Genomic DNA, 72,089 nt, shown 5'->3' on the forward strand with positions numbered 1-72,089 from the left:
ATCCATTATACCTTTCATAGACATGCTTTGGAAAATAAAAATATATCTTCTCATGCTTCAGAATTCCATCCTTGGCTTAATGTAGTTAATATTAGCACAGCTCAAACAGACTTTATAGGAAGCTAGAACAGCAAAAGCAGTCAAAAAACACAACTATGTTAAATATTAAATGCTTGTTAGGAAGCCAGTGGGGATTTCCCTCCAGCAACCTGTAAATGTCACTCACAATATTTTCATAGTATATTTTCCCTTGCACAGCAAAGAAATCTCTTTGTGCCTTGCAGCCTCCGATGTGCTCAGCTGCTCCTCTTGGGCAAAACATGGTGGCTTGGGGTTTTTCTGGGTTTTTTTTCCCCTGGGGGTCACATTAGTTGGAGTCTGCCTGACTCCTAATCTCTAAAATACGACACAGCAGCAATAAAGTGAGCAAAGAGATCATGAACATAATGTAAAACTGATTGCTGTGTATTGATCCAGACGGCAGAAGGACTGAGCTTGCAGAATTCAGTCACATGGATAAAGGTGAGGAAATTGTAGAGGCTGTAGGAGGGAGGTGGTGTTAGCCCTGTCCTCCCCGGGGTTCTGCTTTCTGTTACTTGCTCTTGGGCCAGAAAAAAATCCTCATCTGTGTGGGTTGAGGATGGCATTCCTGCCTCAGCATTGCTGCCAGCTGGCTGGGAGTGTCTCCATGGCTCCTGCAACCACTCACAATTGAGTTGGAAAGTTTGGATTTGCCCAGAGTTCAGTTTGCTTTGGGTAGTCTGACCTTCTGGAATTGGACCTGAGAGTATCTATATAACCTCTTTCCACTAGCAAAGAAACAGATGGGAGGGGGTGGGAAGAGAGTGGAAGGCAAAAGGAAAAGGATTCCCCAGAAGAGAAGCAGCTGTATGCGATTATTAACTACAGACACTGGTTTTGAGGGGAAAGCCCTTCCTACAGGCTTAGTGGTAAACCAATTTTCCCCTCTTTAGCCCTATGAGTCAGCCTGAGGCTGAAGGTGAGTCCTGCAGCATAGATACAATTTTACATGCCTCCCTTGTATGAATCATGGGTTGATCCACTCACTGCTGAAATGTGTCCAGTCCTGGTCAGCAAACTGAGCCAGAGCCAAGTCCAGCTGTGCAGGACTGACCTCAGTGCTCAGCTGCTGAGGTTCACAACAGTGTTCTTGCAGCATCTTCACTGAGTCAGGGAGCTGTCCCACTGGGTTCATCTCAGTGAATTGGTCAGAGCAGCTTTAAGAAGAAATTTTGCATCAGTGGCTTAGCATGAGATGACCTTTATGTAGAGCTGGCTTACCCCTCAGCTGACATTTGCCCAGGAAGCCCGGAAAACTTCGGGTCTGTGTTTCTCTTGCACCAGAGAGGTACTTTCAAAGCCAGTAATTAATTGTGTCAGAGATGCAGGGGAAAGCCATACCCTCAAAGTGACATTTGAGCCACGCACCCTCTCATGACTGTAATGTTTTCCAGTTGCAATGATAAAGTCATGTTATCTGCTCACGCAGGGAAAGTAACAAACTGTTTGATTTTCTACCTTATTGACATTATCTCCGAGCTAAATGTTGTTACTGTTCTGCTGCATTTTGTATTAACAGCAAAGCCCTCTGTTCCCCTTGGGAAAAATAAACTAGAGCTGCATCATCTTTGTGGATCAGAAGGAAAGGATGACAGCCATGAGGCTGCCTCCTGCTGCTTCCTTTTCTGACTGTCACCTTTCTGCTAAACCCCATGGTGGCAGTGACAACGCCAGTCCAGCCTGAGAAACCTCCTCTCCTGCTGACTGTAGGAGGCTCAGTGGGTGATTTCTGGAGACTTTGAGAAGAAAGGCTGCTTTAAAGCATAGCAAATCTCCCCAAGGCACGTGGCGTGGCTGGGCTTGTGAACTGTGGTGTTGGCAGTCTGGATCGCTCTGTGGGTAAGAACAGGCAGCAGAGCTGGTGAGGTGAGGAAATTGTGAGTCAGTCAAGCATAATTCACTTGATCTGTTGTCAGTCTACCTCCTCACATACAGCTTGTGTCCACAAAGTCTGCTTTTATGGGAGCATTTCAGTTATCTGGGCTTCCTACTGATTGCCAAGGGCCACGTCAGCTCTGCAGGGCAGCGTGACTCAGCCCAACAAACACCCTTACCCTGGGCACACAGGACATAGTTCCACAAAGGCTCTTCCAGGGAAAAACTACAACCCCAAGTAGCTTTAGCCAGGAAAATCTTTCTACCGCTTCTTTTTCATCTATGTGAGTTAAACTGGCATTCTTATAAAACAACAGAAATATGACAGGGTTTTTTCCTACACTCATGCCAGCTCAGGAGTCTTCGGTGGAGTCTTCCTGGAAAAGAAATGGGAAACAGTGAGTTTTGTGCTGTAGAAAATAAACAGTAAAAAGAACAAAGTAGCTCAATGTTTTCTCAGATACAAGAGACATTAAAAAAAAACAAGGAAATGCTTATTACTGTTTAATAGCAGAACCAGCAGCCAACTGTTGTAAAAGTTGGGTCATCTCTAGAAATACCTGACCTCCTTCCTTGAGATGTCATAGTGTTTTAGAAGGTCTTTGCTTACAGGATCCTGGTATCACGAGCTTTCAATTTCCATAGAAAACCTTTGCTCAGCTTGCTGAAAACTGAAGAAGGTACTGCAATCCATAGGGAATGTGAGGGAAAATAGTGATTAAATGTAATTAGAGGGGCAGGTCCCCCAGGAACCCTGAGTGTAGTGGGTAATCTTGTCTCTAAAAGGGCAGCATTAAACAATGATAGGAACAACCAACCTTCGAGGAAAAGCTCTCCTTGGAGGAAGCAGGGGATATAAAAGAAATATGTAAAATAATGAACACTGCAGAGAAGGCAGATGGAGAGTTTCTGCTCTTCTTGTCTCAAGTGATGTGAAGGGATATTAAGACTGAATATTTCATGCCAGTAGCAGGGAACATATTTCAAGGCCTTGTTTAAGTGGAGCATGGTGCTCAGTGCCACGAGAAACCTTTCAAGACAGGAGCTTAGGAACATGCAGAACGGAATGCCTGTTTTATAGGGCAACTGGCTCTCAAAATTAAGACAGATGACAATTTTGAAGATTATTTTTATTATGTCAACCAAATGCTAACTGGTGGAAGTCAGGTTCAGACCTCTGACAGGCTCACCTCAAGGGCTACCCCTTCACATGGCTCTTTTTAGGACAGTTTCTTAATAGATGCCATCAAGACACTCATAACACAAGGATAACCCATAAAACTGGGATGCCAAGACTCTCCTGTTGCTCCTGAATGCCCTGGCATGTATTCCTCCATGTCTGCAAGGGTGGCAGAGCTCCTCCTGGCTCCAGGTCGTTCCTCAGCACCTTAGACACGCTGCAGGTGTGGCTGCATTTCACACAGTTCTTGGTTCTCTCTGTCTCCAGTAAAGAGGCCATGTAGAATTAAAAGCTCTTTCTTCTGTATCTGGAGTGAGCCCATTTTATCAGATAGCAGTTTATTCTGATGGAATACATCAATACCTGAGTCATCAGGAGCTCTGGCTTTCTTTATGTCAGCTTTCCAGGCTAGCTTGTTGTGTGCTCCCTTTCAATCCAGCTGTGGCCAGTCCAACATCACAAAAGGAGGAATTCTAGCGGGGTGCTTTCAGGAAAGTGTCATGGAAAACAGTCTGGTCCAAGCAGCACCTCAGGCAAGGAAAAAGCTCTTGTTTCTGAGAATACATGTGAGTCAAAATGTGCAGTTTCAAAGCAAGTGACGGTTGGAAAAAAAAAAAAAAAAGAAAAGAAAAAGGTGCAGAAAAAATGAACCATGTTGGTACTGAGGGGGTAGTAGGGCTGGCATCTTAGTGACTTTTAAAGAGAAGAATTTGATTCTAGATACCACAGGGCTCGGTACACGTTTCATTTTAAAGATCAGAGATAAAGGTCCTGGTTGTAGATGTTTTTAGACTTTGCTCTTGTCTAGGTTGCAAGACCTGTGGGTAGAGAGTACAGCCAAGTTCACTCGTAGCTAGTGCAGGTGTCACACACATACTGCTGAGAGGAAAACCACACACCTTCCTACATTTTAGAACTCTGCAGCTGAGAGGCTGTGGAATGACAAAGGTGCCAGATTAAATAGAGGAAGCAGCACCCTCACTGCAGGCTCTGAATAGTGCCTCAGTCCTGTCTTTGACCTTGACTGGAAATCCCAGGGATTAAGGCAGGTCCACAGGGAAGATTTTTTTCCTCTAAGGGCATGCTAGGTAACAGCCATTATTAGGAGAGGGGTCTGTGTGAAAAGCATCTTCAGGTCTTTGAGGGCACAGTTTGTCTTTGCTTGTTTTACTTTGTTCCTACCCTGAACTCATCTCAGCTTCCGAGCGGCTGCTGGGATTTGATTAAAGTCAAATGAACTTCCAGCAACCGCTGTGCATTACAGCAGATGGCAGCCTTTCCCCAGACTTCCAGAAATGAGGAGTACCTGGATTTCAGACTGTCGTGTCTTTTCTTGTCCCCTGGTGTCTGCTAGCGGCAGCAGAGGCATCGGTAGGAACCAGCAAATGATTCAATGCAGCTAGAGATAGAATCAACACTGAAATCTCCTCCTTGCATTTGGAGAGCTTGGCTTCTCACCAGAGGGTGATCAGCTCTTGCACCACCTCTTTATTCATCTAGGATGATGTTTCCCTTCCAGCTTATATCAGAGTTCAACACTGAAGCAATTAAAAATCCATGCTAATTCATTTCTTCACCTTGACAACAACACATAACAGAAAACACATCATCCTTGGTGGGGAGTATGTCAAAATCAAAGTGATATTTCTCAGCACTTGACATGCTGTATTAAAAAGCACCTCTGGTAAGAGACCTACACAGCTAGTTGAATAAACTGTGGTGTGGGTGAGGCCTCAAATTACTTCATCTGCTGGTGACTTTTCAAAAGAGACTCAGATATGCTCTGTGGATTCACCCAGCCCTGAAAAGTAAGGGGAAAATGATCAGCACTTTTCTGTCCTGCCCCTTTTTTTTCCAGAAGAGGAATGCTTACTGAAACAGGGGTTTTTGAGATGACCATAGCCCAGCTCTTTCTAATACCTCCTGGATCCTTGGAAGTATTTCTTATTACGACATAGCAACTCTTGTCCAAAAAAACCACCAAACTTGCCCAAACTGTGTTTTTATACCTACCTGACTAGGATTAGTCAGGCCTAGGGGTCTGTTGTGCAAGCATGAGTAAGATGCAAAGATATCTTCTTTTGGGAGGTTGCTCCTGATGGAAACACAAAAGAATACAGATTTACTTCTACACAGGCTCTGCTTTCAATTTCTACTTTTTATCCTGCTTCTGTTCTCACAGGACATGTTAATGGCATCCAGATGCTTATTAACACGCTTCATAGTAAGAACCAGAGACAGGAAATGCAGGCCAGATGAGGAAGAGCTTAAAAAACAGCTAAGAGAGATGAGAGGAGCCCAGACTCAGCAGGGTCAAGTAAAATTTACTCTGGAACCTTCAAGAAACAGATCAAATTGTGGTCAGTTGAATGACTCTATAAACTCCAGGGAACAGAAGAGGTCCCACAAGACAGAGAACCTATTAGCAATAGTTAGGGGAATATCCAAATAAAGCATTAATTAATCCTTAAGACCCACATAAGCCTTAAAGCAACTGCTAGGGGCTTAAAAAAAAAAAAAAAAAACAGGCATGTCTAATCAGCTCCATTCCTCTCTTTGATAAGGCAGCTGGCCTGGCAACTGGGGAAGGGAAGTCATGGATGAGCTGCATCTCCCCTGAGTTGTGCAGGGTAGTGCAGCCACCCAGGGAAACGGTCCAGACAGGGTGAGCTGAACAGGCAGGGCAGCTGTTTGTGCTCAAGGTGTAACATCCATCACACCCCAGCTCTGTGTGTCACATCAGCCACTGCCATGGTGGTTGACCAGCTCCTGAAGGGCTAGGAGCTGGATTTCTGTGCAGATGATACCGTGTGGGATGGGAGACCCAGGGAGACAGAGTTAACTTCACCCAGGAAATCACCATCAGTGAGGAAATGACCCCGATTCCCCACACTATACTCAAGGCATTGGAGTTCAGGGGGCATCTTTTGCTTACAGGACATGTGTACAACTCACCCCCAGTTCAGCTTTTAATGAAAAAACCACTTAAAATACTCTTCCCCAATGTAGGCAGCCCACAGAGCCTGCTGCAGACTGCTGCTTCCATCTGCCCTCTTCTTTCCCAGCTCTGTAGAGAAATCTGGCTAACGAGGAATCTCAAGGCCATTCCACTGCTCTTCTCCCATCTTCCTGGCTGCATTCATTATTAATAGAGCCTCATTAAAATTTAATAAAATTAATATCAGGGGTTTACAGCTTTGTAGGCACCTTTCCTCTTTTTTTTCCTTCCAGGTCTATTTGTTGGACAAATTTATTTGGTGTCACACAGGGGAAGGTGCCAATCTATGTGTTTTGCAGGAAGTTGCTTTTTTGCTTTATTTCCAAACTCTGCAGAAGTGCCTGAAATATGAAAGTTTTGCTTTGAGTTGTTTCTTTTTCTTTAAGAAAGCAAACCCCAAACAGTAGGTAGATATTTAGTCCCAACTTGCCCTTCAGTTTGCTTTAGTAAATACAAGTTTATGGGTTCTACAGTTTTCGAGTAGATCTGAGTTTATGAGTTCTATAACTGAGCCATGGGCCAGGCTGCCTGGAGACATGGTGGAGTCATTACTGCAGATTTTGAAAGAGTAAGGATGTTAAACACTTGGAAGAAGTATTTGGGTAGAACCACCCTGCCACAGGGCAGACAAATGAAGGAGAGGACATTGCATGGATCTGTAGTTACACGATGAACAACATATTTTAAAATCAGCTGGTGCAAAGAAAGTTGCATCTCAAACTTGCAAAAAAGTTGTTTGATGTGACCTGGAAACTCTTATTGGTGGTTGCCTGTTTGGGTTTTTTTTTTTTCCTTTTAAATAGTACAGGAGCTCCAGACACCCTGATTTTTTTGAGTATCAAGAGCAAAGGTGGGTTGAGTATGCCCCATCCTGGGGACTCCTACAGCTGCTCTTCTCTTTCTTGGCTGTGCCCTGGGGGAGCCAACCTCATACTACCACTTTTATACCTTGTATTCTGTGAATGAGCCCCTAAATTACAGTCTGAAAGATTGTTTGGAGCCAGCAGATCCTAAACCTTTTGCATACTATTAAACATATTCTTTGCTGCAGAACCATAAATAGAGCCTGGCTTTATTAACCATTAGCCTATGAAATTTAAAGTATAACAAAATGCAGACACACATGGGCTACAAATATATTTATGTTGTTGTGAGGAACACTAATCCCAGGCCTCTGTGGTATGAAAAACTCTGCACTGTATGAATAATGTGTATTTGGCAATATTGGTATAGGACCTGAGGGGATGGGTTGTGGTTTGGGGGCTTTAGGGCTGGCACAGGCTCCAGGCAAACCCCACGTTTGTGTAGTCATTGAGCCTGCTCTGGTGACAGCTTTCCCTGGCAGCCAGCAGCCAGGAGCTGCCAAGGAGTTTGCCACGAGCATGATTCATCATTGCCCAAAGGTGCCTGAACACACCTTCTGCTGCTCCTGCTCCAGAACAGGTGGAGTGAGATTTCCACGTGATAACGAGTGACGCTGGCAAAAATCGCTGAGTAACACTGAAAGCCCCTGGAGCGATGGGGGAGCTGAGGTCATTGGCACTGCTGATCCTGCCTCCTCAGGAAAGCTGCTCTGGATCCACTTTTAATGTGAATAAGTATTAAACATCCATGCCCTGGGTAGTTAGGTGGCATTTAAAGGCCTGCTGATTGCTTTAGCTCCCCTTCAGAAGTGAAGCAAGCTACTTGAACAGCTTTGCTGTGCAGAGCCTGGGCCCAGCTGTGTCCAGGTGGTCACTGTGTCCACAGGCTGTGGGGAGGCCCAGATCCCTGTGACCCATCTCAGGCAGCAGTGGTCAAAGGTGACAACCACAGCTCCATCCTGGCCTGGAATCCATGGACAAATGGACCTGGATCCATGGACATGTCCCCGCTACAGAGCAACACTCCAGGGAAAGGCAGGCTGGGCAGGAGAGCTGCCTCAATCATCACCTCTGAATCCATGGCAGTTTAGAGCCTTCCAGCCCCTCTGAGGTCACAACTCGGGGATTGTCCAGGCAAAGCAGGAATGGGCACATCTCCATCACAGTCCTATGGGGACTTTGGAAACTGCCAGCCCTGTGCCAATGGGAAGCACAGGACAGAAGGGAAAGGGGCCAATTAAGAAGCCAGGCTACCTCTGTGTTGCTCAGGGCACACTGAACAGATGATGGCATCCCTGGAAGCTGCATTTGCTTTTAATTGTCCTCATTCCACTGAATAACTAATTCTCTCCTCCTCCCACACAACAGAGAAAAAAAAAAAAAGCAAGCATGGGATTTTTGGAAAGGATGAGTTGACTCAATTCCTTTCATCAAGCACATGACAGCAAGCTGCAGTTTTTAGCTTTGCATCCAGGCAAGTTTAGAATATTGCTGCATGCATTTGTTTTGTTTCAAATCTTCTGGGATCAGCTAAAAATATTATTTTGGAGAGATGTAGATATGGAAGAACTGAAGGCTTTATGTTCATCCAGCTCTGAAACTGCAGCCAACCAAAGGGAATGATGGGTAGATCCCAAATGTAAGATGGTTTTATTAAAAAGTTATTTTACAGAGAGCTGGGAGGCCCTTGAAATCTGAGCATGATCCAGGGAAAGAAGTGGATCCCTTCAGCCCACAGTGTTTCCCAAGATCCCAGGAAAGCCATTGCTCTTCCCTCATCCTTGACCAGCTTGTTTTCCAGCACTTTTCAGGACAGACAGAAGGGAAACCCTATCTAGGCTAAAAACTAGGTGACCAAAAAAACCTCAAAATACATTTTGCAGGTCCTGGGTCCAACCAACATAGTCCGATGCATTAAAATTCACATATTTTAATAGAATCACATAAGGAAAGGCATAATCACAAGCAACACGACTTAGAAATTTCAGATAAAATATTTGCAGAGAAAAGTGAAATTAATTTTTTTTTCTTCAGGGGGTGTTGAAACCGAAACAAATATAAGGGTCAAGACAATTGTATAAATAAGCAGACAGGTACTTTTGGGAGGGAGTGGCAAAGAAAACAGACATAAAAAGGCTTTTCCCACTGGTTTAACTATTTAACCACACTTAAATGTGACTGACAACATGAACTACCATGTCCTCCTTCCTCTCTCTGTGCTGCTCACACTCCATGCAGCACTCACAGGGTATCCTCAGGAGTCCATGTGCCATGCCAGGGCTGGAAAGGGGAAGGCTTTTCAGGAGACCTTTCCACTACAAAAAGGAAAAATAGACCATCCTGGCATGTGTTTGAACTCCAAAGAACTCCACTCTCATTGTTTTTCTGGAAGGCAGCAGATCTCCAATGGCCATCTCAGCACAGAACTGGTACTACAGATGTAGACAAGGGGGAGGAAGGAAGTCAGAGCAAATTAATAATTTACTCCTGCCTCAGAGCTGTTTAGTGGTCCTAAATCAAAATAAAACCATTACAATATTGCAGGTATTGCCAAATTGTAGAGAAGTTGTCTTTGCACCAGCAAAGTCCTTCTTTGAGTTGATCTTGAGGTAATTTGTACTCCTCTCATGAAATATCTCAGCCCCCTGCACTGGAGCAATGGGCTGTCTGCAGGGCTGGCAGAACCCAGGATTTGCTGGTGCTTTGCTGCTGCCACAAACATGACCTCACCAGCAGAGCCAGGCAAACACCACAGCCAGCAAAGTCATGCTGGTGCTGGATCCCATCCCTCCTGCCAGCCCTGCAAGAGGGACAGTGGGACAAGGACTGGGAGCTGGGCACAATAGCAACAAACCCAAGAGTGGCAGCGAGTGGGCAGGGAGCTCCTGCCTGCCAGAGCTGGCACTTTGCCTCTGGTTACTCATCTTCCCTGGAGCTCAGCCTCGAGGAATGCAGCCCCAGGCAAAGCATTCCTGACCCCACAAGGGCTTGGGCTGGGCAAGGCAAGCAGGACCTGCTTCTGCAGGCACCTGCTCACTGAGACTGAGGAATGGCTGTATTGCCAGGGCTGGGAGGCACAGGGAGCATGGGCAGCTGCAGCTCAGGGGGGTCCAAGGCAGGAACATAAAGATTCAGGCACTGGGCTTTACAGCTAATGCCATTCCCTAAGGCTGCACTGATCCCAGCCTCATGTGTGTGAGGCCACAGGTCCTGCTGCAGCTCCCAGAGGCTGGGTTTGGCAAGGCTGCTCTCACAGAGGCACCTGAGCCTTCAGGGAATAAAAGCCCATTTTGTCTGCTCTTTAAATCTGCCCCTTTTGCTTTCAGATATGGAACCAGACCAAGAATCAGCAGAAGCTGAAGATGCTGGCTGCTCTTGCTGCAGTAGCACCCACTGGTGTTTCCCCACTGGAATACATAAGGAGGAACAGGAGGATACTGCCTCCCAACAGCACAGTGATGTAGAGCTGTTCTCCTGGAGGAAACAGGAGCCTGAGCTCCTGCTGCTGCCCTGAAAGCAGCACCTGGGGAGGGGCAGGACTGCTGCTGCCCCTGCAGAGGCCACACTTGCCAAGGAGTCCCTGGTCCAAGTCACAGGAACCATCACAGCTCCTGCAGAGATGCTTTCCCAGGTCTTCTTTACAGTATGCACAACACTGTGGGTAAAAGTGATCTGCCACAGTCACAAAGGAGCCTTAGAAACTGCATTTCTAGGATGATCACAGCCCTTATGTTAAAGCCAAGTGCTACAATTAAAAATAGACGAGCTCTACCAGTGTTTTTACAGAAAGGGATGAGCCAAGACAAGGACCACAAAATCTGGTCTAATTCAACAGCAACCAGGGCTAATCCAGGCTGAAAGACAGCATGCAAGTAGCTGTAGGCACCAGGGTAGAATTATATTGCAAAACTGGAAATGTATTTTTAGAATTGAGCCTGGAAAGTGTCACTTCAGGAGGAGATCAAGCATGTCATGGCAGGATCATTATGGGATTTGCAGAGCACCTTCCAACACAGGAGTCTCCTGAGGTGACTGCATGTTTAACTTTCCAGAAGACCAGGCTCACTGCTGCAGGTGTAACAAGCCCAGCACAGCTGGGATGGGAAAGCCTCATCCCCAGCCTGCACCACGCTGCTCAAGGCCACACCAGGCACTCCTGGGGCTGCTCCATCCCAGTGGCCAGGTCAGCAAAGCAACCAGAGCACTCCATTCTCCCCAGGAAAGCCACAGCAACCTCCCTGTCTATGCTCCTGCCAGCACCCTGTGCTGCCCCACTTCTGCTTTGGGGAAAAAACAGAAAAACAAAACAAAAGGGTTTCATTAGCCAGCTGCTGCTTTCTGGCAGTGTTAAATCCATGCAATCTCCTACAGCTGAAAGGCAAATTAGTTCATTAAATCACCTACTTTACACATTGCACTGCCCAGATCAGGGCAGCCACACACAAACCAGAAAATTGGCTGCTCATATCCAAAGGCACTCTGCAGAGCTTCTCTGAACTTTAAGGCTAGAAAAGTACCCACACTTAATTTTCCCATTGATTCCCTGCTGTTTGCATCACCATTGCTTCTTGCCAGTCCAGCAAACCTTTAAAAGCAGGTGAAGGCCACAGATCTCACCTGGGGCTGCAAAGGGCTGCTTTAGGCTGTCACAAGTGGACCTGTGATTGTCTTAAAACCAGCAAGGTGCCACCTCTTGCAGCACAAAATTTGTTCAAAAGGATTTGCCTTAAAGTTCAGAGTGCTTCAGTCATCTGTTTGAATACTTTTAATCTGAAATTCACTTTACCATTTACAGAGGACTACTGCAATCATTTATCAAAGAACAGAAGCCTGGGGGTACTCAAACAGGGTACCAGAGTTAGAGATGCTGTTGTTGGTGATGGAACTTGCTCTTCAAACTACTCAACCATTGCTATTCTGCCTTTGACAGTGGGATTTTCCTGTCTCAAGTGTTTGAATGTCCCTGTTCCACCCTTCTAAAAATGGGATTAAACAAGTCCAACTTGGGTGAAGAAAAGTACAAACCAGGCAGAAAGTGGGGCAGACTGAAGAGTGACCTTAGCCTAACACTTCCCAGAGACACAGCCAGTTCTGCTCAGATACCTTTGTCTGGGATGGTTTTTTTGGGGGGGGGATGAGGAGTGGGGTAGAGAAGTACAGTGTAAGCATGATGTACCAACTTAAATGGGGTAGGGCTTTAACAAGGGCTGCACGTTGGGCATGACCCTCTCTTCCTCCCCTCTGCAGTTAGGTGTGCCTGTACCCAAGTGCACCCCTGGCTCTGCCTCCAGCTGGGCCTCCAAGAGCACTTCCCATATTCCTCCTACCATCCCGTGCTCCATCTGTGCTCACAGTTCAGCTCTGTGTTACTCATACTGCTTTGTAGCTTTCATCATGTTCTTTTCTGGTTTTTCATGTTCCTGTAGTCAACAAGATCAGGACCAGAGAAATGTCAACTAGATTTTGTGGAAGACACAATCAAGAGCTCTTTGTCATTTTAAAATTTAGTTCAGTTTTTGCTTACATTTCGGTATCTGTAACTTACTCATTTAAGTGTGTCATTTAAACAGCAATCTCACCTTTAACACAGAGTTAAATATAAAACACATGGAGAGGACACATCTGAAAGGAGCCATTCAAAGCCATTACCAGGGAAAACATCCAAAGTCTTTACAGCTGCTGCTTCTCTGTGCTCTTAATCCATATGTGCAGAACAGAGGGACACCTGAGGTGACAACAGAAGGGCCATCTCCAGCCCTTTCCCATCTCTTGAAAATAAAGCCATGATCCCAGAATTTCTGTTTTTGAAAAGTGTTTACTCACGTAGTTTAAATAAATTAATTTTCAAATAAAAATTAAAACTACAGTATACTATAGTTTGAATAAGATGATTAGAACAACTACAATACAGGGATTTCTTGCTGCATAAGTTTCATGACTTAATGCATATAATCTGGAAAATGTCAAAATCAGTTATATTTCTATGGAAAGGGAGTAACAGCAGTTACTTGTACATGACAGCTAACTGAACTTATAGTACAGGTTTCCTGACACATGCATTTCCTGAGTGAACCAAACAATATATATCATTTCTTTTTAAAAATGGAGAAATAATTGACAGTCAAAGTAAGTAATTCATGACATCTAAGCAACACAGGTCTCTTTAAACAAAGAAAATTTTAGAAGAGCTTCAAAGAAAAACAAAAGCAAAAGCTTTGCTATAAAGTACAGAAATTTTCTTACTGTCAATTATACAGTACATATTTGAAAAAAATGTACGAAGCTGGCCAAAAAAGCTCAAATCAATGCTAAAAAGGTCAGGTTGCCATGAAGCACAGTGGGCTGGCAGCAGAGCTGCATGTAGTACACTGGTCTTTTCTGGTGGATCCAGAAGGGAAGGAGGGGGAGGAAGAGGAGAGCAGAGACCAGAGTAAGCAGAGCCCACAGCAGCATCTCACAGAGAGGGTCTGAGCCCAGCCCAGCCCCAGCTATCCCAACAGACTGCCAGCTGTGCCCAGCTGCCAAGGATGCAGGGACACCTGCCCTGGCTACCAGGCTCCACCTCTGTTCCACCTGTGGCCCAGATGAGCATCTGCACCTGGCAGAGGGGCAAAGGCCAGGCCTGAGGCCCCCCACCAGTCAGCAGGTGGAAGGCTGCTGAGCATCCAGCTGACAAACCCCTCCCAGGCTGGGACTGTGGCCAAGTCACAAACTGCTCCCCACACACATGCCCAGGTGCATCCACCTCTGCCCTGTCCACACCCCCAAACAGCAAGGAACAGAACAAGCCTCATCTTTCTGATCTGTTCGTGTTTAACATTGGAAAAACCCTCACAAATGTCACTAATGCTAAATAAAGAGAAGTGTTAGCGTGAAGGGAGAAAAAAATCCTTAATCTAGACTAAGTTGCATATTCGAAGAGTCTGGTAAATATTCTCCTCATAACCAGATCTTAAGTACAGTCCTACCAAAAAGACAGTTTAAGGAGTCGTCCTTAGCTACCTTTCAACACGGTTAAAGCACAACTTTATGCCATCATAATTTGCATTAGCTTTGTTTAAAAAGCATTTTAACTATTCTAAGAACTCAGTATTTTAGATTAAAAGATTTTTCTACCATTTTCATCCCACGTTCTTCTCCATCCAGAACTACTCTACACATCCAATCGCTGGATGTAACACACTATGACCATGCTACTCTCTAAACATTCTAAATATTTTCAATAATAAAGATAAATAGAAAAAAGTTAATATACATGTTATATTTTACAATGTTTGCATCCAGGCTGTAAACTAATGTTCTTTGAACTATTTACCCTCCATATACAAAAAGAATGAAACACCTTTCAAACACTGTGGGCATGTGATTCAAAAACCATTAAACTGAAGGCATTGAAGTTCACTTTACAACACTTCCATCACCTCTTCAGAAGTAGTTATTAACCAAAAAAAGCAGGAGGTCTCCCCATTCTCCCCCCATTTCTTCTCTTTCCAGACTTTTCACAATAAAGAGGGATTTAGCTGTTGTAACAAAAAAACCAAAAAATTCTTCATCTTAATGCAAACCAGCAAAGCCCAGAGAATACGAAAAACAGTTGGTTTAAAAATGAGAATCGCTTAGCTTATCAGTTTACTGCAGTCCTCGGGAACACCTGTGTTAGTCGAGAGGCCCTTGGAAAATGAGCCTGATGTAACCCTGCTCACCAGCCAGCTGATGCGCACAGAAGGGACAGGCTGCGTGAAAAGTGTGAGTACCGTGAGGAAGAGGAATTTGGGACCAATATGCAGTTGTCTTTTCTGAGCACACGTGTCCACAGGGGCTGAACGCATGAGTCGGAGGTCCGGCATCCACGTAAAATCCCGCCTCACAGCCGAGCCACAGCGGCACGTAGGGGCCGACGGAGCGGCACATGGGGCACTCGCGGTCCTTGCCGTCCCTCTCCTCTTTGTTCCCCCAGTTGTGGTAGCCGTGCACGTGGCCGCAGTTCAGGTACACCCACGGCTGCTTCTCGTCTACAACATCTTTTCTCTTCATGCTGGGGAAGGCCAGGGTGTTGAAGCCCACGGGGCACTGGGGCCTGGCTGCGTTGATCTCCTGCCTCAGAGCCTCCAGGTGCTTGACGGTGGGCGTGCGCGCCAGCCCCTCGGCCGTGCGCCACAGCAGCGTCGCCCCGCACAGGTCGATCAGGGAGCCGTCCTGCAGCTGGTTCGTCTCGTTCTCAACCTGGGCAGGGACACAGACACGGACAGCCGTCACCTCAGGGGCTCTGAAGTGTAACAATGTGCACTTCCACAACACCAATCTGCCTGGAAGACCCATCAAAGTTTCAAGCAGCTTCTGACTGTGTCCACAAGACATCCATAGAGAGCCCAGTATCACCTTCTCTCTGCCCTCCTTTTTTTGGAAAAACTCCACCCTAACATCTTAAGAGATTAAAGTGTGCATTAAAAGAGACCACACTGAGTCAAGGAAAGTTCCTCCCATCTTAACAACTCTCTATTCCATCCCTATAGCACTCTCAACTATGTTACTTGAAATGCCTCAAGGAGTACCAAAAGACTGTTTTAGTCCTCCATCATATTTTAGACTTCTCCTAAAACACCCCTTTACACATGGCTTTCCTCTCCTCCCATCAGCACTCCTAGCTAAACATGCTGTTTAAAATGTTCAATGTAGCATTTCTTTTTGCTGAAACATCCCAAGCCATACTGAACCCAAATATCTCCTGGAAATATCACTGATGCTTTGCAAACAAAAGAAGAGGGAAAACTCCGAATGCCAACATGGAAATAAATATCCAATAAAATTATATCCGTTTTCCACCATTCTTTTAAAAAGGAAAAGTGGCAAAAGCATAAACTAACAAGGGAGAATTGGGAAAATACTTGTAGAATGTGCAAGAGAGCTTGCAGAAATACAGAGTAGACTGGAAACTCAGTTTAGGAGAGCAGCCTAGATGTGCAATTAAGTACTAGTTTGCAGATAAACTCAGTTATTCATGTTGATCAAGACACCTTTGTGCACCCAGACAACACATAAGAGGCAGTGTAACTAATTGCAGGGGTGACAGCTACATGGAATTCCAGCAGATTCCAGCTCTATGCCCAAACTATACCCCTAATGGCGGCACCATTTTAAACAGGTTGCATAAAACACTGGTCACTGCTCTCACCATTTTCCCCCTCTGTTGAGCTGATCTGGTTTCACGGAGGCTGAACACATTCCCACACACAGAAATCTCTCTCCACACCCCTGGCTTGGAGTCTTCTGTGAATCCATTACGAGGATGCATAACAAGAACTCCATTTGTTGTTAGTCCATCCATTTGCCCATCGGATGTCTTCCACTTTGCAGCTTTCTCCTAAAAGAAATCACATCAATGAGCACCTTTGATTTGGCTGGAGTTACGAATTATTTTTAAAAAATAAGTGTGCAATGAACTTTCAGTGGAAAAAAGAAAGAATTCCCTTACCCCAAGAAAAATGTTTTTTGAGGAGTCAAATCCTGCAGCATATATTCTTGCTGTAAATGGAGGGTTACGTTCACATATGATCCTGCAGGCAAACCTTGATATTGTGCTCTGCACAGACTGTGTATCTGAATTACTCTGACTCCCAGGAACTGTATCTGTTACTACAAAGTCTATAGGGCTCTCTGTTGACCGACCAATCTGGAAAAGCATTGAAAAAAAAAACTGGTCAGAAGTTTGTCTTTGGGTCTAGGACTATTCAAATTCAAAGTAAGTAAAAGCAATGATACAAAAATCATTACATTACAGTTTAAAGCATTCCTGTCCACCAGTCTATCGATATAGGTTTCTAAAGCCTCATCTGAATTGATGAATTTTTCTGCCTCCAAATGATCAAAGTTATTGTGAAAGCTGGGTACAGCCAAATGAAGGAAGGAGAAATAAAATTATGCTATTAAATCAGTTCTGAGATGATTTCCCATTGAAGGGCTTTTTATCACAGAGGTTACACTCAGGTCAGGCAGACCAGCTGCAGGAGCACCAAAAGAGCCAGGGAACAGCATTTAGAGGGAAGAACAGTGACATGCAGTCACTTAGTATGCCCAGAACACTCTGAACAGTGCCAGACTAAGTCAAGGTATAGATGTATGAAAATCAGATTATGTGAGCTGTCTCTTCAGCTCTGGTGGGCACTGAGAAGCAGCAAACCTTTTGTCAAAGACCAGGCACCAGGTGGTTGTGGCAGAGAGGGGCTACATTTACACACTCAGAACACAAGAATGGAACATCTGACTACAATCAGGTTTTGCTGGTAGCTGCATCTCCTTTTCTGGCTGCAGGGAACCGTGAGTCTTGCAGTCCCACACAACTGCACCAAGCTTGGTGAAACTGCACAGGTATCCCTGCTTTTCCAGTCAACTCATCTTTCATCACAAAGAGGAAAAGTAATAACCCTTTCCCAAACATCCATATAGCTGGGTTTAAAGCCCTCTTACACACTACTACTCACTCATTTCCAGAGCTTTCAGGCTCTTTGAAAATAGATGATTATATAAAGACTGATTAACTGCTGAGCAAGAGACCCAAAAGCTTGAGGTACTTTTTGTTGAGGGCTGGAGTGCTTTCATGAGACTAAAACTGCTTTGTCAGAATCTATTTTTCTACTGCTTCCTAGGCAGGATAACCCATGAGTACACAGGGACTGCCAGGGGCAATTTCAGAGCAGCACACATGCCAGAGCATGCCTGAAGAGAGAACACTCACACAAACAATAGCTTATGCTGCAGTGATTTCATTACAGTCCTTTTGCTCTTGTTGTATTTGCAGTTGCAAAGCAGCTTCCTCCACCACTTCCCAACACCTCCCACCTCCTTAGATCCTGCAGTGGCATCACAGCTAAACGCTGTGACAGCAAAACTCCTTGCTGTAAACTAGTGGCAACAACGAGGGGGAAAAAACTACACAAGATCACAGTCTGGGAATCAGAGAGAACAAAGCCCACATTAAAAAGAACCCCAAAACAAACCCCTTCCGTTTGAGAAAAACAGGAAACAATTAAAAGATATGAGGGCACACCACAGCTGCAGATGTGTTTGTGGCCCCTTCTCATACACACAGGAACTGCAGCAAAGTTGTTTTGAACTGCCAGCATCAGCACTGAAGGCTCCTCTCTTCACATCTCCCAGTACTTTAGACATTTCTGGGTTTGCTTAAAAAAGTTCAGAGTATTTTTCATATTAGTTGTGCCAAAAGCTTTCCTGTGTTTCCACGTTGTATTTCTTCTACCCTGTCTCCAACTGGCTGATCCCAAATCCCTTTGTAAATGCCAGAAGCAAAGTTCTAAGTTCTTGAAGAGAAAGGTGCCCTTTATTCTTCATTTTGCAAGGAGGGACTAGGAAACAGATTATGTGACTTGCAGGCCAGCAAAGGCAAAACCATAATCTTGTGCATTAGTCACAAAATCCCCCAACTTTCACCTTTGCCCAAGTCTTTTAAAAGAGATGTACAGACACACAGCCTTGTTCACAGGATGGCCTTGGGAATGAACTGAATTAAATTGCTCTGAATTGTGAGTGCAGAAACTGACACACAAACTTTTGGGTCAGAGAGAAAAAGCCTGCTGAGAGGATGCCTTGTTTGGAACTACCAAAAATGAGAACACATTTACTTCACGTACCTGGAACATATCTGTGTTGCTGTCATGAGTATATTCAACTACTACAGTCTGGGCCCGAGACAAAGTGTAAGATATGCTGTGTTGGTCCTTATTACTTATTGCCTGTGGAAAAATGCCAAATGTTACTGAACCAGTGCACAGTAATTCTACAGAATAGAGCAGCAAAGCAGACAATACACACACACACATATATATATATATAACATCAGCCTCTTCTACTAATTAAGAAATTAGGGTAGACAGTTGTTAATGACACACCCAAAGTTAAACTTCACAAAACCCAGTCTTGGCCACTAAAAAAAAGCTGCAGGATTGATTCAGCAACAGACCAAACTGGTCTCTTCACCACATGCTGCAACTAAATAAACATAACCAGGGCATATTATTAGTCATGTTTTGTGTTAAAGCAACACTGGCCTGAACACAAAAAGACAAACCAACCAAATGCAAAGGCTAAAACTTAATGTAACACCTTCATGGCCATCTCAGAGTGAATTTGGCCAACAGCAAAGCAAGGACTTCACTCAGGACTTAATTCTAAAACCAGGATTTGAGTTAATACTAAAATCAGTAATGACCGATTTATGATACATAGATAAAAAAAGTGGCAGTGAATAGGGTAAAATGGAGAAACTCAACATAGGTTGCAGAAGTTGTAGCAAAGGTTTCAGTTGGTTAGTCTAGATGTTCATTCTGCAATTACCTACTAAGGAACTAAACACTTCTAAAAGTGCTGCTAAACAGCACTTACCAGACCATAAAGAATTTACAAAAATAAACGTTCTTTTTATAGATCTACTATGAATGTAGTTCTACAACAAGAATTTTGGTAGAAAAAATGCTTCTGATTTCAGAATACTTTATACCATTCCCTGAATTTAAGGTCAAGATCCTTAAGTGTCAAGGTGTTCTGGGAGTCAAGCACTTAACACTACTGTGTTTGTTTAAAGGCCTGATCTCGTCACTGGCAGTTTCTAAACAACCACTAAGCATCCTCAAATTCCATTGTTTAGTAGAAATGCTCCATTAGTTATTGAACACAACTGCACACACACTTGAACAGCCACAATATTTCATGGTAATACCTTAGCTATGATGTATTAGTTTTGGCATACACTGTTGAAATACAGTTCAACTTCAGGGCCTAAGCCCTTCCTTTTCTGCTTCTTAGTGGGAACTCTGATTACAAGCCCTATGAAACACACCCTGCAAAACCCACCTGTGCTGACCCCTGGGGAACTCCTACCCACTGATGGAGCACCAAGTCCATGTGGAGCTTTGGCAAGGATCATTTAAAAGTCAGCTTCATGTGAAGCAAAGTTAGTCCTAAAGCAGAGTGAGTACAAAACCACAAAGTCTAGAACAGCTGACTAGCCTGTGCCCAGAACATTCAAAAAAACTAATTTTTTTTTCCTGGCTATAGCAAGGACTACAAAGCATCTTCTTTGCTGAATTGTTTCTTGCTAACCCTGACAGGTACTAAACAACTTTGGATAAACACAAACCATTCTTTTCACAGCCAGATATTTATGCTGTTTAAACCATTTCCTAACAGCTCTTTATATGGCACAAGGAGAAATCAGACAGACTTGAGGGGAGAAATGGAGCTTACCTTTGCTGCTTGAGGGGTACAGGCAATGTGCACAGTGCTGGGTTTCACCCCATTTGCCTTGGGCCTTTTAAATAAAGCAAACCTACTTTTCCTTCTCCCTCTATCTCCATTTGGGAGAGACCCATTGTACCTGCCAAAAAGCACAGAAAAAGAACAAAGTCCATCATTCATGTATTACTTAGTTTCTCATGAGATACGGACCCACAAGAACTTTCATTCTAAGCACCAAGTATTCTCAATTAGTATAGTGTTACTAATTACAGATTTTTAATTAATCACATTTAAATCCAAGAATTGATTAACACAGTACTGAAACATGTCCACAGGATTACAGCATAGAAAACCCTCAGACTCTTACACACAAACACTTACCCCAGTACGATCAATTCACCATATTTGACTGGTGCTTTGGATGGATGATTTTCTTGATCAGGAGAAAACATGAGCTTAGCTAAAGACTTCTCAAACTTCAGGTCGCTGATCAAGAGTTGTGGCACACTTTGTTCATTATTTCCTGTTAAAATAAAACCAAAATTAAGGTTAAGAGAAAATATTCTACTCCAATAACACACACTTGCACACCAATATGATACTGTAGGTACAATATTTTGTGTTTTCCATGTCCTGACTTTGCCTGAAATAATTTTTAAAAACACATATATAAAACCACATGAATTAAGGTTGAATTGCCTTGAAGAATTGCAAGATCACAAAAAAAAATGCATTTAGAAAATTCCACTATGGCCTTAAAACATCCACACTTGTTTTCCTCCATGTCAGTTTTTAGAATAAATGATACATAGCTTCATTTATTATATTTCATTCAGCTGATGAGAAATATAGCCAGATAAGCATTAAATTTAAAGAAAAAAAATACAAACCCACAAAGCGAGACCAATCCATTAGCAAAAGTTTTCATGTTAAGTGTCTAATTCAGAGCTTTCTAAGAAGTTTCTGCATTTGCAGATGGAAGGAAGTTGTATGACAATTTGATAAAAAGCCTGCCATAAAAGTTTAGGATATGTATTGTGATTGCTCATGTTTAGCCAGAGCCAGAAGTGATATAAACATCTGTTTGAAGGAGGTTTCCTGAGGGAATTCCATGTAACTCCTAATGAAAACAGTCCTGAAGTGCATTTGTTACTCAGACTTCTGCTTTGAGGAACAGTTTCATATTGTATTTTTTACAGCTTCTCATTAGTAGCATTTCCAGACACTTTTGACCTATGCAGCTCATCTCTGACCTTCCTCCAGAGAAAGCCTACCCAGCAGAGCACTTGCTTGATAAAGAATAAAGCTGATGAGAACCTGTTTGAGGCTTTCTTTAACAGAAATAGGAACATTCCCTTGGTCCTTCCAGGTGAGTTTTCATACCAACTCAAAGAGCTGCTAATCTTTTTTAGCACTGATGGTTAACATTTTGCCTTCTGTGCAAATGCACTTTTTGACCCACACAGCACTTTTTGAATCCTGTCATCAACTTTGATCACAACTACAGTGCTGTGTCTCCACTTTCTTCTACCTTGACTAGACTATGGCTGTTAGCAGAAAAGATGTCATCATGCAGATATTATCAATCTCCATGTTATGTCGCAAGAACAGAGACAAAGATGTGGCAGTGCTTGACAGCCTGTTCACATTTCTTCAGGAGCTCATGCAAAGATCCCTTTGCTGACCTTATCTCTCCCAGTGTTTGCTCCTTCAGAGAAGCTTGGCTTCCAACATGTTTTCTCAGTGTTGGAGATTTCATAGTGCTTGAAACAAGTTAACTGCAGCCTGTCTTTGTGGCTAGCACACACAATATAACCACAACAGCACCCTGACCCACTGGGAGATGAGTGCATTGCACAAACCTGATTTGCTCAATGCTGCTGTGAAGTGTCTGTGTCCCATCTCCAGAACAGTGACACCAAGCTCTCTCTGCTGCCTGGGAAGCAGCAAGCACTTTCACTCAGCAGCTGTCCTGCTCATGCCTTAGGTAGCCATCACTCAGCTGGTGCTGAAAGTGCATTTTGCTGCTCCAGCAGTCTCCCTCTGTCCCACAGGAACAGGCACTGGCACTGTTCACTGTTGACTGAGAGAGTCAAGGAATAGAGTTTGCTCAAAGCCCTTATGGATTGCTGACCCAAGTGCAGCAGTAACTCCCCTGGGATTGTGAGGTTACTCACTGTTGTAGGTTTGGCCTTTAGAATTCTAAAATGAAGACATTAAAGCAAACTTATCCCATGAAAATGTGACCTTAAATGATGTCAGTAGTCACAACACACTGAAGTGGAGATTGCCCCATTTGATAAAGAGAGCCCCACAACATTACTGTGTTCACAATTTTCATGTCTTCCAGGGCCCTCCTTACCTCACACCCCACTTTGGGGCAAAGCACCACACTCAAGCTATGTGCCAGTGAACACACCTCAGGGCTGCTTTTCTGACATTGACATTGAACTACACAGATCCTAGTGCTTAATAGTGCTCAGTTCCTTAGACACATTTCCCTTCTGAAGTATTTCTACTTTCTTCATGATTTATCTGTATATAAAAATGTATTTTCTATGAAGTATTTTTACAATCAACTACAGCATTTCTTGTTTTATTTTAAGGTCTTCTTGCATTATACTTGCTTGTACAGGTGTCTTCTGAGAGATCTCATCTTCTCATCTCCTCCCCACATGATTAACCTATTTACTACTTGAATATTGATCTCCTGAACAGCCTCCCCCCTGCAATTCAGTCTCCTTCACATGCAACTAATTTCATCTTGGCCAACACTTGTCCTCTGCCTTCACATTCAAAAGCTCACAAGAAATACTGCCATGAAACTACAGCAGTGCCTATAAGGAACCAGCATAGAACTAAGAAACATCATGCCACAATAACCAAAGATTTAAATAGTATAACCCCATATTAGTGTTAAAGAGTAATTCTTTCACTTAGAGAAAGTGGGAAGGCAAAAATTTAAAATAACTTTAGCCATTAGTATAAGAACAGGTTTGGTACAGCTTCTCCTCTTTTTCTGTTCATCCAAGGGAACAATTTTAATGGAAAACTACAAAAAAAAAAAACATGTCTGAGTAAACTTCAAAGCCCCAGGAAAATAACATGTGAACAGTTCAAGGAGACTCTATTGTGTTACCTGCACAAGTGACCAGAGAACTGTGCAGAAACAATAAAAGGGGTCAGCAGTTCCCAGGGACAGACTTCAGCAATACAAGGAGTTATACAGAAATTCTCAGTACAAGGAAAGATGTCCCACATCTATTGCTCAGTTCCTCCTTAAAACATTTTCTTTTGCTTTACATTTAAAGAAATCCACTCAAGTTTACTTTGCACATGATGGAAATCCACTTCTTACTAAACTTAAGGAAGGTTTGAGTGTTAGAAATCTAGAGCCACCATTAACAACACAGCCTGCTCATCCCCTTTCAAAAGTCTGGCTGAAATGTTTGAACTTCATTTTTTTTCAAATACATCTCAGAACCTTTATGAGCTTCACATAAATTTCACAACTACTACACCCCCAGATTACTTCAACTCAAGTACATACAAGATTCAGTATTCCTAAAAAAAAATATCAGTCCAACATACACACTACTTCTCATCCAGTGTGATTGGCCTGGTGCACTGCACCCAAAGGGAAATTTTGTCCCCAGAAATAACAAAGCCCAATTATATCTTTCCAGTGAGGTCCTGAAGATCAGTCCAAGGGAAATTGCATGTCTGTGAATAAAACTCAAGGGCTGTTCCACTGGAGGTGAGTCTAATCTGCCATGGGATAACATCCCCACTCCTGAAATAGTGCAGGCTTATGAATCATTTAAAGCTGAGTGAAGAACTTACTTGAAGGAAAACTTGAGTAGAAGAAAAGGATCAACCAAAATATATAATGGGCCTTCTCTTGTAGTGTAACCTAACCAGTTTTTATTTCTAGAGTACTACTTTTCTTCAAAAAGTTAGGAAAGGCTAATTAAAAAGACAAATTGGCTCTGAAGGGCCAGTATATAACTAAGGAACCAACGTTTGAGCAAAATACACACAAATTACATTTTTGCTGCTTCTTGTTGCAGCATTTTCAGACATCAGGGGAACAGGCTTCATTGGAGAAAGCTCTGAACAACAGACTCTTCTAAACTCATCCAAGAACATTCAACACTGATAAGGAATAAGATGTCAATTACAAGATTCCATCTCACCCAATGTTCTTCCAAAAATCATAGAACTGGCAGCAGCAAACATTTCGTGTCAAGATCTCGGCTTCTGCTAAAGAGAAGAGACCAAAGCCTGAAAATGCTTATCTTTGCATAGTCCTGCACCATGGATTTGAAAAGACTGAGAGCAAAGCAACTTGCATGGCTAAAGGCAAGCACAACTGTTTGCAGTTAGCCCCAAACCACAATGGGTGCCAGGCAAAATTCTTCAGTGTCAAAAATAGGAAACTGGAACAGGAAGAACTCATGCACAGGTAATATTTTTATTCTCAACACTGGTTCCTCTGGGAGCAACAGAAAGTTCAATGCTCAATACTATCACACACAACTGTTTTGAAGGACTGGAAAGTGACAACAACTGAACTGAGAAAAGCATTTAAAATTTGTTTGAGTAATGTAAGTCTGGTTCCTGACAAGCCTTCCTGCTCTCTAGTACTCACCAAAGCCACAGAAGGCAAAGACTACAACAGCTGAGAAAGCAAGCCACAGATTTCTGATTCCAGTAGAAGGAAAAGTCATTGTAGTCTCTCCTGTCTGATGCAAACACTGGTCCCTGCATCCAGGCTATCCCCTCCCAGACAACACTTCAGAGTAGGTGAGGTTAAGAGCTCCCTTCCCTTGAGCACATCATTTTCCATGGGGGACAGAGACAGATGACTTCTGGTTGGTTTGGAACTAACAGCTCTAGCTTAACCAGTCATTTGCAACCATTCAGCTGCCTTTCCTGGTCATGAGACTCACTCACAACCAGCCTTTAGTTGCTTCAGCAAGTCTTCAGATTTTGTTTGCAGTAAGGCACAGCACCTTGTGAATTCAGTTTGCTATTTTGTAGACCAAGTACAGCTTCTGGAATTGCAGCACCTTAATGGTTAAAATGGGGCGGGGGAGGGGAGAACATAAATTCAATGAGCCCAGGCAGAGATTCATTAAACACTCGGCTGAAAGCTAAAAATACAGGAATAAAAGTCTCTTTGTAATAAATTACCATCATTTTCTAAACACAGAGCCAGCATTATAGGCTGCTAGCAACTGCAGCTAGTGCCAGACTGGCCCTTTTCTAAAATACTGCATAGAAAACCACTTACACAGTATAGAAAGAAGTCCTCTGTCAACGAGTAGATTAAAATAAAAATATGCTGATTCAGATGCAAAAAATGGGAACTTCCCCCTCCCTTTTTATAATATTATATTTATATTCTATATCTACATATTTTAAGGTTTGGATTTTTTTTTCTTTTAGAAATAAAGCACAAGACATTTTATGTATTGATGTTTTTAGTTTTTTTACTATTTGCAGTTCTGCACTGACTACCCTTACAATTCTCACATACAGCTCTTTCCTGAGCAATTCTGTGCTAAAGCAGAGGGAATGGGGACAAAATGGAATCTAGTCCTTTTGACAGGGATGCAGTGGCAGAACAAGAGGCAACAAACAAGCTACAACACAGAAAATCCTGATTAGTTATTATGGAAGGGAGAAACCCTCAGTCCACAAAGCCTGTACAATCTCCATCCTTAGGGATCAGCTGCATGTGGCTCTGAACAGCCTGATCAAAGGCAGTCCAGTCCCATTTTGAGTCCAGGGACTGAACCAGATAACCTTCCAACCTAAATTATTCCAGGAATACAATTAATTTTAAGAAGTCCACACAATTCTATCAAGCAACTGGAATATGCACTTGAAGTGCACTTTTGACCAGCTAGACATAAATTGTAAGTAACTCCATTACCAATGAAACAAGATTTTGTCCTTATCCCTCAAGATTTACACGTTACAGCTTTATTTGGATTTAAAACCCCTACTGCAAACAAACAATTCACATTGAATAGTGTGACAATACCTGAGAATACACAAGTAGGACCTAAGTTTGCCAATATTCACTTACACATTTAAGCTCTTTATCACTCCAGTTTCCACTAGGCAAGTCTCCTGTGACTGCAAGATCAGAAACCAAAATCCTCTGAATACATGTACAGTATTTCAGCACTGCATATTCTCTTCTATGGTTACATCTCACCACTACAAAGGAAAAAACATTGATTTCCAGACTTAAACAACCAGAATACTAAAGTAAGTCACTGAGAGACACAAACAAGCTGTACAGAATACTAGTCTCTCAAGATGAAGGTATCTGCAAGCATGGAAGGAGGAGGCAATAGGTAATCAGAGAGAAGGAAAAAAAAAAAAAAAAAAACAAGCAAAAGCACCACCAACAGAAAAGTACCAAAACTCAAAAAACCAAAAAAACCCACCCAAACCCAAAACCCCACAGTCAGTGACTCCCAGCAGACCAACTGCTTGTTTGAGTATGTGTTCCCACCAAGCCCAGCTTGCCAGGTTTCACAAACAATATCAATAATGTTACTGATCTGCACTGGCACAAGCAACAAGGAATCGGGTCCTTGCATCACTGTTTCTGAAAGCTGAGACAAAGGTTGAGAAATCACTTTCTTCTACGTGGTGGGTGAAGAAATGTTCACCACTGGAAAGATATTCTCCTTTAACTGTTTTTTCTATAAATAATTTTGCAAGCTTGTATTAAAATAGTTTTTACTGAAGTGATCACTGGGTAAAGAGAACATGAGTTTATCTCCCAGTTTTAACACTTCTCCCAGTTTACAATTCAAAACAAGCTCATGTTTCCTTCCCACACACACCTGCAATTTTACCATTATTAGGTTTTAGACTCCACTTCTGAGATTAGCCACATTCTGTGTACAGCTTGCATCCTTCACTACAGATGCACAGGAAAGTTATAGTGATGCATCTGTTAGTGCAATTGAAATGCCTGTCACTTTAGATCAATAGCCATACACTACCTTTTATAGGAAGGAAATTTAATCTTCTTATTTCTAGAAAAGGGAGTTTTTCAGCATCAAAATCCCCAAGAACAAGCCTTGGGAGCATGGAGTATCAGTACAGCCTTTTGCTTTAATATGGCTTATTATTTCCTTAGTCTATACTGTACATATTTTCTTTTGTAACTCAGAATAAGCTTAGTCATCCACTATAGACACACAAGTGTCTTATGACATGAAAAGAAGACAAAAACAAAAAATCAAAAACAAGACAATGAGGCGAAGTTCTGAAATGAGCAAGCAGCTGATCCTGCACAGGACATCAAGCACAAACCAATGCAACAGCTATCTACTACTATGCATTGAGAACATCTGTAAAACCTCAATAGAGGAGTTTTTTGTTGTCACAAACAGAAAGAAAGCATCTTTTTACCATGGACACCTGCCATTAGTGGGCTGGTCAGCCTGGAAATAAGTCATGTGAGTCAGAGCATATACACACACAAAAACCCATTGTCTGTGGACACTCTGAAAGGGGCATTAACTTGATAGACAAGAGAAAATCTACTGTTTTGCTCTAAGGCCACAGCTAATTTTGTCCAGTCTAAGAAACAGCAGTTCTGGTTGAATTGGTGTCTAGCATTCTGCTTGAAGTTCTGTTCCAGCCACAGAAGCAGGTCTGACAAGCACTCAGCAATTTCAGGAAAGACAGGAACAGCGCCTTGAGGACAAGCAACCTTGCTCAATAAACAAGGGAAGTGTTTTAGAATAGGACTTCTATTATAGGCACCTATATGAAAATCTGTACTTTTTGATAGTACTTAAAAATAGCATTCCTCTTCAGAAGACTGAAAAAACCCATCTAAGCACAGGGTTCCAATTTCAGTCAGACCTCTGCTAACTTCAGTTCCCTTATTCTGAACTACCGTTGATGACATGAGAATGTGGCTGGGTCTATTAAAACTGGAAGCTTTATGTAATCAATAATGATCCACTCCAACAGAATGACAAAAATCAATCCTGAAAATATTCCCTTGGAAAAAGAAATAGTCCCGAATTTTTTTGCAGTTATGAAAAGTAACAGCTGATCCTCCCCTGAGGAAACCACGATAACCTCCTACGGGTTATAAATGATGTAATTCAGACTGCGTGTGGGAAGCCAAAAACATTTGTCTTTTAGCACAAGGTGTCTATTTTAAAGCTGTCACTGCAACATTATCTGTATCCTGAATTAGCTGAGAAAGTTCTCCACCAGTTAAGCTGCTCCATCTACACACAGCCTGACCCCCCCTGCCCCTTTCAGGTGCAGCGGTGACAACGCGCGGAGCCTCGGTCCCACCACAGCTCGACCCTGCTCCATCACTGAACCACCTGCCAGAACTACCTTACTCACACAAGCTGCTCCACAAGATTCATTTGCAGCTTGCACTTTGCCTGTTAGCATAAACCAGGCTAAAAAGTTTTTATTTTATTTTAATTTCACTCAGATTATCAAATGAAGTTTATTTGTAATCTGTAACCCGTACGAAAAAGCCATAAAATAATACTACATACAGGCATGCTGGGAGAACATCAGGTGCTCATTAGCCACAGCATACCTGTTTGTATCTTCAGAGAGTGCCTTGCAAAAATACAAACAGAAAAGAAAAAAACTTCATGCAATACTAGTACAGAAGCATAGTTCTGCTGCAGAGAACTCTACAGTTGGAAACCTTTAATGTTATCCTTCTCCACTGCTTCAGACTAATTTCACAATATGACCTTAAGAAAAAAAAAAGGCAGTCCCAACTTTCACTTAGAGTCAGCCGCAAGAGTAAAACTTCCTAAAAGTTTAGACCAAAGCAGGGGCATCTTATTCTTACACAAAGCAATAGAGCTTTTCAAGTCCAGGAAAATCTACTGTCTGATGCACCTGTACAGGAAAATATGGCTGAGGAGCCTGGGCTTGCAAAAAACCACAATTGTTCTACATGTCCAAACATTACAGTTTTGCTTTTTATGAGCCTCTGACTTCTTGATAAGGCAGCTCATGTACCAAAGTATCTGCTAAATAGCTGTTTGTATTACACTAAAGCCTTTTCACATAGTATCTATATCATCTTACAAAAATAGGAGCTACAGTTACATTTAAAGCCTTTTTCTCGGTTTAGACAACAGAAATATTCAAGAGCTCCATGAGAAATTGCCCTTGGTACAATTTTGTTAGGTAATGGCAGTTTTAAGGCACCTTGCTCTACACCCTAAAAATGAGAAGTGACTGACATTTCTTATGATCAAACAACACTTACTATGCTGTGCACTTTGAATGTCTCTGCCTCTTTGAGGTGGAAGGGGAGCCTGCAGAGACACTGCCTGCTCTCAGATTTCCTTTCCACTGCATCACTGAAAACCACTGCAACTGAGGAGACTTTTAGAAGAGAGACTGAAACAATACCACATTAGAAGGGAAAGTGACAGCATGCAGAGCACTTACCAGGATATTTGTGTCCTTGCAGTATTCCTACACAGTGGAGAAGAAAAAACCCAACCCTCCGATCTTGTTTAAAATCGGCTGAAATCCACCAACTCCTTTAAACCCCCAGCAACTGCCAGACTGAGTGACTGCTCTGTGTGCTTTTACTTCAGCCGTGGGAAGCACCTCCTGCCTCAGGAGGGGCCGGCTCTGCCTTGCGTAAGCTGGGTAAACAGCACAGCACCACACAGCATTGGCTGGAGGCAGAACAAGCATCCTGCTCCTGCTCCATCAATTCATCCATCCCTGGCCCCAAAAAGGAAAAGAGGAAGCAGAGGGTGTGCTGAGAACAATACTGCAGCCCAATTGCCTGGCAGCTCTGCAGATGAGGTTCTCAGAGAAACACTGATTTATTTCCTTCTCTTACATAACTGTACCCATGCATGCTATACCTTTTCTTTTTTTTTTTAACCATAATTTATTAGCCCAGCTAGCTTTCCTCGCCTCCCACACAAAGAGTAATTTCTTAATACACTGAGAATTGTACCAGCAGAAACTGTTCAGGCATTGCTATCTGTTTTCACTAATACTGTAGGACTGGACACATGACACATCTGCAGATGCCACCTGTGTGTACTGGACTGTCACAGCCAATGATTCTAAAACAGCTCAGTCCTGTAGGATGCACATTTAGAAAGGCAAATCTGCATGTGCCAGACCAGGTTATGAGCTCATTTCTCATTCCACCAACACCAAAATCACTGCATCAAGCCAGTGGGTGGGATAATTTAAATGTCTGAGCCATAAAGTGGTGATCAAGTCACCACAGCTTCCAAGTTACCTCGTGGAATTGATCATGCAAATGCTGTGAGGCTGCTGCAATCACGATATGACACAGCAGCTTAACCTTTACATCAAGTTTTATATCACAGCTGTAGTGGGTGAAGAAGGGGTAGATGGTTACCCTGGCTCAAGCAATGTAGATAGAGCCTGACATTTCACATCTCCATGTTGTACATGTGACTTTTGCTGCTCCCTCCTTGGCTTGTGACCTCAATCTTTTAAACACAATTTTATGGACTGATCTGTCAATGTTTCAAAGTTGGTTTATCTGCTCTGTTATTTTTTAAACAGAACTGTTCCCCAGTTCACCTTACAGTATAGCCACTGGGTAACACTCAAACCTAGGAGCTATCAAAACAGCTTTTCTGTTCATAATGCCATAACACAACATAAGCTGCAGCTCCACAAAAGTCAGCTTTACAGCTGAGAACAAGGTGAATGCATCTTTGTTTTCTCTCTTCTCAACCTGTACTCCACAGCAAACTTTCCCCTCAGTAATACAATACAGCTGTCCTGTTACAGGATCTTGTCACCTACCCAAAAATTTAGCTGCAGAATACCTTATAGCTTATTCTGGATAATAAAACTATACATAGGCTCAAAGATATTTTTTTCCCTCGTACCATAGATTACTAAGTACAAAGACACCAACCAGCTCCACAGAAGTGCTTGAGCCACAGCTGCTGAACACTGGAAAGTGCCTGGAGAAACACTGATGTACAGGTGTTCCCTCATTTCCACCCTTCTGGCTGACAAAAAAACCACAGGACTGAACATTGCTCTGAAATGCTATGGTCATTATCACAGCTACCAGACGACTAAACTGGCAAGGGGCTAAGGGAAAAACCAAAACCACACACAAATCTCCAACTATTTCAACCCAAATAAGTTTGCTTATCTGTTCATGTGTTTATTCTGTAATCCCATTATACCAATGCAAATGAAGGGATAGGGACCTTCTGCATCCATCTCAACAGAAACACCAGAGACTCATCAAGCCTGATCTTGAGATTTAGGTTCTAAGGGAATCCTCTTTCCTGCCAAAAATCAACAGCAGCCTCATGCCACTGGCATACAATCCCAGCTTTTTCACTGGAAACGTGTAGATCCTTAAAATGGCAATTTTTACTGTGGTGGAGGAGTCACACCACCCCACCTCCCCCATCATTTTTAAGTATTTACTGTTTTGTTCCAGCCTATACAAAGTTGGCAGCTTGAACGCTGTTTTAATCAAGGCTAAGGGTTGCTTTTGTGATTTTGTTTTAAAAGGAAAAAAAAAAAAAAAAAAAAAAAGAAAACCACATCAGGACTGCATTAGTATCACTTAACACACAGATATGGCACCAAGAGTACAAAAGGTGCTCTGTATTCAGGTATTTAACCACAGTGATTAGTTACATTTGTATGACCACTTCTAAGCTGCATTACTTTTCTCACACAAGTTGTAAAACTGGAGTTGTACCGTTTCAGAACATCCTGAAAAGCAGAACTTGTAGACTTATTTGCTTCTAGAACTCCTTTATTCCCAGACATTCTTTATTTTTCAGATGCAGAGCTGTTCAGCATTCAGGTTAATAAGCTTGTAGATTACTTTATGCTGCAGCCACCTAAGAAGCAGCTGCAGGTGGATTTGCTTTCTACCACCCCAACCAGCCTCCTGCAGAAAACAATCCTTACTGGCCTTCATATTAGTGACCCTCTGGAGCAATCAAGCAACACCACACAATGTCCTTTTCATAGCTAATCATGCCCCATCTTAATCCAGGTTTTTTGAGGGTTTACTTTGCCCCTAGGCACACTTCTGTGTGGCTGCCTCTGTATCTCATCCAAGAGAGTTTGAACCACTTTGTCTCCCTGCCTGTGTTTACTCACAGCCATGCTCTACTCAGCTGTTCTTGTGTCAGCACTGCCCCTCACTTTTATGGTAAGGAGGCTTTAATGATTTTCACAGAATCACAAGAACTACACCATGCCTTGAGGACTGGAATGAAATGCCTCCAGCATGCAGTCGGTGGGCGAACTAGCTGATTTCTCCTGGAGTACAGATACCATGCCAGACTAAAACAATGCAATCTGTAGCCCAAGATATCACTGCTAATTTTATGAAGTGATGCTGAACTGCAGGGGAGGTTCTTTCTTTGAAGTTGAAAGAAAAAAGAGCTCTATCGTCATGTTCTTCTGTCTGACTCACAAACAGATGCTGTACAGTTTGATACAATTACGTGATTTCACATGACATTCTCCATGAGCTCTGAAGAGGAAAATGCATTTCTAGCTGCTTCAGCTAAAAAGAGCTTAACAGCCTTACACACAGGGGCAATGGGCAACACCATGGCCTCTAGTGTCCAGACAGGCAAGAAACCTGAATGGCAAACTCTTCATGCTGGAGGTAACCTCATCAGTATATTAGTGCCTTTCAAGACTGACATTCTAAACAACCTGTTGATAATTTTATTCAATGAAACAGGCAAGGAGTGGACTAAAAACCCCACGCAGCATAAGAGCTTGAAATTACTGCACATAGGCTATATTAAAGCAGAGACTGAAGGAAAGGAAACACTGAGAAATGGGAGCAAAACAGCTGGTGGAAGACTAGGACATGTAATGATCCCACAGGGGAGGTATATTTGTACACTCAATGCTGAACATTGAACATACACTATACACAACCTGAACTCAGTTTCCCATGAAGTCAGGGGCTGAACTCTGATCAAAGCTAATGATATCCAAATAAGAAAAAATATTTCATGCATTCTAAGGCATCAGCACTGTTAGGGGGTTCCCAGAAGCCTAATCTCAGGTGCATGAGGGAAGAAGAAAGAAGGGAAGATTACTGATTTACCAGTCTCATTAATCTTTTACTGTGTTACGTCACATGTAATCTCTGTGCAAGGAGTTCCCATGTCATGCTACTAATAAAAATTCATACTACAGTGTTTTAAAGAGATTATAGAGGGGGGGACCAGCCTGAAGCCAAGAACATGCTATTTAGAGTATACAATAGAAATGCTAATCAAATAATCTGCAGGAAGAGGAGAAGGGAAGGAAATGACCTAATCCCCTGCACTACTGTGTGGTGGCTTATAGCAAGAAGTAAGAAAGTTCTTACAAGGGCCAAGAAAACAAAGGTCCATTGTTATAGCTACAGCTTCCAGATAAGAACCCTTTTCTGCATCTCAAGTTTCTGTGACATGAAGGGTAGATGGTACTTTATGAACTCTTCTACACTGACCACTTCTGGAAAGGGTAGGAGAGATTAATTAAAATTGCAGGACAGCTGAGTAAAAGATCTAAACAGAATCTTGAATTCTTAAGGCACAACAAAGTCTCCTTCAAACAGCTCCTTGCCAGCTCTAAAATGCTGCTCATCCAGCCATGGTGATCCTTAAGCAGCTGTGGAGCAATTTGTGATAGAAGTAGCCTAGTTATAGAGTGGCAACAAGTCATCACACTGCACAGAGGCATTTCCCATCACAGGAGTCACACTTTGCCATTAGACAAACCTAATGAGCATTTCTTATGAAGTCCTGTTCCACCCTTACATCTCTGTGAGCCTGTTCCTCAACTGCAGCAGGGAAGTCCTCCACAAGAGAAATGGGTCCCAATGAGCAATTCAACACAGCAACTGTTGCCCAAGTAAGACATTTGGGGATTAAGCTACTCTTTAAACAATGTTGTGGTTTAACCAACCCCAGCCACCAAGTACCATGCAGATTGCTCACACCTCCCCTGACTGGTGTTAAAGGGAAGAGAGTCAGGGAAAAAAAGGTAAAACATCAGGTTGCAATAACAACAATTAAGTATTTGAAATAAACTAAAAACGCAGTAAGGAAAAGGGAGACAATATAAAAGAGAAAGAAAGGAAACCCAAAAAAGTGATGCACAGTTGCTCACCACCCCACTGCCTGATGCCCAGATCATCCATGAACAGCAGCCAGCCCCTTCCAGCCAACTCTCCCCGTTTATAATACTGGGCATGATGTCCACTATGGGAAACCTTTTGGCCAGTTTGAGTCACCTGTCTTGGCCATGCTCCCTCCCAGCTTCTTGTGCAGCTCCTGGCTGGCAGAACACAGAACCCTGTAAAGTCCTCGATTCAGAGCAAGCACTGCTCAGCAAAACATCAGTGCATTAAAACTATTCTCATCCTAAACACAAAGCAGAGCACTGTACCAACTGCTGCAAAAATTAACTCTATCCCAGCTGAAACCAGGAGAGATGGTTCTTCACCTGGCTTCAAGTACCACCTGAAGCATCAGATGTGCTGAATTCCTAAAAATTCAAGACTGAAAGAATGATAGGCAAAGCCTAATTCTGAAGAAAGCACATTTGTTTCCAGAAAAGTCAAACTGATGCAAGTCATCTGCCAAGTAAGAGCCATACAGATGTAGCTGCACCAGGCTTCTTTCCAAGACAGTAAACTTTAATTTCCGAGGTATCTGGAAAAAAGCTACTGTAAGAGATTTCTTTTTAAGTTCTCTAGGACAATTTCTGGTTGAATTAATCTTAGCTATGCACAAGCACTTCCTTAAAGAATTTTTTAGATGTTGTTCAGCAAACTTTCAGCATCAGAACACAGATTCACTGAGCTTCAGGTATTATGGTTTCCCCTAAATACAAAAACGGAGGCCCAATTTGAATTCATTTCCAAGACATGATTTTTGTACTTGCAAAGTCTTTAAGGTTATAGCAGAACTAGCAGAACCTGCATTACCTGAAATTTTTCATTCCCACAAAGCCAGATCACTTGACCATGGACTTCAGAGAGAATTCTAAGATAGTTGTTAGAAGTAGTAACACTTTCTGTTCTGAAAAACATCTTTATCTCAGTGATGAAAAATATTTCATGTTAGATTATTCATTCAGATTAGCAAACAAAGATAGGAAAAGTATTCAGTTATAGAAATTCAGCTATAACTGGCTATCTCCCCACACTCACATTCTAGAGAAAAATTATGTTAAGAGGGGCTTTGTTTAAAAACTATTCAGTACAATTTCTAATCAACTTCCACATCACACAAATGGATCTCTTACAAGAAGGCAAATATGTTTACCCTCAAAGAGATCATGAAGCAAAAAGTCAAACCTATCCAACTGCCCTCTGCTTTATTCTAAATTCCTAACCACACTTACTAAACTCTTGACACTCACCATTTTGACTGTAGTCCCTCAGCAATTCTGGTAAAAAAAGGGCTGGATAACTTCAAAACAGCTCCCCTCACTTCTGCACAACAGTGTCCCAAGTCCACAGTTCATACCTGAATATTTTGCAAATCACTGCTATTAAACAGTCATCCTACTACATTCTTCCCCCTCACTTCAAACTCCAGACAGTCTTTAGACAAGGTACAAAACTTGGTCCTTTCTAAACACATCACCTTCAGCACTTGCACATGAAAGCACACGACCTCTGTTCCTCTGAGAGCTGTGGGAGGGCTGCCTGCTCCCTGCAAGCCAAGGGTCAGCTTTGCACAGGGGCTGCTGGAGCTGTCACAGCCCTGTACCAACACATGGGGTTCAGCACCTCTGCTTCCTGTACTTCTGACTGTCAAGGACATCCTTCTAGGAATAAATACTGTTTTGTGAGCTCAGGTACAGAACAGATGTTACTTTAGGCAGTACCCAAGAGAATAAGAATTGATTACTTGTCACATGCAATAGGTTCCTAATAGAGGAATAATGAAATATGTCTTGATACATTAAAAGCTGCCCCTTAAAAACTAAGGTGAACCAACTTTTATGCTAATACAACTTGCATTTAGACATAAACACAAAACTAACTTTTTGCACTCTTTAGTTCTCATGTGCATCACATCCTACAGCCAGGAATTCAAACAATACAGGTCCAATACATTCTGGTGTTGGACCCCCTGCCTGTTCACAGTTTGTTACTGCTCAGTGAAAAAAAATCCCATGCCAGTTGATCAGGTCTTTTTCTTTCCTTTCTTATCTCACAGGCAATGCATGATTTAGCATATACAGGCACAATACTTTACTTCCTACACTTCTAATCCAATTTGGTTAAGAGGTTTATTGCTTATAAAAATAAACAGGCAGTTGCACTTTAGGCAGGCACTAACACCTAACAAAAAAAAGGTCATTCCCAAATAGTAGCAGTTCAGTGCTAGAGATGCCATCCCTAAATTCTACTCCTTGGCTGAGACAGAAATAATACAGTTATTTCTTTAGAGTACAAGGGAGAACTGGTAGCAACTCTTGGCTCCTGTCACTTGCAGTGTTTGGTATTAATGTGCCAAATATATTCCCAGCAAAAAAAGCCCAGGAGAGAATACCTCAACCATGGAGATGTACAATTTCTATAGGGACCCAAAGGACTTTGGTCTGACTCTATGGTCAGGTTTTAATTAACAGCTAAGGAAATCATTATGTTCCACATTTGATTTATAGTTGCAGGTTTTCAAGGTTATCACTAGTTTCAAATTTTCAATTTTCTATGTCCAAAGAAAAATATTACTTTTACAAAGGGAGGGTATCTAGCTCAATATGGGAACCTTAAGTTAGTACAGCCTTCAGTTACAACTGGAAGAAGAAATTTTCCCAAGAGTGTGGGTCATAAAAGATAAGCAAAGGCCTTTTGGTACTAAGAGAGTGGTCTGTTTGTTTTCAAAAGAGCCAGGCATTTGAAATCTGTATTGCTGCTTGTCTACTCAGCATATGTCAGACAAAATTTAGCAGATGAAGACAAAAGTAATTTTAGGTTGGTCGAGTACAGGGATAGTGACAGGCGCTGTGGCAGAACATTTTTCCAGCAACTGCCAAAGTGATGCACCCATTGTGAGGCAGTGTTAGAAAGTTCAGCTGTAGTTTCATGGACTGCCCTGGCATTTTCAATGATGCTATGCCACATTGCAAACTCTAGTGCAATTACATCAGCAAGGCAGCACTTTGACTCTGTAATTCTACCAGCAAAGAAAGTGTTCCTGAAGACAAAAAATGTTCTTCCTTGACCCAAAAGAATTCCACAGCAGAATTCTGTGTGAATATAAACCTTCAAAATTTGGCCTAGAAACTAAGACTCTTAAAACTGAGGTTTGAGAACACAAGTTCAGCATATTTCTCATCAACTAGTGACAGTTTATTTATTCGACATAAAATGTTCAAGCAAAACAGCTGAACAATTTATTCTGAAAAAAAAACAAAAAAACCACCCCAAAACACTAAGCAAAAACCCATGCTTAAAGCTCTATGTTGGTCAGGACTCTGGCTTTCTGTACTTACCAGCTCATATTTCAAAGCTACATGGAGACGCCTCCAAAGCACAAAAAAAAAAGGTTGAACAGTTAAAGATGGAGCTAGATTTGAACTAACACAAGCATGAAATCAAATCTACATTTCTTTCTCTTTCAGGCATTTTTCTGACATGCAGAAGTATCTTCACAATTGCAAACTCACTTCTAGTAATGACCTCTGCTCTGCACTTTGTACCTGCATGCCTTGAGAAGCAGGCTTTGTGCAAAGAATTGCTTGTTTTCTCTCAAATAAGAATTTTTCCATTCAGGAAATAAGAAACATTGTTGGGCAAATACACTGAAAAGTGCATACAGCCACAGAAACCAGCAGTTCTGACAGCACCACAACCAAGTGATTTTTGAACAGTACCAGACGGTTCAGAACACAGGAGTACTTTCAAGAGTTTGGAAATAAATTTCACATTATTTACAGCACCACTTATTTATTAACCACACTGACTAGCTAATATAGTACAGATTTCTTCCTTTCTGAACCTTTGGAAAGAGACTGAGAAGCCTCCACTTTAACCCATACAGTGCCTGTGTGGGTGTCTCCCACAGAAACCTTAGGCCCTGTTTTTGTAGCACAGCAAAGTTAACAGCAGCAGTCTAGTCTGGAGGAGCCTTTCCACTTGCCCCTTTCATTCAGCCATTCAGTGCAGACCGATTCATCCAAGAAACCAGGCTCCTCACAAGTGATATTTGCAAGCTTTTCAGGGCAGACTGGCCCTAACTGACTGATACTGTTTGTGAACTTTGTTTCAAATTGCTAATAGCTACTCACAGCTCAGCGGTGGTGCCTCGTTCACACCTATTCACGGAGGTTTGTAAAACCTTTGCTGTTTGTCATGTGTTACTGTTGTGCTTAGCGATGCCTCCTGCCATCCCTTTGGAGAGCAGAAGGCTCAGAGGTAATGAGCCGCCATGGACAACCTTAAAACAAGTTAAGAAGACACTACCCAGATTCATCAGAGATGTCTGACACATTCAAGCTTCTGGACCTATGCCAATTCAAAGTACAACAAAACAACCAAAATCCCCCCAACCATTTAAGGAATATCTTCTATGTAATTAACTATTCAACAGAAGTACTGAAAAACCTAAAGAACTTCAAATACGGCAAAGTCATTGGAGCCAATGCAACCCTAGACACCCAGCATGACTTTATGAAGTGATCCTCAGGCTGATCATCAGAGCTGCCTTTAGCACTCACCCTGTGTTGCCTCAATGCAACTTAGCGGCAGAAGAAATTTTCAAGCATGCTCAGTCTCACTCCAACAACATCAACCCCAGCTGTAGAACAGATATTCTCTAAACATAAAGGAAAGAAAACAGTTTTTCTGGCTTAGCAGCCACTGTTGTACCTCAACTTTTAAAAACACTGAAGTCATTCTGCACTTTTAGCATTTCACTTATGGAAGTGTGTGGATTAAATGTCCCCAAAATAAACCTTGAACCATACAAATAACCAGAGCACTGTCAGAAGCCTGCTCTCCTCGATTTTATAATAGTTTTCCTTGTGTGCAAACATGACTGCTAGGACAAAAAGATGCAAGGTCAGCCACTCTGACACATTATCAACACTACACAATGCTACAAAACCAACATGAGGAATATATCGGGTCTAATAATTTTATTAGTTTCTGAGGTGAAGTATTTTTATTTTAGTAATCACTTCCAAGCTGAGGCTTTTTTCCTTGTTAGAAGGGAGGAACTTAATTTAAATTGCAGAATTTTTTTTAAAAACCCAAAACCAATAAAAACAGGTAAGCACAAAAAAACTATTTTCTATAAAAGTCTCCACTTTAAAACCAATTTGTGGCCTAAGCTTAAAATCTAACAGTTATAGTAGCCCTCTCATATCAGAAATAAGATACAGTTTTTCATTTACTCAAAAGAGTGATGTAAATATTATGGGCAAAATACAGATATGTAGCTGTTGACACAAACTTTCAGCCCTGAAACCTGCCCAACAAGAACTGAGTTCGAGCTTGGTGCCCATGGAGCAAAGCACCACTTTTGGGAACAGCTGCACATTCCCAGTTTTGTGACAGAGACCTGAATTTTATTGCCTCTGCTATTAAAACTTACAACTAAGCACCCTCACATTTGCTGTACTAGGATTTGCCAAAGCCCAGCTGCAGGACTAACTCTGTTTTACTTGGTTCTAGATTTTTCTTTTTAAAAAGAGGACTGAGCCTAACATGAAGGGGTTTGAGTTTAGGAATGACTGGATTTCTTTTCACAGCTGGTCCTGTCTCTTCCAGTCATCCTCCCTCATCCAGCAATATGAACACTCTCACATGTTACTTACTAATTATTTTTATTAATACATTTAAATAAATATCTTTGTTTCCCAAAGACAGAACATGGTGCTTATTCCTTAACTTTTAATATACAAGTTTACCTAGACCATAACAATGGTGTAAGAAAAAGAAAGGCTGCAATTCACCCCCAAAACAATACCACTGTGATTGTGTACACTGAAGCAGCAAGATTTATCTTTACTGGCAAAAAAAAAAGTCCAGAATACAAAAGTTAAGCAGAGATAACAGAAGGCCTAACACAAAGGGGCATTGAAATATCATAGTCAAAACTCCCAGAGAAGTGGCAGCCAACTGAAATTAAAGATCATAAGAAAAGCTTTCTTGTTAATTGAAAGCAACATGAAATCTCTGATTGACCACAAATGCACAGAGTAATCTAAACCAGCTCCAGCATACAGAAGACCAAATCTTTTGACAGAACTTCAGTCTTTCAGGTAAATGCCTGCAAACTCAACATGCTGCAAAGATGGTTTTTACTGTCACAAACGAAGATTCTCTAATTAAATTTTAAAAAATAAAAATACTTGCAGCCTGTAAGTTTAGCCCAGATTGGAATTCTGCAATAAGATACTCTTCCTTTAGTGTCTTTTTAAAGCATGCCAAAGCCATTAGTTAAAAGGATAATCTAAATAAAGCCATTGTTAAAAAAATAAAACTACATCATGCCATGGCTGGAACAGCTAAGGTACTGGTCAGCAAGGAAGGATCATTGCCTGTCAAAGCAACAGACTTAGTTCTCTCTCTCTCTTTTTATTACTATATTAAACCTTCCCAATGTTTCACAAAAATAAAACTGAGATTTGTACCTCATCTGATTAGCAGATGATCAATTGTACTGACTGACTTTGTTTCTAAGTATACTGTTCCAAAAAAAAACACCCAAAAACCCTAGAAAAGGCATGCTAAGTAAGGAAAAGAAATTAAGAAATTGAAGCCCCTATTCTGTTTTCCGTCATCTACCAGGTCACTTCACCAAACCTGACACTTGGGCCCAGTTATGCAGCTAAGTAAGGATTCAGCTGCACTGAAGGCAACTGCAGTCAGCAAGCATAAGCAAGATCACTATCAGCCTACCTATGCAAGACTGTACTAGAGCAAATCTTGGCTGCACATGTAATTTAATTCACCACTCTGATTCTGGATAAGCCCCAGACCTTCAAAATAATTACAGTGCCGTCAGAGACAATGTTCTCTGTCAGGTACAGTATTTAAGTTGTGCACTGCTTCTCTCAAGAGATGAAGCACATAAATGCCAGCTACTCTCCAGCTTCTGAAGCCACCAGCTCCAACACTGTTTCACAGCTCTTCCTAGAGTTTTTCCAAGTGTTTTTGGCCTATGTACAAGTACCTGAACACAGCAAGTCCTCTCTGACCACCATGTTTCATTAGACAGAAACTTCTTCCTAATGCATTTTCCAAGGAGACTCTCAAGTATATAAAACAAAGCTGTAACACCTACATTACTTTTAAAGGTCTAGACCATACTGCACTATCTCTTGAGCTTCCCCTTGAAACATACTGACAGAGTTAAGGCATTTTGGACTAAGAACTCACTCACGATAGAAACTCGACAGAAAATCAAGAGGCACAGTGAAATACAGGGCTGATCAGGAACTAAAATAAATATGCAGCATGAATTCAAGTCAGCAAACTCATGTTGAATAATCAAGTGGTATTTCCCATACCTAAAATGTTTCAGGCTGTTAACCACCAATACTGACTGCTCATAACCAGTTTCAGGACTTTGGCAGTTGAAACAGAAATAGCAGCCATTGAAGTACTGATAGCTTTGATCATGAAAAACATTATTATGATTAGCATCTCATGCCTATTTGCTCCAATCCCCTGAGATGTAAAATAAAACTATAAACGTTTTCAAAGTTATGTGCCAAAAGTCCTCTCACTAATAATCACAGCCTTTGTACTCTCAATTTCACTAACATTAACTCCACTTGCAAACTGGTCTAAGCAAGGTAAAGTTGATGTTCTCACAACACATTACTACTTTGGTTCAAGCAATACTGAGAGAAGGCAGCAGCTGTTGTCCTCAAACCAGAGGGCCAAGGAAAGGGAACTAGCCACAGATGCATTGCTTTCTCTAGCTTTGCCTGTGAATGTAAGAATTTGAAGTCTACCACATCAGAAGGATATACAGTCAGTCTAATAACAAAACTTTAGGCACAGCTCCCTGAACCTCTAAGGAAACTCCCACAATTAATTTGTTTCTCTTGAGTTAGTGAGAAAACTCAGCTCATGGAAAAACTCTGGTTAGCAGGTCTGGAGTAAAGACAGGCCAAGGACTGCATAGCTCATATCTGGGGAGGGGGAGCTACATGTGTGCACAGTCCAGAGAGACGGGATGGAGAAGGCATCACTCTCATCAGGCACTAAATATTGTATCAGAGCCTCTGGAAATAACCTCAGGTAGAACTCCAACATTAGGGCATGAGAAAGTAATTTTGGCACAGTTTAGAAGGCATGTCACTAATAACCTGCATTTTATAAAAGCTATGGTTGCTGTAGTGAGATATTATCCAATGAACTAATTAAAGCATTCTCTTCTACTTCTTTTAAAAAAATAGTGATTAGAGAACAAATACCTTTACAGATAGCTACAGCAAGACAACAGAAATAGTTTGTATTGTTCCACACTTGTACTTTTTGCAGCTTATCTCAATCAAACTCTCCCAGAGGTAAATAAAAGCTCTATTTGAAAGGAACTCTAGAAGTAGTTACCAAATTCTCTAGATGAAAAATCTGAAAAGAAGTTCACGTGCAATTTAAAAAGTCGGTTCTGGTAGAACAAGTGTGCAGATGCAAACTCACCGTGTGCAAGCCCCTCGAGATTGTACCCGCGCTTCCACTTGGATTTACGATACATAACCCGAAGCCCGGCGCGCAGCGGGAGGGCACGGGCCGGTGCTGGCAGAGAGCTGAGCTCAGCTAGCTGCTACTGCAGGCACGAACGGTTTTCAACACTGCGAGAGAAAGCCAGAGTGAGACCACGCGGTTAAGCCCCATCCCCATCTGCAATTGAGAACTGTCAGCCGGCAGAGGCACAGGTAGGAGATCCACCTGTCGCTCACAGCCACTGTAAGGAATGGTTTCCTAGAGGTTGGCTCAGTGTCTCCCACAATAAACATGTCTTTGAACACAGCGTACACCCTTCTCTCCAGTCAGTACTCCTAGTGCAAAGCAGCTCAAGTGCTCAGTTCTTCAACATTGAGGGGATTCAGTTGCCAGTTGGTGTGCTCAGAATTCACTGAAATTGAAGAATATGTTCTTGCAGGTAAGCATTAGACAAGTGCTGTCAGCCGACACCCTGGCTGTGTGTTACTCAAAGCCATGAAAAATAAAGGGATGAAAGGGCTGGCTTTAACTTCAAACTACTTAAGAGTAAGGGGAGTTGGATCAGATGAACTCCAGAGTTCCCTTCTAAATTCTTCTCTTCATTGACAAACCTGGCCACTAGCACAGAGGCATGAGCTTTGCATGCAAAGACAGAAGCCCTGCATCACAGAGCTGTTATTTATCACCTATTTCCATGACTGCAGGAATGCCTGACCTCAGTTGCTAACATATAGCAGGAACACATTCTGCAGTTAAACAATTTCAAGGTGGCACAAAGCACTGCTGCCTGCAGAAGCAGCAGGCCTGCCTGTGGCCCAGCAGCTATGGCACAAGGTTCTGCTCAACCATGATTTCCACAGACCCACCCTTCAGACTGTTTCCCAACTGGATTTACTCAGTGATTAGGGCACCTCAACAGATGACAGGAACCAAGAGTTGGGACCACCTTCCACATAACTGTGCTCATTTCCAGAAAAATAGTAAAATTGTGCATTTTTAAATGCATGGACTAATTAATAGTGAGAGAACAGGAAATAATTTATTTCTGAGCAGTACTTAAAAGCTACGTTAAATCTGATAAACAAAGAAAGTCTACTCCCATTTTTAACTAGAGCTAACTTTGTTTTCTGTATATTCATTCTTCTATTCAACTTTTGTTCTTTTAAGTAGCAGAATTTATATTCATCAGTAAAAGACTGCTTAGCACAGCAATAATCTTATTAGCATGCATATGGAGTTAAAACTAAGCTTTTATGAAGGATGTTGTAAAATTAAGCTTGAAAAGAAGCACAGTAACAGCAACAAATGAAAAAAATTAAAATTCTGTCTCAGCTACAAAAACACACTTGGAACAATCTATAGTTCTGTCTTCATCAAGGCTTAGTCATTTCCTGTACACTTCTTTTCTTCCCATGGCAGTATTTTGTCTGCTCACACTAATGCAAGGCACCTCCATAATCAGTTGCTACAATAAAACCTGGGATACACCAACATTAACACAGGTTATGGTCCAGTTGGAAAACTCTTCCACCAACAATTCTTCTGAACTGGTCACTTGGTTGCATGATGGGAAAGCATCCTCTGACACTGCCTGGCAAAGATAACCTGCAGAAACCAAACAGCCCCCAACAGAGACTCCAGTACACTATTGGGAGTGGAAGGAGAAGACAGGTGTAGGTCACAAAATACAGTCTCTGAAGATTGTGAGATAATATCTGAAGATTGTCAAAGCTTAAGTAGCATTCCCAAAACTCATCAGTATCTCTGAGATGAAGTAAAGTCTGAAATATAAACTATGGCTGAGAACTAGACACCTGACTTAAACCCATGCTTAGTACTTCAGCTTAAGAGTGAGGTCTAAGAAAAACCACCAACTGCCATGGTTAAGCTTACAATACAAACTCACTTGGAATTCCCACATACTTTAACTACAAGGATAATTATTAACAGGGAATGTAGAACACATTGTGATTTTCAGTCTCTATCAAGAGAGACTCCCCACTCTGATGTAGGTCTCTGAAGCACTGAGCAACTTTACCCTCTGCTAGAGTTGTTAAAGTTGCAAAGCAGAAACCAGACTGCAGCCTCAGCAGGAGGAGTGAAAGGGAAAACCCAGGTTTCACCAAATGCCATGCTGCTCCACATCAACACAATGGAGGGGAATCCTGTTCCACTCTCAGTGCTATGAGCCACCTGGCCAGAAGCCATGCTTATGCATAGCTACTTGGCCTTGAGGGTTGAAAATAAAAAGATGAAGAGCCAAAATTTGTGGCCAGCAGACACAGCTGTCAGGCAGGGATAGGCAGACCTAAGGACTGTAGCATTACAAATGCTCCAGCCCATACTGGTTGTAAGTTTTGCACTTTATCCTATTCTTTCCCTCAGTTATTTCCTTTCTTTCTTTGTCTACCTACCACAATTCCCACTTGTGCTCTGCTTCTCTCCCCTACCTCATCCTTTTTTGTCTCTTCAAAATTCAAGGTCTTTCTCTCAGGCTTCTTTCTATTCATACAGTAAGGAAGTGCTGAAAAACCAAAGTTTACAATTTTTGGTACATTCAGCTTCCTGTCTCAGGATTTTATTAAAATCAAGTTTCTTGAAAGATGGTTGACAGACTCTGCTTTTAACACTGTCCTCAGTAACAACATATCAGTCAGTATTGAAGAAAAGAGCTCACAAATAACACAGTGTGCTGATTTAGCTCCTACAAATGGAGAGTCTGGCCACTGCAGAGATGTCTGATCTACAGCTCTCAATGACATGAACACTCCCTAGCCACACAAATAAAGACTGTCATGGTTCTCCCCCAAACTCCTGCAGGGACCAAAATTAAGATGATAGCAGATTGGATGGAACAGCTCTAAGAAAAATCAACAACAGTAACTGTAAAATCTAAAATTAAAGTAAGTCTGGTTTTGATGCTTTCAGTACACATGGTACATTAAATTTGGCATAAGCCCAATGGAACATGAAGTACTTGTGGACAATGTCTGCCAAGAGCCAGAAATATAGTATTTAGTCTTTAAAGAACAAACAGAGAGCCACAGTTCATTTCTACTTTATGCATCTGAAAAAAAATTAAATCAAGGTGATCTTTCTGAGGGAACATTTGTATTAAATCTAATTGGCATGCTTTGTGCTATGCTGAATGGAACCCATGCCCATTGGCAAAGAATCACTATTTGTCATTCTGTAATCCCTTCCACTTGTGACAAAAGGGTACAAACAGATGTTAGACCTCCCCACATTCCAAAACGCTGTGCTTTCCTGCTCAGCATCAGGTTTGTGCCTCATGTAAGCTTTCAGCCCGGTCCTCAGTCATGGTGACACTTCTGAACATCTGACACAGTGAAAGCAGAAGAAAAATGGGAAGCCTGAACTGAGAGAACTCAGGCTGCACTGTCATTTTTTTCACCCCCCTTCCCATTTGTTGGTACTTCATTAGTTTACATGCCTCAAAGCAGAGCAAGGTTTGTAGCTTTAGTAGCTGAAGAGTTACTTGCATTTCTGTAGCAGATTCCAAACATTAACAAATTCAGAATCAACACACCTGTGAGTTCCTTACCTTTCTTAAAATAAGGACAAAAAAGAGACAAGCCTGCCATCCATGTGGGGCTTTGGAGACATCCTGCACCATCCCAGCACACAGGTTCCTCTCCCTGCCTTCTCCCATGTCCTGTGCTCTTTGCTAACTGAACAGGAGAGCAGAGCACAATTCCAGCTTTGTTATGGCTCAGCCACAGCCCTGCTTGGGAAACTGGAGCAGCAAGAGAAGAAATAGGCAATGCTACACTTGACACCAGCCCTAAGTGAGGCAAGAAACTCATGCCATCTCTCTACATGTTAGCCAAGCACTATCTGAATCTTTAAAGCTGTTATTTCTTGGTGATTGAGGTTATGAACTATATAAAGCAGCCAGATAAATGTGACTTTTACTCCTCCTCATTAACAGCTGTAAAATAATAGCAGAATGTCTGCAATACTTGCTATTGTGGAGACTGTAAGACTCAAGAGACTGAAAGACACAGGACACGTGATAATTAACATGATAATATTCACTCCTCCCCATGACTGACCTCTCTTGGCTTTAACCTAAGCATTAACTCTTCCCTCACCTTTTGGATCAGGCTCCTCTCTCTGCTCCTGTTTATACTTGGCAACTTGAATGAGCCCCTCCCCAAAGTTGGGGGAGTAAGAGAAAAGCAACAAAACTTGTAACGCTTCTCCTCTCGAGGCAGAGCTTCCTCCTGCTGTCTATGCACATCTCAAAGTGATATATGAATGCTTATTTCAGTGAGGAAAAAATTAAATAGCCCATATATATTGGCACAGGAATTCAAAAGTAGTTGCTGTATCTAAGTCACAAATGGTTTGTAAGCCCACACTTCCTACTAGAGCACCCTGACCTTTCTCAGCCAGCAGTGAGAGGTACAAGAACCTACCCTATGTTCACATCTGCTGCTCAGAAACTTTCTGACAAGCCTAAAATACTGGCCACAATACTGACTGCATAAATATGCACACGTGCAAGGAAAAAAAAAGGATAGAAATAAAAGCTATTTCTGCATTTATTTACCTGCATGATCAAGCTCAGTTCCTCAACTTCAGCAGGTGGCTGACAGCCTTAATACAGTAATTCATCACTTCTTTCAAAATAGACAAGAGAAAAACCCCCACAAAGCTGTTTCTCTCACCATGGCACACTCCAGCCCTTAGGAACAACCCTGAGCAGCTTACAGAAACCTCACCCAATAGGCAACAGCTCACGCTGCACCAAAATGGAAAGCTCAACTGGAATGGTATTTCACACCCACCAAATGCAGCACCTAATAAATACTAAAACAACTGATGTGGGCTACCAGCAGCATAGCAATTACCTTATTATTAAAGAAAAAACAAAAACAAAAACCCAGTATGATGGATCCACCTACCACAGGAATCAAGAGATGATGACTTGGCCATGAAAGCACAAAGGGGTGATCACCTGTCTTCAGACTAATATGCATTGCAATTTGTCTAAGGCTTGGTCTAATAATCCCAGGGTATGAAGTGCAGTTATAAAAAATATGATATGATATGATATGTGTGTGTGTGTGTGTATATATATGTGTGTATTAAAACACAATCTTTGAACTTTAAGAGACAAGGACAGCAGCCCGGAGCAGGAAGCAGTGTTTATCTGAAGTGTCAGCGCTACCATCACAATCTGCCTCAATATTACCACATGAGAAAAAGAACAAATGAAACATTAAGTGTCTGCTCTTGGGCCTTCTGGTTCTCTGCACTGCCTACTGCAGAGCTGTCACACCTCTGCCCTGTTAAAAAGCAGTTTTTTAACTGACTGTCTCGAAGTTTCAGGCCATTCAAGCTGGTTGCCTCCCAGCTCTTTATTGAAAGCACATTAAATAAGTACCCCAAGAATTAGTGGCTGCTGAAATTAGGTGTTACCACAATGGCTTGATTTACAGCTGGACTATTACCTTCTCCCCTTGTAACTATTCAACTGCACACACAGTGTGCTCATGCCACCTGTGGGCATGGTACAGTTTTTTGTGGACTTCTGAAAGTAGCATCCTAAATCTGAAACCTAATTACCACAAAAGCTTGATCATGAAGATCAAAATAGCAGTATTGGTTGAACAGGCCATAACTCTGGCTTCTCAAATATTGAGTCAACTACTCTAGTTTCTGACACAAGGAGGAACTCTCCCAGCTTCTATCAGAAGGTTTTGTAGCATGTTCCTAAATTCAAAAGATGGCAGTTGCCCAGCAAAAAGGAGTCAGACCCAAATCCAGGAGGGAACACATACCCTGCCTCCAATATTAGTAAGGGCCAAAGCCACTTCACTCTCATGCACTGCAGCACAGAAGTTTAAAGTCATCTTCTGCTAACTTTAAAGTACAGCAGCAATCCAAACACAGCAACTCAAATATCTACCTGCATTTACTTTCTTCCACATTGAGCACTCCTCAGAGTATTTGAAGTGGCTCAGAAAAGAGTAAAGCAAACCAAACAAAGAAAAAAAAAACTAGTGGGAAATTACAGAACTGACATTTTTAGAATATAGCAGTTTATCCCAAGAGGTGCATTAAAAAAGCAAAATGAGCAACAAGTTCTTTAAAAGTAAGTAAATTAGTTATAGTAAGCCTCCATATATGATGAATTGAGCATTTTTACCCCTAAGCTCATACCAAATAAACAGTTCAGCTCCATGATCTGACATAAGGATCATTGCTTATTTTCCCTGTTGAAACTTGTGTTAAATGATGATTAAGACAATAATTATTCTTGAAAAAATATTGCATGGAACTACAACTGCTTCAGATAAGTGGAAAGGATATTAAGGTAGTGTAAGACAAAAATCTAAGTATACCTATTAACACTTAAAGAGAAGAGGAGCCTTGAGATTTCTTAGCAGAAATTCTTCAGGGGCGACTTTTATCATTTAACATGAACAATGTATCTTAGGACAAAGAAAATACAGATGCAGTACCCAAGCTTGTATGATTTTAAAAATCAAGTCTTTACTGTTCAATACAGCTAGACTATTAAAAGCAGAAGGATCTGGAGGATCTGGAAACAGAGAAAGTGGGCATTTGGAAAGGCATGATCTCAACACAAGGAAAGGAACCGCAAATATATGGAAGCCCCAGCCTAGCTTTGAGACTGGTTAAACCTTGCCTTGCAGTGCCCCAAAGGATGTGATGTTTAAGGGGGCCCTATGTGCAGGCTGCACAGGCACAGGAGGGGCTTTCCTAAACCCCACAGCTCTACCCAGGTGCCTTGCAAGCTGTTCCACACATCACTGATGAATTCCTGGGCAAAGATGGCCAGCTGGGTGAAATGTTTCAAGCTGGACCTAACCCAGAGATGCCAGTTTGACTGCCCTGACACAAAGAACAATGAAGCCATTTGTGGTTTTGGTCCAGACCAAGGGGTTACCATCCATGGGGATAAGCTGGCAGGGATAAACCAACCCAACAGCTGCAACTTTGCAGTTGCTCACTGCATGGTTCAGATAATTAAGCAGAAACACTAAAAAGACAAGCAGGGCAGTGTGAGATGTACAAATCACATCACCAAGTTTCTCCTCACTATGCCTTCACAAATTCTTGCAGGCCTTGAGCTCCACCCATGTCAAATCTCAAGTGTCTTCTCAACAAAAACCAAATCAGTGCCCTCAAATTCAAATTCTATTCCCCACCTTGTCCATCAAGTAAGGCAAAGAGGTACCCCAGCTCAGAAAAAAGCATTTTTAAGCATTTGTAATAAAACCCAAAGGGTTATATAGTTACAGAAACATTACAAATTTGAAACAGAAGCAGTTAAGTACATCCAGACAGGTGAATCAATTGGCAATGGAAGGAAAAGACCCATTGATGGTGGTCTACTTAGAAGAAAATTCTGCGTAGGCAGGGATTTGTGCTTTATTATTTTTCTGGGTTTTGGTTGCTTTGGGGTATTTTTCTGATTTTGTATCTTCAAGTCCTAGCTCCAACAAACTATCCCCTACAGAATCCTACTTTACTAACTTACTCCAAACCCATAACCCGCAAGTACCTATACATTCATATATCCCAGTCACACAAAACCTCAATAAATCCACAAAATATTATCTAGTAGCTATTCATATTATCAACCACCCTTAATAATAACAAAAAAAAATATTCCAGAGATCATTTCTGGTTTGGCCCTTTTTAACCACAGTCCTTCAATACCCTCCTTGCTGTTTACACATATACACACACCCTGATGTAGCCAGACCAGCATCTCTCTGCCCCAAATATCTCTGTACTATTAAAAAAAAAAAAAAAAAAAAAACAACTTCTCACAAGGAATGCTTTTCTCCCTTCTAAAAACACATTTATGCAATTAACTTCTACAAACAAGGCTGGCACAGAAAACCATCTGGTTGGCATGGCTGTCTAGCCAACACCAAGGCAGACCAAGAGCATTTGGAGCCAGCACTGACACACATCCCAATTCTTCTACAACATATACAGGCGAACAAGGAAAGTGAGTGTGAATTGAACAAATCCTCTTCCTGACAGGAATATAATTACTGGACCAGAGTGAGAGGTTTTGACCGCTTCTAATCTAAAAACTGCAATATAGCTTTAATTAGAAGAGTAAAATTATAGGATACTCCCACTCCTGAAACCACAGACAGAAATTCACTGCAAGGTTTAGTCCACTCTGCTCTCGAGTATGAGATTCAAGCCCAAAATTCAGCATTTACATAAGTACCATGGGTGGCATTCAAGTCCCTGTGATTAAATCCAGCAGCATGGATTAAAAGCAAGGTCAGCAGATTAACTTTTATTACCTGTTCCTGAGCTGAGCTGTGCTCCTGCATGGCAGGCTCCAGAGGATACCATCAATCCTTAACCAAACACTCCCAGCCAGGCACTGCACTCAGCCCCAACCAAACAAGCTGCTGACTCGCTCACACTCGAGCCCACGTCCCCAAGTGCCACCTCACACGGCAGCCAGGAGACATTGCTGGAGCAGGACTGGTGCTGATGAGCACCCACCTCCAGCACAGGGTGCCAGCAGGGGACAACACTTTCTCCTGCAAAGCCTGGAGCTTCCAGTCAGCTATTTCACAATGCCTCACCATACAGGGTTATTCCAGAAAGGGCACTTTGAGCAGCCAGGAACATTTGGTGCTCCAAATCACGTCACATGGGTCAGCAAAAGAAGGCCATGCCACAGGGCACACCTAGGCAGCCCAAAAGCTGTGCACTCACTCGTGCAAAGCACTCAAGAACCTCTGCCTACCTGAAGGAAAAGCTTCTTTTCAAACCAATAAAAATAAAGGATACTTGTGAGACAGCATACTCATAGTGTGCAAGACTCATTTTTCTGCAAATCAAGTTATTGTCAAAGAGTTTTTACTGCTTTTAGCAGAAGGCAGAAACAAGTAGAGCTTGCCTTTTTTTTAAGTTTCAGAAGTATTTCTAGCAGGAAAAAGAGCTTCCATCTTTTTTAACTTGAAAGGCAGGCTTTTGAATACATACATTCAAACATTTTAAAGAAGAAACACAATCAGTTGTAGCTACTAATTGCCATTACAAAATGTTAAGGCCACAACAAACGTGCTATGATGCTCCCCTATTGTCCCAGCCCACCCAAAGCAACCACTGGAGAGCCCACAGCAGTACAGGGACAGGGAAATGCATCCACAACCTGCCCCCCACTTCCTGAGAGGCACAGAGCCACTACAGCTTTGCCTGACACCATTTTTCATAACTAAATTGCTGCTTGACTTTCCTCCCCATCAATCTTTTCACCCAGGTAGACTAACTGGGCCTGACTGGAGGTGCAACATTAATTTCAGTAGGACTGGGGAGCTGCAGCAGCAGTGTGACACTTCCTGGTGCACCCTGCTAACCGGCAGGTTGAAAGGAAACAGAAACAAGATCAGATGGAAACATGCTCACGTTTTTCCACTGAAACTCAGCAGCGTTCAGCCGTGCTGACCTACTTCCTACCCCGTGTCTTTGCTGTCACTTCCTCTGACAGTTTGTCAGCACGCTTGTGAATGTGGAGATCAAGGAATGAACGTCTGGGAGGCAAAGGAGCTGGACTTTTTCATCCTGGTGTTCAGTCAAAACTTTTACAATCTAACCAGCAAGGAGCACGGTGACCAGCCAGCAACAAGTACCTCCAATTACTGGCAGCCAGCAGGAATTGCTGATCACGGTGTAATTTCTCTTACAAGTACGCACTTAAAGGTGACTGATTTCTTAGGAAACACCCTCATTCTCCCTTTTTTTGCTCAGGGCATGGATTAGCATCTACAACAGCTTTGGGTTTTCCACTTTCCTGTATTCCAGAGTTCCTGACTGAAAAGACATTTTATATCAAAAAATACTTGTAATTAGCTCCTTACAAATGAATAAGAGTTTTAAATACCACTGGCTCCAAGCACATGATCCTCTATTTTGTAACTACAAACTCAGCCACTAGCTATAAATGCTGAAGTGAAAGGATCCTGTTTTCCACGTCTGGTTTCTTAATAGAAACCCATATTGCCTCCAAAATACAAAATGGTCGTAGCAAAGGTAGTACAATAAATTTTTCTTTAACTGGAATTACCCTAGTAGTTACTCAAAATGTAAATTTCTAAGATGATCACTAGCACGGTGACCTGCTGTGTTGAGAAATACATTCCAGTGTTTAGTAAGAATGGAAACATTCATGAGGCACATGTTACACGACTTTACTCAGCGTAACAGTAGGTGCTCCTACATGTTTAATTCATTTGAAATAGGAGATGCTGAAGCTTAAGGTACCCAGCAGCAACCTACATACTACCAAAATGCATTCCTAAAGCTTCCTGCCAGGCCATTCACACGACTTCAAAGAGTTAGGACACTTCTCTCGCACAGCACCAAGAGAGCCTAATTTTCCAACTACCAATGCTCAGTTTTCAGCAAGCCACGCTTTTTCATGGGGGAAAGGACTGTGGTGGAGAGGAAAGGGGGAAATGTCCTGGGCAGACGTCTAAACTTCGGCTCCACATTACTCACTCCAAAATTGTCGGCCTAAAACATTACAAAGCCGCGCAGACCGCACAACAACACATGCAAACGAAGATGTGGGCAGCCCGTCCATCACCACTAACCTACAGAGGCGCCTTCTGGAACAAAAAGCAACTCAAGATGTGTCATCAACAGGTCATCTGGCTGCTTCTTTGTGGGAAAAAAAATCCGAAACGCTGCTGAACAGAAACCGGAAACGGCTTTTTTTCCCCCGGGTCTCCCCCGCCTCCCAGACGCGTTCAAAATGAAAAAAAAAAAAAAAAAAAAAAAACCTATCGTCCTTCAGATGTAGGAGCGCCAGCTTCTAGCTAGTTGAAAGGCTCTGTAATTTTCCTTACCAAGTAGTGTTTTCAAGGCAGAAGAGTCCCAGAAAAAAATACCAAAAAGGGGTGGCCTGTAAGGCCAGAAACAGCAGCATTACAGCCAGACTGCTTTTTGCTCGCGTGTATTCCAGAAGCTGCATTTTGCAGAGGGGAAGTAGCTGCAGATTTCGAGGTGGCATTTAAAACAAAAACAAGGGGGGTAGGGGCAAGAAAAATGCTTCCGGTATAAAAACGTGACTACTTTAAAATATACCGTTTTTCAGAGGAAAATTATTCAGCTAAAAAACACAACTGGTCCTTCTCTTCCCTGCCTTTTGAATAGCTTCTCTACAGCTGTTGCAGGCAGACATGTCCCCCTCGTACTAGATCGTGAAAACATATTATTTAACTAGGTGAAAGCAAGAGTGAAAAGAAAAACCGGACACAAGTTGCGCTGGACGGCGGGCTGCTCACAAAAGAGCCAGGGCTGAGGAGATGGGAGAGAAACGCTGCAATTCCCCCAAGAATCTTAAAATCAAAGACACAACTTACCCACCGCCCAGCTAGATTTTTCCAGAGTAAAACATCATCCAATTTGGAAGAGCTAGGGATTAAAAAAAAAAAAAATCCAAAGAAAAAGAAGCAAGCTTTCCCAGAAAGATCTTTCAGGTTAACAACAGCCAAACAAAATCCCCCTTTGTTTTGTTGTCACCCGCCTGCGTGCAGCTCCCATTCCGCGCTCCGGCACGGGAGTCGGCGATCAATGGACTTGGCGGGGGAGGCGGGGGGAGAACTCGCTCTCACCCCCAAAAAATACACACATATCGCCACCCCCGCCAAAAAAACCCATCCACCCCCGAATTCAACAGAACTCTGATGTTCAAGTATTGCGCGATTTTTTTTTTTCCTAATTTTTTTCAAGTGATGTTTTTCCCGAGGGCAGACGGCTCGGCAGCCGCTCCATGACAAAGAGCTTCCCCAGCACATTCAGCCCCAGAGCGCGGCCAACTCCGGGCGGGTGGGAAGCAAAAAAAAAAAAAGATTAAACAAAAAAAGACTAAGAGAAAAAAAAAGGCAAAATAAAATAAAAGACAAAAACTTCCCAAATCCCGGTGGGGAAAAAAAAAAAAGAAAAGAAAGGAGAATTATTTTAGGAGCAACCACAACAAGGGAGCCCTGCGAGGCGCAGTACACAGCGCGCAGGGCGGCGGGAGGGGAGGAAGGAGCCCGAGGAAGGCAGGGAAGGGGCAGGCCCCCCCAGCCCTGCGGCAGCGGCGCGGGGATGGGGCTGTGTCGCGACAGGCGCGATACTCACCGCGGGGAGGAAGGAAACGCGCACAAGAGGCACCCCACGCCGGCAGGCCGGGAGCGGGGGGAAGGGGCAGCCTCAGCCTCCTCACGGCCGCACGGACGGCGATAGTTCCGACTGGGCGACAAGGGGAGAAGCCTCAGAGCGTTCACCTCCGGCGGGCCGGTGCTGGAGCCGCAGGCGGGGAGCAGCGGGAGCAGCTGCCGAGAAGCGGCCGCGGAGCAGCAGCCGATGCCGATGGACGCCGCCGGCTCCGCCGCCCTCACACCGACTGTCGCGCGCCGCCCCCCGCCCCGCCTCACCGCGCGGACACCGGCGGGGCGGGACCGAGCCGGGCCACGCCCCCTGCCCGCCCCGGGGCATGGAGGGAGTTGTAGTCCCTTTGTGTGTGTGTGTGTGTGTGTGTGTGTGTGTGTGTGTGTGTGTGTGTGTGTGTGTGTGTGTGTGTGTGTGTGTGTGCAGGTGTGTGTGTGTGTGTGCACGCAGGGGTGTGTGCAGGTGTGTGTGTGTGTGTGTGTGCGCGCGCCCTTGTGGAGGTGTGTGTGTGTCCATGTGCCGGTGTGTGTCCATGTGCAGGTGTGTGTGTGTGTGTGTGTCCGTGTGCCGGTGTGTGTCCATGTGCAGGTGTGCCGGTGTGTGTGTGTCCGTGTGCCGGTGTGTGTCCGTGTGCAGGTGTGTGTGTGTGTGTGTCCGTGTGCCGGTGTGTGTCCATGTGCAGGTGTGTGTGTGTGTGCGCGCGCGTGTGTGTGTGTGTATGTGCAGGTGTGCAGAGACTGTATCAGGTGCTAAGTGTTTCTGCACAGGAGAGGCTCTGAGGTTCCATTTTATTATTTAGAGGAGTTTCAGTGCTAACTCCTGGAGAGAGAAGGATGGCAAGCACAAAGTGAACATAGAGCTGAGCACTGTTACTGACAATAGAACTGCTCTCTGGCACAGAAGATTAAAGAGAGCCCTGAGAGCCCCTGCACACAGGGTGATGAGGACAAGAACCTGTATTTATCAATGGTGATGGATAGTTGGGTGATTGTTATTAGCTCTCCTGAAACTGACTTGGGCTTACAAAATATGTCTGGTGTGTTCATCAGCTTAATGAGACTGTGGTATCTCTTTACACTCTCATTCTGGGTATATTAAGCTTCCACCTATCAAAAAAGCATCTCATTTATTTATTGTTTCCTTCCTCAAAATGTCCTATTTGCTACAGCTAAACATTATCCAAAGGTAGCAGGCTGCAGTCTCTTGGCTGGGGGCTTTTAGGTAGACATGAAGGACTGAACTAAGAAAAGAAGGATGCTGTGGGACTGTTCAGTCAATTCCTGCTGGCATTTTGGCTGCCCCAGCTCATGCTGAGCCATGATGTGTGCTGGGAGCAGCAGCATTAAGTCAAAGCAGGGCTTGGCAGGCAGGGTAGGAAGGGCTAAAGGGCATTTCCGCAGCCATGGTCACCTGCAAATCGCTGTCATGTTTGTTTACTTTAATTCTTAATGAGCTGTGTTAATTTAATTCTTAATAAGTGTGTCCATGTGCAGGTGTGTGTCCATGTGCAGGTGTGTGTGGGTGTGTGTCCATGTGCAGGTGTGCATGTGTGTGTGTGTGTGTGCCTGTGTGCAGGTGTATGTGCCCGTGTCTGCTTACCTGTGCTGTGCAGCACTGAAGTCCCACAGAGTCACTGGCAGAGTCCCCAGAGTGTGGCCAGCAGATTCCCCTCATTCTGCTCCTGTGTGACCCCACCTGAAATCCTGCCTATGCCTCTGGTGTCCCCAATATATGAAGGACGTGGAACTGTTGGAGCACGTCCAGGGAAGGGCTGTGAAGCTGATAAGAGGACTGGAGTGCCTCTCACACGAAGACAGGCTGAGAAAGTTGGGGCTGTTCAGCACAGAGAAGATCGTGTGGAGAGCTCACAGCAACCTCCCAGTACCTGCAGGGGAACCTTCAGAGCAGCCAGAGAAGCTGTAGCAACAGGACAAAGAGTAATGGGTACAAACTGAAAGAGAGGAAGTTTAGGTTGGATATCAGGAAGAATTTTTTTAGTGTGACACTGGAAGAATTTTTTTAGTGGTGAGACACTGGAACAGGCTGCCCAGGGAGGTTGTGGATGCCCCAGCCCTGGCAGTGTCCAAAGCCAGGCTGGACAAGACCTTGAGCCACCTGGTCTAATGGAAGGTGTCCCTGCCCAGGGCAGGCTATTGGAACTAGATGATCTTCTAGGTCCTTTCCAAATCCTTAGCATTCTTCAATTCTACAATTCCATGTGTGCACGTGTGCGTATGTATACATACATATGGATGGATAGAAAAATGTATGTATGCATATATGCCCATGTATGTATGTATACATGTATATTTCAACTGAAAGACCCTTCTAGCCACATAAAGACTATGCTAATTGATTTTGCTCTGCGTTTTCCATAGCTTATCAGAAATCACATCCTTGATGTGGTCTTCAATTTTTTTCTTATACATGGTGAGAAACAGATTTTTAAGGGAAATGGGAGTTTTTACCACCACATCATTCAGAAAACAGCATGGTCCTGCCCCAGCAGAACACACAAAATCAATGGAGATGCTTTCATTGTCATCCCATCACGAATTGTTGAAGAATTATTGAGTCAGAAATATTTGTGGTGCCAGGGTGTGTAAACTCTAGCAGTCATTAACCTGAGTTTCACTGGCCCTGGGGTTTCTAAGAAGAGATTAAGTGATGTAACTTGAAGCTCCTAGATTATAAGAACAAAAGGGGCCTGGATGATCATCCCTCATGATCTCTGGTGCAACCCTGCACATCCCAGAAACAGCTTTTTCCTCAAAGGCAGTATTCTTTTAGAACACCTGAGATAAAAATAGCCCCGATGGTAAATTCACCACACCCCAGCTTTTGGTGGCTGCTGTAAACAAAGCCCGGCGCTAAAACTGAGCTCTCCTCAGAGCATTTATTGGTTTGCCTTTGGATTTGCTGTAACTTTGTGCTCTGTGCACAGCAGCTCGTTATTCCATGCCATATTTCCAAGCCAGGTATTTCCAGCCCTCTGATCAGGGCACACTTTAGTCCCTCTTTGCTGAGCTCCTGGATCCCAGCACCCTTCACTATGGAGCGAGTCAGACCCTCAGCCCTGAAAAGGATTGTATCCCACATCTCCCCAGAGCTGCTGGGATCCCATGGGACTCAGGCACGAGGGAGGACAGAACACATGTGCAGGCACGTGGCAGATGGGTGGCAGGTGACGGCAGGGCAGAGGCACGGGTGGAGAAGCTCCAGGCTCCTGCTCCGACATGGAAATCCTGCCAAGTCCCACCTGCCAGGAAGTCACGTCCCAAGGGGCCAGAGACCACCTTTCCAGAGATGATGGGCAAAGGCTGAAGGAAATGGGATGGGAGGAAGGTGAGGGATAGGTGGAGAAGGGCTGCAGTCATGGCCAGGCACGGTGCTGGAATGAGCAGCAGCTGCCGGAGCCCTGAGTGCGCTCGGAGCTCTGCGCGCAATGAATCACTCACCACACGTGTGATGTAACACGGCAGTGGCAACAGATCTCATCATCATCCAATTTACACAGGGAAACTGGGCTGTGGAGAGGTGAATATTGTGCCTGGGGCATGCTGAGACCAGATTACAGAGGGCCTCACGCTGCCATCCCATGCTCACTTTACTAAGCTGTGTAGGAATTAGGTGCAGCTGGCAGAAGCAGACACGGAGTATGCTGAGGAAAGCCTGGGGGGACAGGATGAGCTTGGTATTCACAGTATAGAGCCTTGCCCCTAGCATTTGTGTCCTGCCACAACAAATAGTCCCTCTTGCTGTGTTGAATGGGGTTCCCTTCAGCTCCCAAGAGCTGCTCCAGGTTGCTGTCACAGCAAGAGCTGTGCTCTTCTGTAGCATCTGTTAATCACTTTGCCCCTTGGGAGGCTCTTTCCTGATTTTGCCTGGCCATACCACCCTTCTGCAGAAGATGAAATAACAGTGAGAGATTTCCAGCATCCCAGCATCCCTGCTGCAGCCTTGTCCCAGCTGCCCCCAGGATGAGTCCCAGGTGCCAGCGGTGCCAGTGCTGAGCCTGGCCCTGTCTTGGGAGAGCACCTGCAGCCACACCAGGGCTTGTGTCCCATCTTTTATTTAACTCTAAATTAGCACCTCCATGATGGATTTCTGTTTCTTGAATTGGCCCAATCCCTTCTTATATCCATGCTAGCATTTATCCTTTGCACAACCCCCTGGCTCAGCACTGCTCCCGGTTCCCTTTTCATGTCGATCCTGCCTCAGGGTTCATTTCTTTCTCAAAGACATTTCAGAGGAAGCTTAAGAGACAAATCAGCATTACAAAGCATTCCTCTTGTAGGAGAAAAAATTTCAGAAAGCTTTTCTCTCCTTACTATAAAAAAAAACAAAAAAACAAAAAGGAAACAGCTGAGTTTGGTGACTCTTTTTGGTATTTCCTTATATTTAACACATGTTCCTTGCTATGGAAAAAGGGCAATCACCACTGATGGCTTAAAGTTCTCCAGAGGTCTGGAGAAGCTGGTGCTAAAAACTGGGCCTCAGAACTCAGCTCCTTGCTGGCAGGAAGCCTGGGGGCTGCTTTTTCCTCTAATCTTGCCATGTACCCTTGTACTATAAGCTTGTACCACTACATGGAGAGACAGCAGGAAACTAAAACATAAAATACTCAATATTTTGGGGAAGTCAAGCTGGACTGAGGTGACCCAGTACCATGGATAATTCATTGGAGAAGGAATGGTAGGCAGGTAGAGCATCACCTTTGCTGTCCCATCTCATTTCACACCAGTTTCCCCTCCCAGCACTGAAACTTGGAGCTGCGACTCAGACAATTGGAGTTCTGAAATAATCTTTGATATTTAAACAGCTATTTTCTGTTTTCTGACAGCCACACACTGTTCCAGTGTTCGTGTGAACAGGCTCCCTGAGTCAGATGCAAAATAAAGTGACACATGGTCCCCTCTAATGTTCCCATCAGAGCACGTCTCGTCCTGTGATCTCACTGCAGCAGGGAGGAAACAGCAAAGGCTCTTGCCCAGGTTTCTGTGCTGCTCTTAGCTGCATATGGCCCCAACAGCAACAGTTCATTCACACCTCACTGCCCCTGTCTGTATTATTAAATAAAATGATCCCCAACCAGAGTGGCTGGGCTCAGGGCCATGCTGCTAAACGCTGCATCCATGAGCTAAAGCACCATGACCAGACCAGGACTCTTCAGTGCATCTCCTGGCCATGCCCAGATTGTTTTCCAGACGTGGGCTGCCAAGTTCAACTGGCCAGGATACTTCACCAAGCACTCTCCAAAACCATGGAGAGGCCCCTCATTCCTGGGGAAGAACCTGTGTCTCTGAAGGGTGTCCTTGCACTTCTAAACTAGCTGCCTCCCTGGGTTACAAAGCCGAAGCTCACCTCACCTTTCTCATCCAGCCCACAGGATTCCAAGGGATTCCAAGGGATTCAAACCCAAGCAAATTTCACTGGGGACTGATGCTGCTGGGACTGAGCATGATGACAGGGTGCTGGGCAGCTGCTGGTGCCACAACATGCTGCAATTCCTGCCTGCGTGGGTAATCAGCGTGGCTCAGTGCCACGAGCTGTGATTAAGTCATTAGTCAGTTGCGTGAAAATATTTGAGATTACAAGTCGATGCTGAACTCCTTCTTGGAAGGGTTGAGGAAATTAGTATTTAGCTCTGGTGGACACGAGGTCAGAGCTTGTCAAGCACAAGACATGATGCTGTCACCCCGAGCGCGGACCTGATCATCAGGTGCTGGGCTTTTCCAAAGGAGCGTGCTAATTCCTCGTCACAAACTCAGCCTTGGATTCATCAGGGGCTAATCATCAAGTCATCGTAGAAAAATTGAAGCACCCTGAGCCTCCAGGTGATTCTTTCTTTTCCACGCCCAGTGGTGGGCACGGGCACCTGCACTGTGCTCAGGCAGAGTGAGGGGGGGCTGTGCAATCATCCACAATCAATCAGGCCGATCATGTGCACCAATTAAATTATGTTCTTCCACCAGTTCTTAGAAATGTAATTTGCCTTAAGTTAATAAGCAAACACCTACCCTCTCAAAGTGTATTTACAGAGCTGTAAAATCAAGGGGCACTTCACAACGGCAGCGAGGAGGGAGGGAGGGATGGAGCTGTGGTACCAGCACAGTGTTTAGTCAGGATGCTGCTGGATTGTCACAGGAGTCGGCCACCTGGATGGACATGTGTCAATCCCCCTGACATAAGTGAATGAATTAATTATGTGGAACAAAAATTGTAGTCCTTTCAGAGGACCTCCCTTTGAATACAACTGCAAAAGAGGAGGTTTAAGTAGAACATGAAGCCTCCTGCTGTCCCTTCACTGAGGACAGGATTGCACCCCATGGGCTCTGGGATATATTTCATTGCTTGTCCTTGAATGTGGATCTAGAGGGAAAGTTTGTTCAGCATTGGCAGTGATTTCTTCACCAACTGTGCCCTACTTGGTGCAGTAAGCAAGACCAGCAGTTCCCAGGTGCATCTCTTGGGTTGCTCAGGTGGGAGAAGGTGCTTGGCTGCTGCTCAGTATCACAGCTGTCCTCCAATGGATCATGTGAACACACATGCCAGCTTTCCCAGATATCCAGTCTCAAAATTAAAGTCTTTCCCCCCACCTTCTTTTTCTTCTGTTGTTCTCTAAAACACGATCTCCGAAGCTGTCGCGTGGAAGGACAGATGCATCTTCCCAGGGAGGGGGACAAGACAGCATCTCCCCCTCACCCAACCCACAGCACAGCCCAAAAAATGGAGGAGGCAGGTGTTACTTGAGCAAGGCACACTGAAATGCCTTTAATGAGGCGAAATGAAAACACCACACGTGGCTCGCTACAGCTGCTGTATCAGTCTGGGGGGTGAAGTAGTAAGAAAATCAGCACATAATCAGCATGTGAGTGCTCCCAGCACCCACAGGATCTGTCCAGTTTATAGGCTAGTTGAAGAAACAAAACACATTTCGGGTCCTTGAAAACACACAAAACCACAGATGTATATAAGTTTTTGCTTGCATTCAGTATACGCAGCCAATGCTATCTTCTTTTCTTTTTTCTTTTTTTTTTTTTGTCTTTTTTTTCTCCCCCTCTGCATGTCATGGGAAAAATCCCCTGCTTTCTGCCTGAGAACTCATCTGCCAGAAGGCTGCTTGTTGTAGCTATGATTTAAGCCACATGAGCTGGCTGCGTGGTAACAGAGCAATACTCTTCCTTCAGCTTTCTCACTCCAACAATATGATTAACACAGTGCTTTCTGGATGGCTTAAGTCTGTCAGTCCAAGGAAGAAGTCAAAGGGAAGGAGGCCACCATGGGCTCTGTCTAAACAAGGCTTGTTTAATGATTGCCCCAGGGAAATTTGCAGCCAGGACCTGATTGAAAGTCCCCCCGAGGCCAGGCTGGCACAGCCACCTTCAACCCCTCATTTTGAGATTGTGAGATGCCTACAGCAAGTCCCACAGTGGCCTGGCTGTAGCTGGGCTCACTAGATCTTTCCTGGGCAGCTCCAGCAGCACCCAAAGGAAGGCTTGGACACCACTGGTGACATGGATAACATTCCTGGGGGAGGAACTGAAAGGCTCCTACCAGCTAAAGAGGTGCTGGGCAATGAGCTTCCAGTGTTGTATTCTGAGCATTTCAAATCTCTCATTTTCCCCAGTTTAACTGGGGGTCCTATGGGACAGGGCTACAAGCAGCTCTTGATATTTCTTCTCTAGACCTGCCAGCACCCACTGTGTTTGCTCCTGCTCTGGGGCCTGCATCTGGATCCTACCAAATGGTTTGGGGTTTCTCTTTGCTTTTAAGGGTACTGCTGGATTTTGGAGTCAGTATTTGGCCATTCATAGCCATGTTTCATTCCTGGACTAATATGACTGATATCAAATCCCCTTGCTCTCAGCTGAAGGATCAAAACATTTCCTGGCAATGCTCTTTAATCTGCATTTACAGTCACTGAACTTCATTTGGCATGATCTTGTCCTTTCAGCTAGGAAAGCTTCCCCCCTTCAGCCCCTCAGTTTTACTTGGGCTCTCCTGAAGGAAATCACTGGGGTGATGCAGAGGAAAAAGCCCCATTTTGAAGATGCCTGCAGGCTGGGCGATGGCAGCCTGCTGCAACCCAGAATGAATCAGAGCTGTGAAAGCACAGGCTGGCTAGCAGGAGCCAGCATCCCACCTTCCTAGCAAGTGCTCAGCTCTGCCTGCCCACCAGCCACGACTCTGGGGGCTCCACTGTGTCCAGCATCATCCTGAGGAGGATGCAACAGCATGCAACCCACTCCTGGAGGTCTTTGCCAGAAGCCCACCACCACCAAATGGCGTCTAATGGCTGGGTGAGGAATGGCCCCTAATTCATGTTGGCTGTGTCTGTGACAATGAAATAACCCATTCCAGAGCCTCAGCAGCACTTGGAGCAGGCTGGTGACCTCAAGCACTGACCAGACATGAGTAGGAAGTGGTGGGAGCTGGAGACCACTCAGAGGCAGCACTTTGGATGGAGTTACCTTGTCTGGGGCTGCAACAGGCTCTGACAGCAGCAGGAAATATCCAGCTGGACTCAGGACTGAGAAGCGCCCCACAACACACTTGATTTATTATTATAATTTTTTATTATTTGTTGTCTTTGGGGCTTGATGATGGCCCAAAAGCCACTGGTGTAACCCAAGCTCATGCACCTCCTCAGTGCTGGCAACACTGATGCTCCTTCGGGAGGAGTGACCAATGTGATGCCCACCAAGCCAAGGTTCATAGCCATTGGAAACAAGGCTTTCCCAGCAGGAAAACTAGAAAGTGGAAGGGCAAACATGTTGTTTTTTAAAACCTCATCCCCCAGTTGAGCAAAAAGGGGAAGAGAAATGGAGCAGTCATGGAGTGCCTCATGAGTCACTCAGACACTAAGGTGTGGTATCACAGAGCTTGACAGATCCACCCTTGCCTTGCTGCCTCCCCAGCTGGAGCCAAGCAGTTTCTCAGGGCTGGGTGTTGACACTGCTCCTGGCTACAGCAGCCCAGCCATGCCAGGACCAGCTGCTGCCCACCCCTGGCCGTGGCACATCCCATCCCTGGTGCTGCTCCGGGATGGGGCACCCAGAGGCACCCGCTGGTGTTGTCCTGTACTGTCCAAGAAACCAAAGGGAATGACAAAAACTGCAGAAGCAACACGAGCAAAGCATCAGAGAGGTGAAAAGAAGGAATTTTTTTGGATGCAGACTCATAGCAAAGCTGGGCTTTGACCCCTGTGAGGCCAGGAAATGTAGGTGCGGTGTCCACGCCTGGTTCTGGTACTTAGCAACAGTTGTTATGTAGCAATAATACTTGGCAAATTTCAGGGCACTTGAGAAATATTAATTAATCTGCACACATCAGCCTTGTCAGGTAGGCAGCTAAATATTTTCACCTGTGCTTTACAGCTTGAGAAGTGAGACCACAAGAAAAAAAGCGCAGCATTTTGTCTGTAGTCACAGCACAAGCAGCTGCCAACATGAGGGTAGTGCTCAGCAACTGCCTCTGAACAGGAGAGCTGATGCAAAGGAAAACCAAAGGAAAACCAGATAGTGCATCAGGGGATTCAAAGGAAGCACCAAGTTTTCAATCCAGTGAAGCAAACCTCAGAGGGACTTCTCTGCTTCTGGGACTGGCATTTCACAGCTCAGTTTAATTATACTAATCATTTTGATGATGACTCCTGACATTCACCTTCATTAGCCATTGGCGGCCACGCTCAGCTGCTGCGACTTCAGAGCTATCAATGTCTGCTTTAAATAACCCATGAGTAAAATCAGCTGGGAGCCAGTGTGTCTGGGCTCTCCTCTGGCATAGCCTGCATGGAGGTGGCTGGGAATGCAAGACTGAAGCCAAAGCTGCAGTTTAACTCTGGCTGAGCATAGGCATGATCTTTCTCTTGAAGTCTTGGGGTGGGGAGAGCTTTCCTCTTTGGCAATGAGAGCAATAGCAGAGTGGAAGTGGAGAGTGGGGGTGATGTGCAAGGAAGGATTAAGTGAAGTCAAGAGGTCCAGACCCTGGCACCATCTTCCCAGTTGCCTTGGGAATGGTGTCAGTGCTGCACCTTCTGTTGCATAAACAAATAGCTCATGCCATAGCCAGACTTCAGCCCAAGGGATTTTTTGCCCCAGTGCCCGTTGTCCCCAAACAAACAACAATTCAGGTCACACTGAGGGAAGTCATACCCTAAAGGCAGGGGACAGGACAGCTGGAAGGACAAAGAAAAGGCAGGAGGACACACGGTGCCACAGCCATCCTTCACAGCACAGGGCTGTGCAGCTGGACCCTGTCCCACAGCTCTGAGCCCTTGTTGTGGCCATGCTGCCCTTGTTGGCTGTGTGCTCTGCTTGCCTTTAACCAGGATGAAATGTAAGAAAATCACACAGTCCAAGGCAGATTGCAAAGACAATTAGGTGTTGTGATGCAGCTGCTTCGGGTTTCCTTCCTTATGGTTTGTTGTGCTGTTTCCAGCTTGTGATTATCATTTTACTAGGAATGCTGCTCAGGGAACACAGACAGAACTTTCAGTGATGCCATTTGTCAAAACAGAGGAATGTGAGCTCTGCAGAACAAAAACAGGGAGGGAGGTGAGATGCTACTGCTTTGTAGTTAAAGATGCTGCAGCAACTCTAAGTGACGTTTGTTACTTTTATTTGAGATATCTCAATTATCAGCCCCAAAAAGCTGAACAGGATGATGATTTCAACCTGCTAGCAAGCAATTTCCCCAATACTGACCCTGCAATCTTTCTTTATGAAGGTATTATTTTGCAAACTAATGCCCACAATAAATCCACTTGTGCAGATTTTATTAGCAGGGACCCGTCACTCATTAACTGCTGCGGCGTGCAACATGTCCAACACACAGGAAGGCACCTGTTTGTAATTCAGAAAAAATAAAATGCATAAAACTTTTATGTTATAAAAGCAGCATCATTTTAGCATGAGTAGAGCTGTTTGAGATATGAGACATGAGTAATGCTCTCTGTGCCTGCATCCCTCCTGAAGCCACCGCTGGGGTGCTGGATTTGTGAACAATGCACTGGGTATGGCACTCCTGCCGTGGGGTAGCTGAACACTTAAATGCCATTAGGGCTTTGATGCTTTGTCCTGAGAGGACTGATGCTTTTTAAAAAAGAGAATAAGGAAGATGTGAGACACTTTAAGGGATTTTAAGTGTTCCTTCATTCAGCATTTATAACTGGCGTTTTCCTGAGTGTGAAAGCGCATTGAAGAAAAGGTGCCCTGTTCTTTGGAAGGAGATTGCCCATGGCATATCCTGAGTGCTTCTCCTTTTCCCTGAAAGTCCTTGTTTTGTATCAAGCTAGATTTCTCAGTGCTGGCTCTGTTGTGCTGTATGTGCTGTATATTTTGGCTGGTTTCTCTGCTGCACATCTTGGCTTTTGCTGTGACACACATCTCTGAGGAACACAATGGACTTTTGCACTCTTGGTCTGGAGGATGTTGTCACTGCAGGCCCTTCCCAGGCAGCCACAGGAGTGTTTCTGAATGCTCCTCTTGAGGAGCACACACCCTCCTTTCCAGAAAGGCCTTTTCCCCACTGCCAAACCGCATGAGCAAAGCTCCCTCTGCTTCAAAGGCAGCCTTGGGCTGCCAGAGCAGATGCTGGTGGGCAAAAGCCACCCTAGGAATGGACACGGGAGCCTGGGGAAGGAGGCACTTCTGCCCCAGCACGGTCCTGCCCTGCAGAGCATCCAGCTTCCCGAGCTGCTTTTAATGCAGCTTCAAAGGCGGGAGTAAACTTCCCCGAGTCCTAAATCCAATGGAGCTCACACCCAGCAGCAGGGATGGGCAGGATCGCACCCTCTCCGCAGCAGGAAGGGAGGGGGACGCGGGGTTCGCGTGTCCCTGCAGCTCTCGGAGCTCTCGGGGCTGCCGGGGAGGGAGAGCAGCAGCTCCGCCGGCTCCGGCTGCGGCAGAGCGGGGACACGCAGGCACCGCCTGCCACCAGGCAACCGTGAGGACAGAGCCGAGGAGGAGGAGGAGGAAGCTCCTCCAGCCCCGGCTGAAGGGTCTGTGTGTGTCAGGGTGGGGAGAGGACACGGCATCCCTGGCAGTGCCAGGGAAGGGCTGGCACAGGATTGGCATCGGGCGCACCCCTCCCTGCCCGCGCTCTGCTGCTCAGCTCGGCGCCTCCTTCCAGCGCCTCCAGAAACGGGGGAGGAAATAAGGGGAAAATTGAAAAAAACAATGGAGGCTCACAAACTCCTAGTTTCTGTATGTCTTCCCGAATATGTATACAGATTTTGATCCAACAGACGGACTATTTTTAGTGTCCTTTGGGGTATGTTTGGGAGCAAGCCCTTAACTGTTGCTGCGCTGCTATAGAAACCGTATCCATGTACACTGACATGTTTACAATTGTTTCAAACGCTATAAACTTTCAAGGGCAAAATCAAGCGGCTTATTTCCATTAAAGTAACTGCCTTGGTGTGGGTTTCTTCTACTTTTACATTTATTAATTTAGGACTCTTCTCAGCTTTACCCAGCCCCACGGAGCTTTTGTTTTGGGAAAGGTTTCCCAGCTCTTGCTGCCATGGTGCTTGGCAAACCTGGAGCAGAGCAGTTGCAAATCTGGATTGAGGAAGAGAAATTTTTTTTTTTTTTTGCTGGCTCTGCTCGACCTCAGCCATAGGAGGGGTGTTTGGCAGATACCAGGGTGGGTGTCCATGCAAAGCAGAGCCTCCTGCCTGCCCAGGCTCCATCCTGGTGCTGAGGAGTTGCTGTGGGAGGTTGTTCAGCCCTTGTGGCCAGCTCATCTCTATCTGGGACAGAGCAGCTGCTTAAATTAAAAAAAAAAAAAAAACAAAAAAACAAAACAAACAAAAAAAACCCCCCAAAAACGACCCCACTCACCTCCCCCTCTCCCCCCTCCCCCCCCCCCAAAAAAAAAAAAAACCAAACAAAACCCCAAAACCAAAAACAACAAAAAAGCCAGCAAATCATTTTAGTTTAGGCTTTGGGAAGAGAAAACAGCTTTTTTTTTTTAATTTATTTTAAAATATTTTCTAAAGGTTAGGCTTCCCCATCCCCTTTTTTTTGGAAGTCACAATTTTTCTCCTATGACAAAGATTAGATTCTCCTATGACAAAGATTAGAAAAGGGCAGAGAAAAAGAGTGGAGTTTTTCCCAGCATCCCAGGTGGGCAGCAGATGTGTGAGAGAAGAATTCCCCCCTGGATGTGAGATGGATGTGTCATTTGAGCTGGGTGAGGAGGACGGAGTCCATCCCATCCTCCCAGTGCCAACCTCCATCTGCAAGGTGGGTTTAAGTGCACCTTCCCTTGAAGTGCCAGTTCCAAGACAGCCATGCCAGGGCAAGGCAGCTCCATCCATGGCCAGGCAGGGATGGGTGGCTGGGGACACCTCAGAGTGGCCATCACCCACATGTCCCCTGCCCCCTGTACGAACCCCATCACTACTGTGCTCAGCTGGGCACTCTGGCAGAGACACCTACAGACCCAACCACACCAAACTGGTTTTCCCTGTCCAGGAGCAAAGTCCAAAGAAGGATTTGGCCTCCAGGGTCCTTGTGTGCAATAAGCACTCTGTGGTTCTCGAGGTGTGAGCTTTGAAATTTGTCCTGTAGAGATCTGTGAATGCTTTGCTAAGGTTAAGCTGGGTTTCCCTGAGTTACCTGAGACCAGTGGAAATCAGGTCCATGTGGAAGTAAAGGAAATAAGTGGGAATTTCTGCTGAGTTTGTTCCTGAACTGATTTAATGCCTCCAACCTTGGCACCACCTACTTTGTCTCTTTCTTGTGCAAATATGCCTGTGCTTACCTGATTATTATTTGTCATTCAACCCTGCAACAGTCAATTATTTGTGTTTGCTGGGTCATGCAATGCACAACAAAAAGACAACCAAATAAGTAGCATCTGCAGTAACACCCAAAGAGCTGAATAGAGGCAGTGGTTGGCTGTGGGTGGCCATTTGCCTGAGCCAGCAGTTTCACCCTCTCTCTGTGTGCCTGCAGAGAATGAGAGAGTGGCCATCCGACCCAGCCCCTGCCTTGGTGGAGGATCCTGTGCTGGGCTGGGCTGTGTAGAAAGCCCCAGGTGGAATCCCCAACCCCCATAAGCTGCTTGGGCAGCAGAGGCAGTCAAAGTCACGATGCTCTGGCCCCTGTGAGGTAGAAACCACAGTATCTGAAACTCAGATCTTAGCCCAGTGGCCAGTTTCTGAGTGGCTGGGTGGTGACAGGTTACCCCCTATTGATGTGCTCACTGCAAAGCAATTAAAAGTCAGCAGTCAAAAAACCTCACAGTTTTTGTCTAAAGAACATATTATTTGACTGCAGCTGGAGTTTCTACTCCCCCAGAAGCCCAGGCAGAGGAGGCTGGCAAAGCCTTTCAGACCACAGAATGTGCCACAAAACTCATCCTGGGAGCTGCTTAGAGGGTCAAAAAAAGCACACAGAAGGGGATGCTCCCGAAGGTCCTGTCCCCAGTGTGGGGCTGTAGGTGTCCCTTTAACAGCACATCAAGCAATGATCTCAGCATCACCATCAGGACAAAACCTGCCCCTGCCTCCCTCCTTCCAGCTCCCTCCCATGGCCAGAGACAGGTGCTGAGTGACCCTGCTGCTGCCGTGTGATCGGGAATCAGCAGCACTGCCGGTGGAACAGTCCCAGCCTGGGGAGTTCTGCCTCCATTCCTGTGAGTACCAGGGAACACAACCTTCTCCTCACCCTTTCCTGGGCTGTTTGGGTGCTCAGGCATGAACCGGTCGGGTGACAATGCAGAAATGAACCTGGTGCTGCTCCAAGGATTACCTGGGTGCCCATGTGTGAGCAAGCCAGCGCTGCTGTGTGACTCATGTGGGCGCTCATGCATGGACAGAAGTGTGAGCTGGCCAGGCAGTCATGGGGCATGGAGGGGCTGCCCAGGGATGATCTGGGCAGGCATTGTGTGGGGACTCATGCATGAATTAACAGGGTGCTCATGCAGGCACTCAGCAGCTGCTCAGGCAGGAACCTGCTGGGTGGGTGCTCCTGTGTGAGCTCACTAGAACCCATGGGTGTAACAGTGAGCAAGTTACCCACGTGCAGTAACCCCTGCAGTTCATGCCCACATCACTCCTCTCCTTGAAGGTCATCCTTAAAAGCCATTTGAACACAAATCCATTACCAACTTTCCTTTCAACATCATCACAATCCTAACACATAATGACTCCAAGCTCCTCTCTTGCTTCCTGCACACCAGACAGAGGGGTTAATACTGAAACAATGTGTGCATATGCATTAAAATTTCACTCCTTGCCCCTGAGGATCAGACAGCCTGGGAGTTATCAACATTACAACCCCAATTTTTCTTATGTTAGGAACTCCATCCCTTACACCACGGACTAGAATACCAGGGTCAACATTATCAAAGCCCAAAGATACAAACTTGTGACTTCACCCATTGTCCCCGAGGACAAGGATGGAGGAATTAATGTTGTAAAAACCTGGATGCAATACTTATTGCAAGCACTCATACCTGCAAAACACTTAGCCAGGAAGGTCACAGCAGTCTGAAAAATAACAAACCCCAGCCCCTGCACCTATGACAAATGTCAGGCCTTGTGCCTGCAAGAAAAGAACATTAGGGCAGTTCAAATGCAACATTTACCATCTGTGTCCTCAGAGCTCTGCTCTCCCAAGTCACCAACTATGTTTTTCCGGCTCCAGCTCAGTGCTGGGAAGGGATGGTTGCTCACCTTCTGCACAGAACACTTGTCAATGACTCTTCATGCCCACGTGAAGGTTGTTCAGCTGCTCATGAGCAAGTGAATCGAGTACTCAGGTGCAAATTGCTTTGGATGTGAAAGCAGGGGCTCAATGGATGCTCATGCATGAGAGAATAGGATGCCCTTGCATGGGGGCAGGAGAGCTCTGTGTTTGCACACAGCTGAGCAGGGGCTGCACAGCCCATCAGCAGTGGGTGAACTCTGACTTTGGGCTGTCTGGCTTCTCCTTCCCCCTCCCCACAGTGCTGTGTCTGCAAGCACAGCCCCAGCATCCCACAGCCTGTGCTTTAGGTCATGCTCATGGGGTTTCATCAGCCACTTTTGAGTCCCAAAGCTCCTGAAATCCTCACAGGCTGGCGAGGGAGGGACAAGAAGGGATTGAGGTATCTGATTGTGGCAGATATTTTCCATGGGCACATGACACTGGTGAAAAACATTACATGTTTCTAGTCAAAGGCAGAGATTTGGCAATCCCAGGGCCAGCAATGAATTCCTTTAGTCATGTTAGTTAGCACCTTGCTTGGCAGCTGTCATTGCAGATGCTTGCAGAGTCACGACATGGAAATCCAGGGGTGCTCATGCAGCTCTGAGAGGCAGGAGCTGGAATGATCCAAGTCACACCACTCACGTACAGCTTCTTTCTGGAGCCTGTCCTCCAGCCTGGAGCACAGCCACCACACCCTCTGAGGGGTTTGGCATGTGAGCCTCTGTCAGTGTGACATGGGGACACTGATCTTTGGTGGCTCTCCCACTGCCAGCTCTCCAAGGGTGGAAGTGCTGGGGTTGAGACACCTGGTACTCACTGGACTTTAAAGGTGAGGAATTGTCTTGTTTACCCAGAGGTATCTCTGGTGCAGATCTGCCTGGCTGGGGAGGTTTGAGGCTCCTGGAGGCTCAGTCTGTTAGCAAAAGCCCGGTGTGCTCTCGGCAGAACAAGTGAGCCAAATTATGGCAGGTAGCTGCTGACACCAAGCAAAGCCGGGGCTGCAGAGTGGAACCTCCTCAAGGCTTGGTCTGCATCTCCTCATGAGCTGTGCAAGGTGCCCAACACACTGCTCTGAGTGAGCCATGCACCACAACACTGATGCCCTTAATCCCACTGAGCTGAGTGCGAGCTGGGACCTGACTCGAGGGGCAGCACTCAGGTGGCATCACAGCTTCCAAACTCATCCCTCAGGTGACAGCACCACCAGGAG

The 72,089-nt window shown here is 44.2% G+C and overlaps 1 protein-coding gene across 3 annotated transcripts; it reads right to left on the reverse strand.

The window, feature by feature from the left end:
* Positions 1 to 12,540: 12,540 nt before the first annotated feature.
* On the reverse strand, positions 12,541 to 55,390 carry PELI1 (pellino E3 ubiquitin protein ligase 1). 3 transcript variants are annotated; one of them, XM_058801244.1, is made up of 7 exons: positions 55,143 to 55,390; positions 20,627 to 20,768; positions 20,255 to 20,384; positions 18,643 to 18,744; positions 16,470 to 16,667; positions 16,170 to 16,358; positions 12,541 to 15,220 (listed from the first exon to the last, which is right to left on the reverse strand). In XM_058801244.1, the coding sequence occupies exons 2-7, from the start codon at positions 20,695 to 20,697 to the stop codon at positions 14,654 to 14,656; spliced, it is 1,257 nt and encodes a 418-aa protein (XP_058657227.1). In that variant the 5' UTR covers positions 20,698 to 20,768; positions 55,143 to 55,390; the 3' UTR covers positions 12,541 to 14,653. The 3 variants fall into 3 exon arrangements, with proteins under 3 accessions (XP_058657227.1, XP_058657226.1, XP_058657228.1); XM_058801243.1 differs by lacking the exon at positions 55,143 to 55,390 and adding an exon at positions 42,954 to 43,005; XM_058801245.1 differs by lacking the exon at positions 55,143 to 55,390 and adding an exon at positions 29,729 to 29,770.
* Between the last annotated feature and the right edge of the window lie 16,699 nt (positions 55,391 to 72,089).

The sequence above is a fragment of the Ammospiza caudacuta genome, chromosome 3 (genome assembly GCF_027887145.1).
Source record: "Ammospiza caudacuta isolate bAmmCau1 chromosome 3, bAmmCau1.pri, whole genome shotgun sequence".
In the NCBI taxonomy this organism is placed as follows: Eukaryota; Metazoa; Chordata; class Aves; order Passeriformes; family Passerellidae; genus Ammospiza; species Ammospiza caudacuta.

Coding starts and splice junctions, on each gene's coding strand:
- PELI1 (XM_058801244.1), bottom strand. CDS start 20,697: ATGTTTTCTCCTGATCAAGAAAATCATCCATCCAAAGCACCAGTCAAA. Junction 16,668..18,642: donor GCAACACAGATATGTTCCAG/GTACGTGAAGTA, acceptor ATGCTTTTCCAG/ATTGGTCGGTCAACAGAGAG. Junction 16,359..16,469: donor CAAAAAACATTTTTCTTGGG/GTAAGGGAATTC, acceptor GATTTCTTTTAG/GAGAAAGCTGCAAAGTGGAA.